At 38.9% G+C, this 54,917-nt stretch overlaps 2 protein-coding genes and 1 pseudogene across 2 annotated transcripts; 1 reads left to right on the top strand and 2 right to left on the bottom strand.

Moving 5' to 3' along the window:
* Positions 1-2,505: 2,505 nt before the first annotated feature.
* On the top strand, positions 2,506-8,505 carry LOC139450321 (uncharacterized). The gene is made up of 5 exons (XM_071232002.1): positions 2,506-2,592; positions 2,841-3,649; positions 4,255-4,380; positions 6,415-6,546; positions 8,334-8,505. The coding sequence occupies exons 1-5, from the start codon at positions 2,506-2,508 to the stop codon at positions 8,503-8,505; spliced, it is 1,326 nt and encodes a 441-aa protein (XP_071088103.1).
* Positions 8,506-25,841: 17,336 nt separating this feature from the next.
* On the bottom strand, positions 25,842-32,062 carry LOC139449981 (sterile alpha motif domain-containing protein 9-like). The gene is given in 2 exon segments (XM_071231593.1): positions 25,842-26,333; positions 27,725-32,062. Coding segments are annotated over 2 exon segments (4,416 nt in total). The 3' UTR covers positions 25,842-26,255.
* A 13-nt stretch (positions 32,063-32,075) lies between these two features.
* On the bottom strand, positions 32,076-44,840 carry LOC139449982 (uncharacterized; annotated as a pseudogene).
* Between the last annotated feature and the right edge of the window lie 10,077 nt (positions 44,841-54,917).

The raw sequence follows: 54,917 nt of genomic DNA, 5'->3' as shown, positions 1-54,917 counted from the left end.
CACAGCATCAGAAGTGCATACACCTCTGCGCATTTTCTGACTACCAAATGAGTTAAAGAAGAACATTTTATAGGAAATACTAACATTACTTTGGTGAAGAGGCCATGTAACAAACATTGAAATGGTGAGGGCGTTGGTTGGGTTTAACGCCGCTTACATTAGAAATTTATTTCAGTTATAGTACGTCATGTGAGCTTGATTGGGGAGGAAAGCCCAAAGGGATGCAGGTTTGAGATGGTTAGCGCTTTGTTGAAACCCATGAGCACAATCTGACAAGCCGAGAAACATAATCAGTGCGAAAATGGTGAGTGAGTGAGTGAGTGAGTTTGATTTTACGCCGCTTTTAGCAATATTCCAGCAATATCACGGCGGGGGACACCTGAAAGGGCGAAAATGGGATCCAAACCCTCACCCATAGATTTTGATGCGCCTAATGGACGCAACTGTACATAGCGTATTACGGCGCCTCTGACACTGGGCCATTCGCGCCCCCGATTTGAATGAAGCAAAGAACTCGTTCACGTAGCATGGTGATGATATCCCGCACGGTGATAAGAAGCATTATTTAAACTTTCAAGCCTAACTGACGATACACTCATAAAGTTGATATAGATTGAAGGGCTTAACAGAGACGTCAATTTAATCAACATACGTAAAACCGAGTCATCAATTAATGTTTTTGTGGCATCATATATATCCACGCTATAAAGATTGATAGTTGGTTCACAAAAGCATCACAATAACAGTTGAGAATATATTACGCATTCCATGAATAATAAATCGCAAGTATCGGGTACACTCTGTGAAGATATGCAAATTAACGCTACAAACATTCATTTACAAGTTTAAATAAACGCGACATCAGTACCATGTTATGGTCATTAAACCAGTTTAGGAGTCATTATAGCATTCATTGAATAACACCGCGTGGCTTCGGCTAGACTTGGGGGCTCTCGTTAATACTCTCTATAGTCGAGCAGTGAAACAATGAATGGATGCTCTGCGGGAAGCACCGTTGACCGTGGCTGTTTATGATGACGGGGTTATCCCTGTATATTTCAGTCCTGTAATGAAGCGTTTTATGACATCTGGTGGGTTAAGTTTCACCTTGACCCAGTGTCATTTGACTGGACCGCGCTTTGCAGGTGGATGCTTGGGTCGGAGGTGTCGCCAGAATCACAATGTTTGTAAGTAATATATTGTGTAAAGTTGTTCTGCATTCTTTTTGTCAGTAGTACGTATATTTCCACACACACATTGTATTTTATTGTAACAGTGTTTGGAATGATAACGCGCCCTTTGAATGTGTTCCTTGACACGTTTAAGATGAACGCCGCTTTCTGCAATTTTCTATCAATATCACGGCGGTGAACACCAGAAACGGGTTTCACACATAGTACCCATGTGGGGAATCGAACCTTGGCCTGTGGCGTGACGGGTGAACGCTTTAACCATAGACTACCCCACCGCCCCAACATATACAGGTAAATACGTAACTGGTATTGAATAATACATAGTGTTTAAACAACGAGGGACATGAACAGATAAATGATTATTGAAGATAAGAATGCAGAAATATATGAATGGGTTGATATATGAGTCGTTTTAGAAATGATTCAGATAAAGCACAGAGATATGTATCAAGTCATCCCTGTCCCGATCAATGTTTGAAGCGTGAAAATCATGAACCGCTTGAAGAATATTTTTTGTCGTGATTGTGAAGAATAAAACCCGCATCATAGGTATCAATGCTTAGACTACGTGTTTAAAATCTCGAGCGGTACTGTTTTATTTAACTTAATACCTCACTGGCTTTAGCTGTTTATCTATGTAAACCATTTCGTAAACTTCTCCCAGTTTCAACCGTTACTGTCCGCGAGTTCGGAGATGAAGCAGCCCAATTATCTTTAACCCCGTAAGGGATTAGTCATTTATTATACACAGCTCTGTACAGCGAGTTGTGGCGACGGGACCACCCGTGCGGCCTTTAAGTATAAAAAAAAATAATTTTCATGTATGTGAAATTTACTGATTTGTATTTACAATATGTTGTGAATTTAGCAAAGAACTGGTAAGTGTTGCTTTAAAATATTGAAATATGCAAATGAAAGTTGATTGAAAAATGAGACAAAGAAAATTGTAACAAAAACTGTTTCTTAGGGTTCGAATCCCAGTTTCGTACTGATTATGATAATTGATCTGCAAGTACCATGTCCATGCTTGTGGATGTCACCAAAGTAGTAAAACGTCTAAGACCTGTATCACTTCGGCCTTTCCTCACACATCAAGCTGACAAGATGTAAATTATACATATACTGATCAAAGCGGTCAAAACTAACTCACTGATGCATCTTTGGTTAATCGTTTATTCTTTAAATAGTAAAGTATATCAAGTAGCATTGTGTAAAATAAAATCTTTTTCTGTAGGCAGACATTTCTAATATGAGTTTCACCCAATAAGACCGCCTCCATGTCTGTGGATAGAGCGTCTGCATGGAGAGCGGAATGACTGTAGTTCCATCATACCTAAAGAGGTTTAAAATGCCTGCAGCTCTGCACGAAGCAGATAAAACAAGGACTGGTCAGCTCAGAGTCGGTTTTATGTGTCCAATTGGGATGTCCATGATAAACTGCTGCATGGTATCTCAGTGGGCTAGCACTAATAACAACGGCATGCACGAGAGCCACGTAAACACGTGCACATCGCTATGTTAGTGCAATAACCTTGAACGCAAATTTAAACCCCATAACACCTCACTTCACATTTCTACACAATACAAATTAACACTGCTTCAATATCTTGAATGACACCATATTTCTCCCTGTACTTTCTGTTGCAGGCATACTTCCCCCTGGTTTTCGTCCTTGTTGGTCTCGTGTCTTCCCAGATTCATCCCCGAGACTTGGGAAATGTCCGTGATTTTGGTCCGCACTCAGATGATGTCATTGACGTTGTGCCTCATCACTCCACTGTAGGTGGATATGGGGAGTTTATCAAAGACCCCGTCGATGTCCATGGAGGTGATGCCATCCACGACATTGTCCACGACCCGCAGTCGAACAACGTTGTGAAAGATGTTGTTCCCGATTCCGGCCACAGTGGTGTAGTAGATTTTGTACCAGGTCCGGCATCTGATCATGTTGTTCATGACGTCGTACCTGGATCTGGTCCTACTTCAGATGCAGTTCACGACGTTGTTCCCCATCCCGACGACGTTGTTCGTGACATTGTACCTGAATCCGGATCTGATGCCATCGTTCACGACGTAATACCCGGTCCGACTGTCGTCCATGATGTAATCCCTGAAGCATTCTCGAAAGACGTAGTGCATGACGTCGTTCCAAGTTCAAACACCATCGTCCACGACGTTGTACCAAGCTCCACATTCCCACAGGAACCCGCAGCTTCTGATATTGTAAAGGACATTATCCCGAGCACAGCTTCCATTGAACCCGACTTCCCTGATATGCCGCATCCAGATTTCCCCAATGCATTCCCCGCACCCTCTCACGCCCTGACAACGTCGCCCAGCCTAAAGACCGCTGCTATTGCTGCCCCTGTTGTCAATCCTAATGTCCTCAAGTGCGGCCTCAAACCAGAACCATATACTCTCTTTCAATTCTCCCACTTGTCTTACAACTACCCAAAGTAAGTGAAACACTCCACTTTACTCATCCACGCTCCTTTCACGGGTGGCCCAGGCGTCTAAGGCGCCGTGATTCGCTGTGCAGAGTTGCGTCCCTTCTGCGCGCCAGAAACCTATGATTGTGGGTTCGAATCCCGGTTCGCCCAAATTATGTTTCTAGGTTTGTCAGCACCATACCCGTGGTGGTAAACTTCTGAGACCTGCATCACTTCGGGCTTTCCTCCCACATTAAGCTGGAATACTGTTAAAAGCGGCGTTAAACCCAATTCACTCACTCCTTTCTCTGTGATTAATGCATAGTGGTTAAAGCGTTCGCTGAAGACCTAGGGACATGGGAAAAATGAGTGGAGCATGTTTGTGGTCTCCCGCCATATCTGGCTGGAATATTGCGAAAGAGGCGAAGCGCACTACTCCATTTTTTTCTTAACTAAATACAAATACAGCATTCATTCATTTATTTCATTCACTCCGTTCACGAACAGCTAAATGCTATTGCCGAATGCATTATTAGCTCTTGTTGTTACCTTTACAAACAAAATTATTATGGCGTACCACAAAGTTGTTTATTATGCACAGATGCAGTGATCATCGAAATGTATTTTTTCAGAGGTGACATCACCTTCGAACTTGAACAGCGACCAAAGATCAGAGCCGCCATTTTTGATTTAGGAACTGGGGGTCGATTCAAGGGTAAATACAACCTCAAGCCGAGCATGGCGATAAATGGACAAAGGTATGTTTGTTACGTTATTAACAAGATTATTGTTATAATAACATTATTATATACTAAGTGTGAAAGTTTTCTGAAGTTGACAAAAAAGATATTTACATAAGACTTGATATTTTACTGCAGTGAACATAAGACTTGATATTTCACTGCAGTGAACAAAAGACTTGATTGCACTGCAGTGAACATAAGACTTGATATTTCACTGCAGTGAACATAAGACTTGATGTTTCGCTTCAGTGAACATAAGACTTGATATTTCACAGCAGTGAACATAAGACTTGATATTTCACTGCAGTGAACATAAAACTTGATATTTCACTGCAGTGAACATAAGACTTGATATTTCGCTGCGGTGAACATAAGACTTGATATTTCACTGCAGTAAACACAAGACTCTATCTTTACTGCAGTGAACATAAGACTTGATATTTCACTGCAGTGAACATAAGACTTGATATTTCACTGCAGTGAACATAAGACTTGATGTTTCGCTTCAGTGAACACAAGACTCTATCTTTACTGCAGTGAACATAAGACTTGATATTTCACTGCAGTGAACATAAGACTTGATATTTCACTGCAGTGAACAAAAGACTTGATTTTTCGCTGCAGTGAACGTAAGACTTGATTTTTCGCTGCAGTGAACATAAAACTTGATATTTCGCTGCAATGAACATAAGACTTGATATTTCACTGCAGTGAACATAAGACTTGATGTTTCGCTTCAGTGAACATAAGACTTGATATTTCGCTGCAGTGAACATAAGACTTGATATTTCACTGCAGTGAACATAAGACTTGATATTTCACTGCAGTTGACATAACGCTTTGACTGAACATTTACTCATAGAAGTATTATACAATTAGGTATTACACATCGACGTATAACACAAGGATGTATTTATTGTCGTACAAGAGTTACCTCCCCTCACATTATCTCCCCTTTACCGTAAGTGTATGACCCGAGTCAATCGAGACCATTCGTTTCGCAAGGCGCCATTCTTTCGCTTCCAACAGCAGTCTCGTAGATTTCAAGAAGTTGATTTTGTACATACTAGTAATCATATCCAAATGTATGCTAAAGAATTTTAATTGATAAATAGTTTTGTTACTATTGTTTATTTTTTTAAGATTTTGCAAACGTTGAACTAGTTAGTATCGCAATTACAAGGGGTGGTGAAACGCCCCTGCGTGTAAGGTAGGGAGTATTTACGTTTCAAGTTTTACATTTGAGATGAAGTCATATAATTTTCCGGTTGACAACTACACAAAAAATATACTAAATAGGACATGTCATATGTGTATCTATTTTCCTCGTCACTCGAACACATCTTCTTTCCCCAGTCACTCGATGACAGAATCATGATATTTCACTCGACACACGAAAGATCCGGTGCACAATTTATTATGCTCAATTCCATGCACAAGAAATGTTCATTATGATTATTTATTTATTTATCTATCTATCTATCTATCTATCTATCTATCTATCTATCTATCTATCCATCCATCCATCCATCCATCCATCCATCCATCCATCCATCTATCTATTTCAAGTTCAGTGCGCAATCAATGAGGCGCTAAAAGATATGCAGTAACCGCCTCATCCTACTGGATACCCATTCACTACTGGGTGATTTCTAACACAGTTATTTATCTAAGGAAATACCATGTATAAAATATGGCTCTGCGTGGGTGAGGACCGAACAACAAAGGATTTAGACGTGTAGTTTGAACATTTTCGTTCAGTGTGGAATGATTAGAAAAGGTGTCTGCACATTCAATTTCTGTACCTCATGGAGGATAGTAAACATCATAATGTTTTCGCTTCAACACCTTTTAAGATGTTTGGCATGATGTCGTAAGGAACACACGATAATATTTCAATTATTGGGTTAAACTGTTGCAAAAACATAGTTTAAGTCACTGGTGGCTCGACGTTCTTCATTTGTATGTATACCATGTGTATGTATGTCATGTCCATGTGCGTTACACTTGAACAATCTACTGTCTCTACTATGAAGTTTATTATTACAGATTTAGACGCCAAGCTACCTACCCTGATGGTTGCCAAGGTCAGTCACTGACCTTGAGACGCTTCTACTCCTACAACAACTACTGTTGGGTCATCAACCCCGTGTACCAAGACGTCAGCTTCCACAACTGCGGGTTGGTGCTGTTGTGTTTGGTGTTGTATAGTGTGTCTGTTCCCATTAATTATGAGTCAGGGAGACATGCCATATAAGCTAGTGAGAAATCTATGTTCTATTTTGGGGTACATGTACATGGAAAGCATTTTTGTGTTTCTATTTACTTGATCTGACGTTATGAAATATATTTTTCGAGAGTTATTATCGCATTAAAATTACATTTCTTACTGGGATGTCTCTTCAGGTGTACTTTCTAAACTGCCAATCAGCTTCTAAATTATCGGTATGAGGGAGCGAAGCATTCAGACCACCATATCCGATTTCTGTACCTCGAAAACGAACGCAAACGCCAATTTCCGGATGCAGATAAATCAGGTCGCGCCATTATGCAATGGAGAAATGCTGAAAATCCGTTGTTTCCGCAAGTAGACTCAACAGGTTGATACATAATTTATCTATAATCTAGCATACTGGCCTATAATTGAGTCAGTTTTACTTGTTTAAAATACAGGTTCAAATTGACAAGGGATTTCTTGGCTCAGAATCACCTGCACTAACAAAAGCGTGACGTAATGGTTTTATTTTATGTAACTATGTTATATTCACTGTCGTTTCTGAGCGCCATGGCATATGCTCCCAAGAAGGTCTACGATCGAAACGAATATATGTGGTCTGTGTGACCTTTCATTTGTAAAAGTCGAAATATCCGAAGCGATATGGCAAAGGAATGAAGCCGAATCGTTTCAGAAAGCTGACATGTGATTGGCTCAAGAACCCACCCATCCTTCGTTTAGACTGGGTGTTTATAGATGGCTCAGAGTTCACCTGACGCGATCTTAACGTCAGGCCTTAACGTCAGATTTTATCGTAGAGACGTATCGTATCGGAGCCAAGGATGTAGTTTCATGAGATTCCCATCGTTTATTAAATAAGGGGGACATGTTGTCATCTGGGGGTGGCCTTTTCTGCTCCAGTGGTAGAGATGGGAGATTCAGATGTAATTGGTCGGTTGGCTTGTTGTTTAACACAGCACTCAGCAATATTCCAGCTATATGACGGCGGTCTGTAAATAATCGATTCTGGACCAGACAATCCAGTGATTAATATCATGAGCAATTGGGATCGATGACTTGCATCAACTAAGTCAGCGAGCCTGACCACCCGATCCCGTTAGTCGCCTTTTACGACAAGCATAGTCGCCTTTTACGGCAAGCATGGATTGCTGAATACCTATTCTATCCCGGATCTTCACGGGTCGATTCAGATGTGGTGCCACAGAAGAGGGGTGGTCAGTGATATAGATGTCGTAGGAGACGGTTTGAGTTGTGGAGAGAGTTTATGTGAACCGACCTTTTAATTCTTTGTTTTCAGAACATCCAGCATGCCCTGCAAACAATTATTCTTGTTATGTAAAAGTACATGTATTGTATATACAAGCTAAACATATTTTCGACCGCCTCCGTGGTCTAGTGGTAGAGCGTCCGCCCGGAGAGCGGAAGGTCCGGGGTTCGATCCCCGGCCGCGTCATACCAAAAGACGTTAAAAGATGGTACTTGTTGTTACCCTGTCTTGCGCTCGGCATTAAGGGGCTAAAACAAGGACTGATCGGCTCGGAGTCAGTATACTGTGTCTGAGTGGGGTATTCATGTTAAACTGCGGCATGGTATGTCAGTGAGCTAGCACTATAAATCGGCATCAGTCCGGACTAGTACAAGCAGCCACGCAAACACACACACGTACATGTACATGCACGTCGCTATAAAAGTGCATTTCACCTCACCTAAACACATTTTCTCATTGTTTCAGCCATGGGTGTACAGCCAAAGCTAGCTATGGTACAGTTAGCCGTTGTGAGGCCAGCTACAAAGAGACGGGGGTGTGGGCCTACTGCGCTGGATTAACCTATGGGGACAGGATCACCAAGGTTACCATGCCCATGCCAACTAGCTGCACGTGCAAGACGTATCAGTGCTCGTAAAGGCAGCAACGTGAAGGACTATGCTAGTTTCTTAATTCTTTTCTAATTTTATACTTGGGTCCAGAAATAAATTTATTAAGATATATGTTGTTCTTGTCTATTCGTGATGGTAGAAACGTCAACATTTACATGCAATGTTATTCATTTTCATGATAGAGAAATAACACGAACTTATACACTAATGGTACAGCTACGATAGAACAAAGATACCCTATGATTAAAAAGTAATTGCTTCACACTGTCGAAGAAAATCTCAACCACAAAAAAATGCATTGCTGCAGGATGTTCGTTTGTTAAAAATATAGGCTCAAAGTTTTAATGACAAAGATATATCTAGTTTTTTAGGTTTAGCTGAAAATATATGAAGTCTCTGTACAAAATCCCAGACCCCCCTACAACCCACACCCATTACCTCAAATATGGTCGGTCCCTAAGGTAGCTACTATACTTCTCATACAATCATTTCAAATATGTTGTCAATAGTACTGTTGTTTGCCGCAGTTGGAACGGCTATGTTTTACCCTTTCTACTGTTGGTAACCATATTATTATCAGGTTAGGATGGTGCTGAAACATATCTTAATAGCAATACCTTTCGTTTCCATTATTCTCTAATATCTTTATTTAAAGGCAAAATGTATTATTGTTTCTTGGAGGTAACAACGATATTAAAACTTTTAACATGGTCAGGTCACACCTTGTGCTTCATGCCGGGAACCATATTAGTGCCGATTAAGTACATGTTCTGGGAAATCCCGAATGAAAATAATCTGATCATTTGATAATTAGAGGAGAAGGAGCTGACAATATTCTTGACCAACAATACATTTTGTTCAGGGCATCCAGTCAGAAAATATTAGTTTTTTGTGAAACCTGAGGCAAAAATTATTTTTTCACGTATTTTGTCAAATAAAGTATATCTCTGTATATACAATTGGCGCCTTAATATATTCAGATTCGTTACCTGAGCATTTGCTACCACATAGCCCACAGTACATATTTTACAAGAAATTTCATTTGTGAACATGCTGCACGATGTTATAACATTTCTGGTATTACTGGAACGTACACACATACAAACTATACACATATGCACTATAATACCACAATGTGGCACACAACATGTTAGCAATGGTTACATTATTCTAATTTGCAAAGCACCAATGCATTTCGTTGAATTACTGAAAGGTAAAACCGGTAGAGCAGCACCTACTTACCCTACTACTTATATTTCACCCTATATTGCCTTATGCTTCCGATGAAAAGTAGCTGATAATCAAGCCTGGTTATTCTCTGGAGTTGACGTTTCCCATTTTACTTACTAAATACAGGTTTGGGGTGACCTAGGACCATAGCGGAATATATTTACAAACAATCCGTAAACACTGTACATCTCAGAAGAAACTCGTCATCTGTGACACCAGGTACAAGCATATTCGATAAAAGTTACAGCCCAACTTAAGAGTGTCCTATGATTTGATATTTCTACTTTCCAACATGCACAATGACAATCCGATGGCTATAATATCACTTATTATTACTTGCCCGTAAAGAGATCACCCGTTTAATAAACATACAGCTGTATTGTACACATTGTGTAATACCAAAACGCGTGCTTATGTACTCTCGGAACACGTTTCACGAACAAATATTGAAAACTCTCAACATCCATTGGCTTATTCACACTCGATGACCCCAGCAACCTTGGTGCTAGGCTTACGTCACATGGCATTGTTTCGCCGAAGGATCTTGCAACAAAGTTCCACAAATTACGTCATCGGGTATTGTGACGTGATTGTAAACTTTGAGGTGCAAGGCCCCGTTCCACAAGGCGATCGTACGGTAGCGCAACGACACTCGTTGGTCTAAGTATGTGAGTTGCGATAACCTTAACGCTACGATAATTTTGTGGAACGGACGCCTGAATTCTAAAGGTGGACTGTTGTCTGGTATTAAATTCATACGTTTCAACTTTTGACGTGTTTGAAGTATTACTGTGTTAAACTCAATTGGATTATGCCGTGGATCGTGTAGGTGTCAGCCTATTCACACTCAACAGTATAATTCTAAAAATGTTATAAATGGCCAGTAATACATAAAATACTAAACTCGCTCCCGTGAAAAAAACAATTTTATGAAACTCGTGAATAGTTGTGGTATCTGACTCGCTTTCGCTCGTCAGATACCAGAACTATTCACTCGTTTCATAAAATTGGTATTACACGGGAACTCGTTTAGTATTCTATATATCACTGATATACGTGAAATTCGTTCAAGCTGGTTATTATGTCATCAGAATAACACCAATAAATCTTTTATATTGCGTGGGGAAAGGTTAGAATACACTTGGATCAAACCTATGTCATGACACGCCACTGTTATAACATTCACATTGCAAGAACCACCATCTGGTCTTAAGCTCCTAAGAAACATTCTGTGCTAAGTTGTGATAAGCGAAATGGAGATGGTCACTTCCTAAACGACGCTTGGTTGGGAAAAGGTACGTATTACCAGAATGAAAATATGGTACTATGGATGTGCAAGGCGAAGTTAATATAATGATGGACTGACTCCTTGAGCAGCGAGTAATTGAATACATTAATTGTTTTTTATGGCATTGAAAAATATTTTATCCAGCTCGCTTTTCGAAAGTTCAAAGTTAGACACGCTGTACACGTTTACTAAGAACGGGTAGGGTACTGACAGACCAATGGCGACAATCGGGGATCATCTGAGATTCGAACCCATGAACGGCGGATGTTGGTGCAGTTAAAGGGCGCAACTCTGCATTGCGTCTCCCCAGAATCCAAAGCCACTCATTACCCTTCCTAAGAAGTCTTAGAGCAGCCAAGATACACAGTCACTATGTATGCATGACATCCAATTTTAGGTGATATCACTATCATGTCGGTGTCATTTTTTATGAGAAATGGTTAAACAATATGGACCTAGTTTGAACAAACAAATAACTATCTCTGGTGTTTAGTATGGTGATTACGTGCACGTTGTAGAGCTCAGTCCAACACGTTCTGCATGCCAGTCAGGCTCTGTAGCTCATCGTGTACAAATGGCCCCATCAAAGGGTCAGTATTTCAAGAAATCATCAAACAACATATAATTCCCTATGCCGTGCTGATTGTCCTGATCAAACATTAACACCACGATATCGTGTTTGCCTTTTTCATTGTTATTCCGTGGCAAATTCTGCATAGCCACTGACAGGTTATCTCTTGCTATAAACAGCATCACAATAGGAATGCGAGCTCAATGTCGCATCCGTTGCTCTTACAACACTATGGTATTGGCGAAATAGGGCTTGCCCTGTTGTGAAGGATAACTGTCCGTGGATTTGCGTGCACAATGGATCAACAAGCAGCTCAACTGACAAAACCCAAGGAGGGGTCACTGTGTTATACCAATGATAATACAGTGACGACATTCCTGACAACAACTTCACTACATGGATGTAGATACATTCCCGACCGAACTAAACACGTGTTTCACAGGTAGGGCGTCATGTTAAACACTGGTGAGAAGGCATTTGATACACAGGTAAGACGACATCTGATACTCAGGTAAAAAGGCATCAGAAACTCAGGTAAGACGCCATCTGATACTCAGGTAACAAGGTATCTGGTACACAAGGTAAGGGCATCTGAAACTCAGGTAAGACGCCATCTGATACACAGGTAACAAGGCATTTGATATGCAGATAAGAAGGCATTATGTATAAAGGAAGCACGTCATCTGATACACAGGTAAGATGCCATCTAATGTACAGGTAAGACGCCATCTGATACACAGGTAACAAGGCATCTGATACACAGGTACGACGTCCCCTGATACACAAGTAGGACGTAATCCGATATACAGGTAAGACTTCATCTAATACACAGATAAGAAAGCATCCGATATACAGGTAGGACGCCATCTGAGACACAGGTAAGAAGGACTCCGAGATATATGTAGTACCTTGTCTGATACATAGCTAAGAAGGCATCTGATACACAGGTTGGGCGTCATCTGTTACACAGGAAGAAGGCATCCGATATACAGGTAGGGCAGCATCTGATATACAGGTAGGGCAGCATCTGATACACAGGTAAGAATGCATCTGATGTACAGGTAGGGCGTTATTTTATACACAGGTAAGAATGTATCTGATATATAGGTAGTGCGTCGTCTAATACACAGGCATGAATACATCTGATACACAGGTAGGGCGTCATCTAGCACAAGGGTAGGGCGTCAACTGATGCACGGGTAGCCAGGGCGTCATCTGGTACATGGGTAGGGCGTCATCTGGTACATGGGTAGAGCGTCATCTAGTGCAAGGGTAGGGCGTCATCTAGTGCAAGGGTAGGGCGTCATCTGATGCATGGGTAGGGCGTCATCTGGTACACAGTTAGGACGTCATCCGTTATTATTATTAATTTGTAATTGATAGGATGAATATTCTATTTTGTATATGTTTCTACTGCATTTGCAGCATCACCAAGCTTTTGCGATTTTTGATACTCTTTCTAGAACACGTTTGATGTTAAGAAAAACTTTTGACAAGATATCACAGTTTCAACATTTTTTTAAACCAGAATCAGAAGAAGGAAATGAAACCGAACTTCCAAGCGGTGTTAAATCAGACTACCTCACTCACGATAGTAATGCCACACGCCTTGTTTCCATTCCCTTGGTTTCTCTGGTTCGTGGTTGTGATCTCGATGGTGGTCGTGCTTTTCTATAATATATACTTTCTGAACGATGCCTACTTCCAATACAATACTATCACCACTGTCAAAATGATGAGACCAAAGAGGGTCGACTTCCCCGCAGTCACCATCTGTAACAACAGCCCCTACGAGAAAACACGTCTTCGTAACGACACCGACGCCGTCGACAGGTTTTTTAGCAGCTGGAGTCATGGCATGGAGTCTACAAATACGATTTCAGCTGGAACACATCAGAAGGGAAGGCGGTCGAAGCCATCGATGTACATCAGTTCCACGAGCAATTGTCACATCGTGCAGAGGATTTCATATTTCATTCTAACGTTTCTTACTCTCTTAACGCAAGAGATGATTTTGAAGCTGTGGATACCTTCTGAGGCCGTTGTTTTCTGTTTAATGGCCCGCGGTATTTTGCGAAGCATGGACGGCCGAGGGAACTTGGACTGGATGGAATCAGAGGAGGACTGACACTGTTTCTGAACATATCACAGGAAGGGTATTTCAGCGGAACAGATCTTATCGCCGGAGCAATGGTAGGTGTGTCATACCCACATCCATGCGGATTTCACAGACCTTAAGATTCACTTAGGCTTTAGTTGTATTTCAAACAAGGTCGGTACACAAATAATTGAATTTGTTTGGCTGGGTATGCATATTGTTACGACCTGATTGCCAAATTGAAACGCAGTCTTAATCCAAAAATCGGTTTGCATAGAACCTCAATTGTGAATTCTAGTAAATGAACACAGAAGATCAATTAACAATCAAGGAATTATTTTAATCCAAATAGTCAGTCAGTCAGCTTTTGTTTCGTTTCAGACTTTGAAATTGATAGCCATGACAAACATGCAAATAAACCTCATTCACACGCCGCATTCGATGTTTGGAAAACAATATTTGCATTTTACCGATGTTACGAACTATCCAAATCTAGGAGGTTGAATGTACCCATGATACTTGCGCTTTAAATATCTTATGCAGCTTGAAATGAGAAATACCGTAAAAAAATCGAAAGTTACTGCAGTATCTGAAATATATCAACTAACATTATTAAAAACATACTTAAGTATGAAAGACCCGTGAAGGTTCCGGGGTAGAATTGGTCTTCAGAAACCCATGCTTGCCGTAACTGGTGACTCTGCTTGTCGTAAAAGGCGACTAACGGGATCGGGTGGTCAGGCTCGCTGACTTGGTTGTTGCATGTCATCGATCCCAATTGCGTGGATCGATGCTCATGATATTAATCACTGGATTGTCTGGTCCAGACTCGAATATTTACAGACCGCCGTCATATAGCTGGAATTTTGCTGCGTGCGGCGTAAAACAACAAACCAACCAACCAATCAACCAACTTAAGTTAATTAATAAAACATGATCAATATATACAGAACTACTTTCAACTGCATAGACAGACAGGGAATATACCTGGTCATTCGTAGTGGCACAGGTTATAACATCAGTATCTGTAGAGGCAAAGTCAGTCAGATTAACTCCGGCTCGTTGAACGTCTGGCTCATGTGATGTCAAATACCATTCGCTCGTCAAGGCCCGGATTCGATTCCCCACATGGGTACAATGTGTGAAGCCTAATCTGGGGTCCCCAAGCGTGATATTGCTGTGCTGGAATAGTGCTAAAAGCGGCGTAAAAACATACTCACTCACACATTATCCTATGGTCAATACTAAGCAACGGTACCTCGACTTGAGGTTATTGATCACACCCCGACCATAGGTTGGGTCTTCGATGTTGTGTTAGGTTGGTTGGTTTGTCGTTTAAGGCCGCACTCAGCAATATTCCAACTATATGACGGCGGTATGTAAATAATCAAGTCTGGACCAGAAAATCCAGTGATTAATATCATGACCATCGATACATACATTTTGGATCAAAGACATGCATCAACCAAGTCAGAGAGCCTGACCACCCGATCCCGTTAGTCGCCTTTTGGGTTGCTGAAGACCTACTCTACCCCGGATCTTCACGGGTCTGTTGTGTTAGGTGGAAGGCACACAAACGTTACGTCTTTTGGGCCATTAATAGGTGAGATGGGCAATTAATTTTCTATAATGAGCACATTTTTTGTTTCTTTATGATAATGTCTAGTCGAGGGAAAGATACCATTTAGAAAAGATGTCGGATGCCATCCGTACCGTTTTGTTAGCATCACAGTAACATTGCAAAGTTTTGATGAGTTTGAAAGATTTAAGTGTTTTTTGATGATCAGTAACGGAAGTCTATCAGTACCTGGCTGATTACTGCATATATTTGCTGTTAATTGTTATTTCCTTTTGTTGCCGCCGAGTATTTTTCTTGCATTTTCCTTTAGAAGGCATTCTCGTCTGCTTATAAATGTCATCAGCCTCACAATCTTCTCAATTGTTTTGCCATTCGTTCAATCCTTCCAAACAAGTGTAAATTGAATTTGACTCACAGCAGACTTTATTAAAGACAATACAATGCCTCGTGGGCCTTGCCTTGCCTGACTCCAGTAAGCCACACACTGCTCGCAAGAAAAATCTGTTATTTTTCAATATTAATTTGCCAGGTCAACGACCTTATGGCAAATGGCGGAGCCATTTATTCTGAAACTACTGAACGACGCATATCTTATCGTAACAGGCTGTGATCAAGTGTAACATGTATAACATATCATACTTATATTGTTCTTTTTAAAAAAAACGATTCGCTCGATCCGCTGGCCGCTTCTTACTAAAAGACGTTAACAGATGGTACTCATTGTTGCGCTGACTAACTTTACCCTTAGAATTAGAAAGAGGCCGTTATACACGCCCGAAAACCCCTGTTTCTGAACGCGTCTTTAAATTATGTAACGGCCAAACTGTTGAAGATGAAGTTCACTTTTTGGTAACGTGTGACTGTTATAGAGATCTAAGACTTTATCTTTGGCAGAAAGTATCCCTTGTTAACCCCTCGTTTATTACCATGTCTCCGGCAGACCAAACCGTATTCTTAATGCAGTTCGACGAACTTGTTAAACCACTTGCTGCATGAATCTTCTCAATGTATCGGAGAAGAAAATATATAAAACAATAAACTGGGAAGTTGTAACGTACCTATACGACCGCGTAACTATGAACCTCTATAATGCTACACGTGTCCCTGTCCCATAGTTGGCACAGGTAGTGTGTTGGTCATGCCGGATAGGCGACGGTATTGCTTGTCAAGGGATTGGGATTAATGCACGTCGTCGTATCCCAATTGCGTATATCGATGCTCATGATGTCCATCACCGGATTGTTTACAGACAGCTATCAGATAGTTGTAATATTGCTAAGTGCGCGTTACACAACAAACAAACCAAACCTTTTGTCAAAAAGTCCATCAGAGAAAGGTAAGTGAAACATAAGAACCCATTGAAAGGGCGAGTCTCTACAGGCATTTAGAAGTTAAATGTAAACATGACAATGAGTTTTATTGTGGATAACAACTTCTCCATTACACATACACAAGAGCCCCTTTTGCCCCTCCATCACGCGAAGGCAACATAAATATAACCTTAAGCTTTTAACAATAATGTTACTCGATCCATGAATCGAAAACCAGTAGACTGATGTTTCTTGACACACAAAAAATGCGTTATTTATCATGTGAAATGTTATTCCATAAGCATGACGAGATACCATTTACACGGCAAGCAAGAAACCGGGTACCGAAAGTACAATCAAGGTATGCCTAAGCGAGGACTGTGTTATATGGGTGCATGTATTCCTTTTAAATAGTAGTTATGAGTTTTTTCTTAAGTACATTGGTTCAATCTTTAAATTTCACAAAAGGCACTGGTATCAACGTCCAAGCTTGGTGTAGCCATGGAAACAAGACGATGAAGCCTTTCTGTTTGTACATTTCACCATAGATGATTGAGTGCCCAATTACATTACGTATATGTACTTTACTCTTGATTGATGTTACGTATATTTATTCAGATTTATTTAATTTAACTTTTACCATTACCGTCATTGCAAAGCATACAATTATAGTGCATGATTCCAGTGAAAACAAGCCTATTGATCAATGTAGATCAACTGTCGGATCGATTCCGTTTTCCAGTCATGCATATTCATCATTTCACTTGTAAGGATGACATCAGATCATGCCCGAGATTCACTTGCCTGATGACCTGTTGGACATTCAATCAGTTTCTAGAACACATTCAATGTTGTCATCCAACCAAAAGAGTTCAAGAATTCTAAAAATTGGTTTCTATAAAGACACAGGCAAACGTTTCGAGGTGTGTAAATATGATTATATTAATTTGAATTCATTTGATGATAACTGAGGAAAAAGGTGTCCCAAAGTTAGGATGACGGACTATACGTTGTAACTGGAAACAAGAATTTGAAATGCAGCGGTTAACAACCCATGAAACATATTGTATTTATATTTTATTATTTCTACCACCTGAGACAGCCATGGGTCCCGTTCCACAAAGTGATCTTAGTGCTACGACTGTCGTAAGTATATGTCACCTTCCTTGATCATGTGACCATGGCTGAGCCGTGCTTTCTTATCATAACACGTAAGCATGTTGTATTAAGCGCCTCCTCTTTAAGTTGAATGGCCTGAGGACACGTACATGTAATACAGTGGTGTTCCGTGTATAGTCTTGGTTATAAACATTATTATCAGACAACATTTCAAGTCGATTCCTCTACCTTGTGATGCATTAAAGTATTGAGCTTGAGTTGTATATTCCCCAGGGAGCTGAGAATGAAAAACCTGGTACACATTGATTCATTGACTTGGCAATAATGGTACGCGCTTTGAGCATCTACGAGTATGGGGTTTAGCAGTATGTTAGAAGCTTCATTACAATTTTACACAGACGTTGTTTCAATACTTAACAAAGTCGCCATTTTGTCACGTTGAGCGATTTGTAGTATGAATATCCTGCAGGATTTGACTGTTTGAATTAATGTGAGTTCCCAGAGTCGTTCACCATACTTTCCTATCTCTGGGTTCTCTTGGTACCCGTGTGTGACTCAAGTGGAGCTCGTTGAACTACAACTGTAGTCCTCTGTAGTATGTCCACTGTGTTGTAGATTGTTTGGTAGAACAAACCGAGCCAAAGCATAACATGTGGCACTTGAATGAGGGTAAATGTGCATTGTAACATAAAAGTAGGTATGTTCCCTGATCTGATTGGTTAAAAAGTGTTGTCGAATGAGCATAACATCGCTGAATTTTTGGGGTCTCATCACCGTGTATGTATACATTAATTAATGGAACTATTTTTGAAATCATCAACATGGAGGAACAGACTGAAATTTACCCTGACTTCCACATCAGAGATTTCGATGAAATATTGAGTGAATGGGACGACGAGACATTTTCTGAGATAATTCAAGAATTTGAAGGTAAATGAAATTTACCTTTTTCCATTAATTACAAAACAATAATCATAATTAATGTATTTTTCTTGGGCTTGGCCAAAGGAAAAAACAAAACAAAATCAATTTTTAACATAGTAAAAACATTTATTGCAACTCTATAATAGTTATGACTTTCATACACCCACCTAATTTTGTTCTTATTATAACCCACAACAGCTGTTGAAGCTGAAAACCGTTCTGAGATGGCCCCTGAACTAGGAAAAACAGCCAGCGTTTCCGTAGAGCCCAAAGTTCAAGCGTCCAGTGACCGCTTCGCGTCCCTTGATGAAAAAGCAGTACAGGACATCGTGGATGGGAACCTCTCCAAATCTACAGGCAGTTAAAATATTTCGACGTAAGCCATTGAATCATAAAAGAATACATAAACACATACCAAAATTTCCTACGCAGATTCGATTAAACAGCGAGAGTTACCTCCCTTACACCATTGCCATGACAGCAATGTAAAGCGTGACCAATGCGTCATCGCAAAAATTGGCAATAATAAAACGAGATTGACCAAAATCTTAACATAAATTAAATATTTCGTTTTGTAAGATTTGAGAAATGTTATACTAAATGGATATACGGAAATTTCATTTAAACACGACACCGTAATAATAACGAATATTTTACTCCCACTTACCGTCACATTTGTACCCTGAACAAGGCAATCTTTTCACTTCCAGAATGGCTTGGTTCGAAGAGCTTCCTGCTTTTCAACTGAACGAGAGACTGAGGTTCTTTTATGCCGAAGTCAGAAATGCTGAGGAAGACCTTTACTCAAAATCGAGTTTTGTTGGGTTGCGTGCTGCCATACACAGGCATATCAGCGCAGCATAAACATTATCCAAGACCGGGAATTTCACACTGCAAACTGCCGTCACTTTGCTGTCAAACGCAGGTATTGAAAATCGAGAGATTTGCAAAATTACCGGCCACAAAACCGATGAATCGTTGAAGTCGTATTCCATTTACACGAGCTCGGCTCAAAAACGACATAATTCGAACATTTTTCAGGGACAGCAGCAGCTCGCTCACGAACGTAATTTGGTACCTGTCCAAGATACAAATATCCTGCCACTGTCCACTGCTCCCGTGAATAATTTCCAGGTTAATTCTTGTGCTAATTCCCACGGTCTCTCTCACATATGTTTTTCCACTGTAACAGTAAATAACTTTTTCCATCCCAGCTAAGCTGCATGTCTGAAATTTCGCACATGTTTGACGTCTCTTGTCACCACCTCAGTTTCAGGCGAGTTGACACTATCTTGTACAGGGGCCAAACAGTATGTACGTCTTTTCTAATTTTGATTATTTGTGTTGCATAGATACGCATAACTACCAATTACAAGTAGGATGAGGAACTGTGATAAAGAATTAAATTTGTGATATTTCCTGTTGTTTGTTTATTTTCTGAGAAATGGGCTTAAACATGTGACCACCCCTTTCGTAAAATGGACCATCATTATTGGAGTACCTCGAAACCATTGATCGGTTTCGCGGCACCCCATATCATGCATCTTTTCGAAGGTGAGCACGAGGAGACGTATTACTAACGACAGTCTTGTTGTGTCATGCGCTCAGTAAATTAGTTCCTCCTAAATATCGATTTTATTTAACGTTCATGTTACAATGTCGATAAATATTTCGTTTTGTAAGATTTGCGTGATTGTGATGCTGAATGGATGTACGGAAATTTTTCATTTGAACACTCCGCCTTACGGCGTCGTGTTCAAATGAAATTTCCGTACATCCATTCAGCATCACAATCACGCAAATCTTACAAAACGAAATATTTATCTCCTTATTAAATGCCATATATGATCGTGATCATTGTGGTTGTGCCTCGTGTATATGCATTGTTTAAATGATGGACACAATTTTCCATTCAATGCCACGAGATTCTCGAGAAGATTTTATTTTAATAGAATCACAATTTGTGTCTCATAAATGCTCCCGCCTCACATCTCTCAACATGTGATAATTCAGGTTTTGAGGTGTAAAAGGTGTTGATTGCTGAAGACGATAACTAAAAGAAACATCTTTTTATTTCAAACTTTATTTCATTTATGTTCATGTCCCTAATACCTGAGTGTCATCTTTTTAGACGAGATATGACAAGGGCATGTGCGACCTGCTGATTTTCAATTTGGTTTATTCTCAATAACCAGACAAGAAAGCTACAATTGCAAACAAATGATATAATGGCTAAATTAAGAAAGATTCCTCATACACAAAAATATATATGGTTAGAAATCAAGAATCCTCAAAAATACATATTAGAACTATTTTTTTTTAAAATTCACACATACACGAAATTTACACACAAAATAGATTTTAAAAACAGAATCATAATTATAACAATACACATAGTGAGGTTGCGATACGATACACGATGCGATACGTGAAACATTGAAACATAACATATTCAATCTTCACATGGAATGAATAGAAGCTCAAAATAGTAAGTTTTAGTTCATTTATGAAAATGGGACTTGAAACACGTTAAAATAAAATATAATATTCAATTAATTTCATACAAATATATAACTGTGTACTATTTCGTATCGATATATGACCTCACGATACGGTACACCTATCGAGGGACAGGATATCGCAATGCCCGCTGAACCAAATATCTATCATAGTTGTTCAAAATCACACAACTCTGAGCACATGGTGTAGTTAATAAGCGTATCCTTCTATGGTGAAACCTCATTAACTGGAGGAGCGATCGGGTAGCCTAGCGATTAAACCATAGCTCAACACGCCGGAGACCCGGGATCGATTCCCCACGTGGGTTAAATGTATGATTCCCATTTCTGGTGTCCGCGATATTGCTGGAATATTGCTAAAAGCGGCATAAAACCATACTTGTTAACTGGAGCTCCATTACATCAACATGATGATAGGGTACGACCTACTGTGGTACCGAGAGAAACAAGATCATGCCTCAAATCTGTCTCGAACCACGGAAATCACAACAACATAATATTTCAATATCATTAAGAAGTTTTTGTCAGTTTATGTCAAGAAGTACATTCTTTCCAGAACACCAATGAACTATAGTCCACATTATCACTGCAAACAAAAGACAGTTAACTTAAAAGAAAGTGTCATATTCCATTTCCATACAAACTCCCAAAATGTAGTTACTCTTAAATTATCTTCATAAACGTAGGTTGGATCAAATGATCAAAAATAATATTTGACCTGCAAATTGGTTTGGTGAAATTTATGAGACTATCAGCTAAATGTGGATTCATGCAATATACGGTTCAACTGTTTCGAATGAGGCATACAGGTATGAAATCTAAATAAAACAAGTATATATTTAAAGCCGAAGTCTTGTGACATGCCCGTGACAGTATTCGAGTTTGTAATGCAGTTCATGGTGGCATGGTCATCAACAAAGTTGCGACGGAGATACGACCCGGCTGGTGGACCAATCAGAATTCAGGATACTAAAATGTGTCTGTAGTTTAACACATACATTGGGTTTAACAGCAACAGTACAACAACTTAAACACATACACATTCAGTGTCATGGTAAATCAGACACACTGTCAAAGCTAACTCCAGACAAAGCGGAGTATCAGCCTATTTCCTTAAACAAACTGGTGATAAAAAATCAAAGCCGCCATAGCCCCATTGCAAGCCCTATGGGATGCAAAAACAATAGGCCAAGGGCTATGCAAAATTCAACACAAAAGCCAAACACAACATACTCATATTCAAATAAAAGAAACGTTCATCCAACGCTCACGCGTTACGGGAATGTCAAGACCATGCCCCAGCCCGGGCTAAGTTGAAACAGGAATTACAGTTAAATCCGTCTGGTATTGGTCGTAGCTGTCCTAATGCCAAGAGATGTAGCAGCGAAGGCCAATCTGAATCAATTTCTGAAAGATGATCAGCTGCTCGTACGTATCTAAACCCAGCAGCAAATCAAATCTTATCAATTGCTAAAAGCAAATATTGCACGAAAAAATAAATATTATCCATAATAAAACAGACGTCTTACCAACACTAACATTCCAATAGATATGTGGATCCGACTCACAAACAAGTCCCAAAGAAGGGTAAGTCCGCCGAAATTTCTGAGGCCAAGGTTGTGTGTGTCATGACTTGGTCAAACCACAAATAGAAGACACATATCTATGTCATTTTCAGTTTCCAGAATTTTGAAGTAAACACACATATGAATTGGTCACAAACACAATCTGTCAGATGGAACAACATCTACAACTCTAAATTCAGCTCATTCACACATTAGTAAACTGTTTCATCCCAAACTGCCTATCCAGGATGATCGCCACAATGAAATTGCTTCACAATGTTTTGCTGACTCTTGTGACGTCTTCCGTTACAATCTCGTGACATCATAAACCTCCATGCAACTGAAGCTGGTTAACTGTACACTTTGTTTACAACCCAAACACTGTTTTTACCGTTTACAAACTCGGATTTCGGATGATAAATAGAATGTCACTCTTATGTCTTTTAATATGAAATATATGAACACGAATCGCTTAAAGTTTAAAACTGTTATGGACCCAAAAGACACTCGGCGTAATATGTAAATAACTAATAAAACTGCGTTTCGTGTGTGTTTTAAAGTCGTTAAAAAATGCAAAACACATCACAAATTCAGGTTTGTGAAACCATGTCATGCTTTATGGATGTTAAAAAGTCTATAGGCAAAGTATAATCATTTATTGTATTTATTTTATTTGAAATGCGTCTCATGCGCCAACCGAAGCTCAAACCCAAGTAAAGAATTTATGCTACGATAACACGTGCTGACAGTATATGATATCATGAGAAGCAATAAAGAAATCATATCATCAAATCTTGGGGACGTAAAATTTAATTAATAATTATGGTATTTCAACTAATAATCATTTATGGAAATTAATGCCAGATTAAATAAATATGTTTCGTTATCAGATTACATTCCTGAGAACATTCTGGATTTTAATTTTGGAATTTGATATATCCATTGTTTCATCACTACACAATTCACCACTTATTTGTAAAGTACTTCAATAAGTGGACTATCTGTAGACAGATTCAAATTATTCTCCCTCATGGTTCTCAGCAATATCCTGAATCAAAGAAGGTCCACATTTTAGCCTATAAATATTTTTGAATTGTTGGTGAACTCATAATATATCTTTTTAGAATGGTGAACGTGGTCGCTTCAAAATCAACTATATATACCATACTTGGAAAGTTGTGGCCGTGTGTCATGCGCCTTCAAAAGTGGGTTATTGTTATTCTCTCGTGATTTGGGATCTGTATGGTAACGTAACACAGTTGGTGACCACATGGCTTTCCTTTAGTGTCCAAGTAGACAACATGTTTGAAAGCTTCTGTGTAACATTGCACAACATCCCAATGTTTATTATGTATAAAGAATTTCCATTTTTCAAGCATAGATGCATTTAAAAACTTCTGAATGAAAAGGAAGTTTCCCTTTGTAAACTCTAGATTCAGGTCTCGTCTTCTCAGCTTAAAGTTAAATGAGGACAGAAGATACCGGTTTGTTCAGATGATTACCTAGGTGTTTATATTATGCTTATAACATACGATGTAAGTTAACTATAGTTATCAAATTTATTGTATGTATCGTTATACATACTTGCCTTTGTAACCCAAATGTAAACCTGCTAATGTGCCAGAGGACTTCGTACAATAATAGTCTTCGACTTCACTTCGAAGTATTTCGGGATATTTGTGGACATTCAGTCTGGGAATGAATTTTGTAACCAAAACATTTATAGTATTATACTATGCAAATAGTAAGTTGATACCTGTAAGCTTTACATTGGTCAAGCAATCCTTCAACAGAATTCAACATAATATACTGAGCACTGATGAATGTTCTATTTGTCTGGTCCAACTCATTGATTTATAAATGCTAACATATCTTACCGCAAACATATTAAAAACATACGAATAGCTTTTGGTTTAGTATTGTTTCATATGGCGAATATTGGTTTCTAATCAATGCTCTGCCACTGATAAACATATCAACTTCACACCATGAAATTAACAATTTTTGGCCAAGAATAAAAACTACTTAAGCATCTGTAACCTTGGATTTGTGCCATTGTGAAAATATGATTAATTTCAAACTACATTGTCTCACTGGATTCATAAATGTTTTAGCCCAAAAGCCATTTTCACAGGAAAATAAATGTAACAGTCTTACCGCGGTAGTCAAGTTCTTTCTAAAATAGATTTAATATTTAATATTCGGAGGGCTCTTTTATGTTTTCTTGTTGTGTCCCCACTTCAAGTCATACGATGTTATTGTCTCTGTAAGGAGTAGCCGAACATTTGTGTATTATCCTTTACCCACATCACTGGTTTCACCACTTCATGTGATGCAATATTGTAAAACTCGAGTCATTGAATATAATATTTCTCTATAACATTCCCTCAATATATGTAGATACATTGAATTCGTTTTGTTTTGTTTGCTCTTTCTGATTTAAGTATGAAATAACGAATAGGAAAAATAGAAAATGTAATGATGACATAATAATGTAAGGTAAATAAGCTCAGTAACTGTACATATTAGTGCCATTTTTTATAATATACAACAAGGTATCCCACCAACACAACTCAACTACACTAACACAAATATTGTCATTGTCAGAGCAACACTAAACATGATTCATACACTAAAGATAAAGATTAAACCACACTATGTCCAGTCAGATTTAGCATGGTCAGAAAACAAAAACGTAGAACATAACAATATAATACTGAGGTACTGAGGTACAGTCACAATACCTTTGGCCATATATGGTTATGACCACAACAATCCAATAGGTGAGTACATCCTACAGTAATATCAAGCTCGCACGTACAAGCAGTTTACATAGTATGGTTCCTTACGACTTTGTCACTCAAACACCGGTGCTAAGGGATAATGCAGGTAATTTGTGATAAGTGTAATAGTTCGCGACAATGTCGGACAAGTCCAATTTATGAACAGGGGGTTAAATATGGTCTCTCCCGCATATTCTTTCACGTTTCACGTCGATTATCTGTACCTTTTCTCCCCAAAACGATTGTCTCTCTCACTTTTGGGTGCGATCGTTCGATGAACGCTCATCTGCGCTGTCCGGCAACATCCATGGTGAACAACTCACTAGACGCTTCCCTCTCAAAAATAACGTCGTCCAATTTACGACGTCATCAAGTTGCGAGCGCATTTTCGAATCTCCAGAAATGACGACATGATAGAACAATGCTTATTGGAGAAATAAACCACGCTTCGTTCTTCATTGTTCTTTGCGATTTATGACGTAGCTATCCTATATATGGAAATAACGAGACAAAGTTCTGCATGTCGACAGGTATGCTGGTATGAGTTGTGTGCATGTTTAGCCTTTACACGGACAGGGATAGCCTGATTGTTAAAACGTGGGCTGGATACACCAGTGGCCCGTGTTCGATTCCTGACATGAGGACAGGACACGTAAAACCGTATTCATTAACTTTTCGCATGTCTATGAAATTTCATACTCAAAGTCATAACATCCAATCGTATGTGCGCAATGAGTTTTCTTTGAAATTCTCTCTTTCTCAAATTCATTGGCCACACCTTGTGTTATCTTCAGTCAAAGATGGTCTTATCTGATTCAAATCTCCAAAGAGCTTCCGCGATTTCTCTTTCGTCCCTGATGAGGACTTCCTGAAATTTAAATGAAAGAAATTAAGGCAACATTAAAATTTCCAAAAATAGAGAAATGTTACCATTATAACAATGTTTCGGTTTTGCGTTCATCCACACATGTATAGGTCAGTCCTTGTGTTAAAGAATATTTGTATGCATTTATGATTTCAGTTACCGTCATATATACATGTATATATCAATAGGCCTTGTAATAACGTGTTTGGGGGCGGAGGTGTAGCCTAGCTAGAACGTTCGCCCGTCACACCGAAGGCCCGGGTTCGTTGCAAACATCGGTAGAATTTGTGAGTCCCATTTCTGGTTACCCCCGCCGTGCTAAACACCATATTCACTCACTTACTCACAATTACGTGTATAGAGCACCATAGAACATAACATCAAATTAGCTATACATAAATTGCAGTTTTCACAGTTATACATAAATTAATAATCAAATATAGTATCATTTGTCGGATACTTTTCTATATGTTGACAATAAAGTGTATGTTTTTGCCTTCATTGAGCCTATTAATCCTGACAAATGTTGTTGTTGTTTTTATTTCAAGTACGTGTTTGCCAATTGTCAGTTGTTAGAAGTAGACGTTCAACAATGTATGTCAGTATAGTTGTCAACAGTGCTTGTCAAAGTGTTATTTTTTGTGTCGTGATAACATATTTCAATGGACAGACAAATATCTCCATCTTGTTAATTGATCATACAAGGGTTCCGTTCAAACATATCTACTCTATATGGTACCGCCTTTTCGACCTGTGATTATTACTTGTTCATTAAAATGCTTTTAAAAATCAGAATCTTCAAACTAGCAAAAGGCACAAGTACTCATTGTGGTAAATGTGTGTAGAAAGTTTGGTGAAGCTAGGGTGCATAGTTTAAAAGAAATAGGCTGTACAAAACACCCACCCTAAAAGTTTAAGTTTCTTATGTTTCCATGGAAACGGCAAAAATTTAAAAGAATCTTCAAACTAGCAAAAGGCACAGGTACTCATTGTGGTAAATGTGTGTAGCAAGTTTGGTGAAGCTAGATTGAATGGTTAAAAAGTTATGGGCCGTACAAAAGCTCGGACGGAAGGACGGACGAACGGAACGCTATATACCCCCGATTTACTTCGTTAGCGGGGGTATAACTATGAATCAGCGGTTTTGTATCAGTAATCAGTATCAAATATTGATTGGTAGCCTCTGAGTAACGATCCTTCCCCCTTCATGAAACAGACCATGACTATTAAATCAACGAAACAGTGTATTTAATTAGACTATATGTGCTTTTGTGGACTTTCCGCTGAACAATGCTATTTACCAGGAATTAAATTTAAATGATGACAAAATATTAGTATAATACGTTACACTGTTGCTTTGTGTTGTGTGATGAACAAAGATAAGGAATGTTTACCTCCTTTTCATTCAGGCGGGCTTTAGTCTTCAGTTGTTCAATTTCCCTTTGTAAGTTTAATAACTCTGCCTTTGTGAGTTGTGAATACTCAATGTTACCTGCAGCAATCTGCATACCAAGAGTCGTTTTGGTGGGACATACGTAACACACAACTGGGCCAGACAAGGAAAATCCCAGGTAAAACGATACAGGTCTCTCTGACAGCTCAAGAGGTTTACATTTCAGGTTCCTCACTTCTATTTCATTATCTAGTCCATATTGTTCCATGTCAACCACAATGCTTATAGCACAACTGTTGTGTCTGATCTTAGTGTAGCCATATACTAACTAAAGTCTTTCTTTGATATCATGTCTCTCCCACACTTCCTCCCTGAGGTCTGTTTGTTTCCTTTTACCAAACAGATGAGAATGGTATATAAACCTAGAAAGTCCCCTCTCTTTTCCAAGGTAAAAGAGAGTAACACTGTGGTAGATATTATTTTCACGTTTAAAAAATTCATTTTCACTTTTTGGTTTTTGATGCTTTTTAGCTCTGGATTCATCAAAAAGATAACGCATTGCTTTCTTCATTAGGTCATGATCATACTGTATATCTTGTGTCTTTCGTGGCCATTGCAACATCACTATGTACATATACGCCATATTTATTACATTTCTTTTTCTTTCAGCAAGTATTATCTGCTTACAATATCCGTACAGATCGGTCATGCTATTTTGCTTCGCAGCTCTCATTTGTGCAAGTGCTAAATTCACTGCAACAAGAGTTAGATAGTCATCCGCAGAAGTCTCTTTGATTTCCTTCAAGTGTCTACGGACTGTAAACAGTAGTTGAGTAGCATCGTCTTTGGTGTTACTTAAAGTTATTCTGAAGATGTCAACTAATCTCTTTCCACCCAAACTCACAATACACCGCCTATGCCACCCATCTCTGAGTTCATCTGATTTCACATAAGGAGGCGGATCATTTGAATATGTTCTTGGGCAAAAGAAATTTATAAAGTCTTCAAACATGTCCGGAAGTTTAAGTTTTATGAATCTAGAAATTCTATGTTCGTCATTCTGTTGATTATACTTTGACGCATATGAACATTGTTTGTAATAGATGTGTTCATCTAACTCTTCAACTGCTTCAAAACCTATAGAAAACAGCATTTTGAGTTTACTGTGATAGTTCCCCCAGCAAACTACAGCTTCTGGAACAACATCTTCTGTGAAATAATTAGATAGTTCATCTCTCCTGATGCCAACTATTTCACTGATGAACCTCGCTATGCATATAACTGTTGAAAGAGTATCATGATGCGCCAAAAGGTTCTTTTCAAATTTCTCACATGTACATGCATTTTGGAAATGCCTGAGTGCTTCCAATGCCAATTCTAATGCATCAGTTGTTGCTTTATCTGCTGGATTTACAGGATTCTTTGAATCCCATATTTTTAAATTCAAAAAATCTTGCTTGAAGACATTTTCATAAGTGTGTAAAAATATTGATCTTCTGGGACTTAGTTCCACAGCCTGTTTTGCCCACTCTTTGGCCAAATCATATTCCTTGTAGTGTACGTGTAAACGAGCCAGTTGGTGTGCAATGGAACTGTCTATCAATATTTCAAAACCTTTCTCTAAAACATTTGCTGCAGGTTTGCACTGACCACTTTCAGAAAGTATGCTTGCGATCAATGGGCTGAAATAGGTATTTTCATCATCATTATATTCTTCCTTCTTGCGCCGTGTGAGCATTTCAACGGTCAGTTGGGTCAGAAACTTTTTACCATAGGAAGTCGTCTTGAGAAGATCTGATCTCAGAAAATCCATAGCAATACCTGATAGCTCACAATAAAGATATTTAGTTTGAATGCATCCAATAACAGCTCTCGCTAAGTTGGGATGTGCCATCCGAATCTGTTTCCCACTTCCATTTTCTTTCATCTCAATCAGCAGTAATATTTTAAGGGGGCCATCTAAGTTGTTTTCCCAAAGGGAGTTTCTTTTCAGTCCAGTGTCTATTCTCGAGTGAAGTCCCATATGTTCACTACAACATTCAACTGGGATTGCTATAGCTGCCCCTCCTTTTGGCGGACTAACAAATCTGATCAAAAGAGCGACATACATAAGTAGTTTGAATAGTCTATCTTCAACGTTCATATCCTTCAGTAAATTGTGAATTGTTTCTTGGAGAAATTCCTGTTCAAAGTTTGAATGCAAAATCATGAAGGAAATGAAATATTCTCCCTTGAAATGTGTTAGGCCAAGGTCTCTGCTTGTGTCTTCTAGCTGCTGTATTTTGTTCGTCAGCCATTCCTGTTCAGTCTTCTCAACCTTCTGTGGAAGATAAACCAAAGCAGAAATGTCTTGGCGGCGTGTACTAGGGAAACTGTTGATAGACTCTTCTCTCTTACAAATGAGGAAAACACATACAGGTTTTTTTGTATTGCTTTCCATCTTCCACGATTCTATTGTTACAAGGCGATGCAATTCATCAAGGTCCAGCTTATATTCAATAACAGAATCGATCACCAGCAAGACTGGTTGTGCATATCTGATATCTTTCTCTTTGTATCGCCAAAATGAAAGTATGTCCCCCGCCGTCTTCTCAAGTAGTTTTGTTACAACTGCGCATCTAAAGTCCTTGTGGAACTCCCAAAGGATGTGTCTGACTAAAGTTGAACCCCCTGCACCAGGTTCATGGTTAAGAATAATAGGAACAACTTTTGTTTTATCTGATTTCTGACCTGTAAGAGCATCATGAACCTTGTTCCTCAAGTTCCTAAAGCAGTGCCTCGTCATAACATGTCCCTCAAAGAAAAAGTTCCACCACTCAACCCTATTACCTTGGTAAAACTTTAGTTCCTTCTCTTTACCTAACTGTTGTTTATCCAATGCTGTTTCAAACTGTCTATCCTCACATTGATTGTAGCTCAAGATTTGCAGTGTATTCCAACTTTCTTGAACTTTGGGTTCTACATCTACTGCACCTCCAGTGCTTGTAGGTATTGATGTAACAGATTGTTTCTCAACACCTAGTAAAGCATTGATAGTATCATTAGTTTGTTCCCATGTCATTCCAACAATACAGTTACGTTCAAGGTCTTCAAGGTCTACAATGTCTACAATGTCCTGAAGTAGTGCTTGTTCTTTAAATGACTTGAAAATGTTTCTGTCTTCACATAACAGTATTATTTCTTCACTGCTAAAGAATGTTATCATCTCTCCAAATATATGAAGAAACCCGTCAAAGTCATTGCCTTGAAGCAGAAATAGTATTATTGTTCTTCCAAGTGGTATTACTGATCTCTGTTGAAAAAAGTTTATTGCCGCTTTAACATTAGGAGAATACTGTCTCTTCCAGTCACGTTTTCTGAGGTGGGGTTTTCTTAGTTCAGAGCGTCCATTGCAGTATATGAATACATTGTTTTCTGGTAGTTTTTATTGGTCCCTTAAATCGTTATTGTTCTCGACATCCCTAAAGATTTCTCCACTTGTAAGGGTTGTTCGAGGTGTACTGAAAAAATGTTTGCATAGACCATTGCTGGATGATTCATCATCAAATTCAAAAACTGCAGTCCAGTGAATATTTGAAATAAAATTTAGAGCTTTCAAAAGGTTTTCTTTCAATTCATCTGATGGCTTGCTTGAAACTAAAATAGGCCAAAGTGATAGGTTAAAATGATTGCTATGCCTGCATAATTTGTTACAAAGTTTTTCTGCCAAGTATTTATGGTCATTTTCAGTGGAAAATTGGCTACTGACTGAGTTTTCTTTAACTTTACGTTTTTGATCCCATTTACTTAGGGTATGTACAAAATGTAATTCCTCTTCATTGCTATCTATCCTCCTAGTTTCTGCATCATCACGAATGAACAGAAATGGTCTTAGTTTCTTTTTACATGTTTTTGACAGATCCAGCTTGAATTTTATGCCTTCACAAAAAGATGAATATGGTTCTATGTCAACCTCCATAACAAACAATGGTACCTGTTCGGAGGAAGGGGCTACTTTGACAAATACAGGTGTTTTGATACATTCCTTTGCTGCTATATTTGCTTCTGGCGAGTCAAAGCATTTTGATTTGGCCTCATTCAGTGCGTCTGCGTACTTAGTTTTGCTATCCATGTCTACTTCCATGATGGGGAATCCAACTACCTGGCCATGTCTGCGTGTAATTCCATCAACTGGTTTGTCATCTGCTATTCCAAAGTATATTGTTCCGTTACGGCGTCTATTTAGGCAGCCACAGGCAAAACGCAATGTTTCTTTCAGAAACTTTTCTATTGGACTGTTTTGGTTAACAGTGTCAAGACTCGAACAAAAGTATTTAAACTCTATGGAAGGTGTTATCATTCCACTTCCACATTCAGGAATATCTATTACATAGTCTTTGAAATATACCGTTGAGAGGCAGTCTTGCTTAAATGGCCTTGGTCTCTGGAATTGAATGTCAGTCTTTAAATCATTCATGGTAGGTTTTTGAGAAAAGGTATGTGTCTTTCCATATCTTTCATTCATTTCACCATGATAGGTCAGGTCAAATTCATGACCATTTTCACCTCCTTCAGAGAATGCTTCACTTGATTTCTGTGTATGAGAAAGGTTTTTAGTTGGTGTATTCAATGTCAAGGTTTTCACATTTGTGATTGTTTTGTCAATGCAATACATTTTGTTTGTGACTTCCTTTACGGAAGCAGTCAAACAGCATCTTCCATCAAATATTTTATAAACCTGGTCTTTGGTGTCAATAATATCTTCATGTAAAATAAGAATATGATATTTGTATTGGTCCCTCTGTTTTGGAGTCAAGTGTTCATATTTGATAACCTTTTCTCCAACTGGACAAAGTCGAACTGATTTTTGTCCTTTGAACTGAAATTGATTTTCTCCTTTCCCTTTTACAAAATCAGATTGCAGTACCTCGGGTAATGCCTGTAACCAGGTTGATGTGCCTTTAACAATCACATTCCACAGCTTTTTTCTGTCACAAGATTGATCAAACTGATCTCCTTTGCATAATACCCAAAACAAAAACATCCGAGCGAGTTGGTGACTTGGTTCCCAAGAACTGTGAATTGCGAGAAGTTGATGATCTGATTTTTGACTGACATCATTGGTTTGCTCAATATCTAATCCCAAATGTTTTCGTAGAAAGGTGATAGATGGACTTTCCAGGTGTTGTGATGCATCACCTGGCTTCTTTGGTGCACCAGGCGATAATTCTGATGTATGTTCACTGGTTGTTTTAGACACTAATTGTGCTGTAGGTTCAGTTGATATTTCGTGTTCTGGGGCAGTTTTTATCTCTGTCTCTATGTCAGTTCTTCCCTTGACATTCTTTGTTCCTATTGTATCTTTATAAAACTCTTTCAACGCCCTCTTTATACATATCAACAACTTCCTACCTAACACCTTTTTGATGTTCAAGTCAGTAGCAAGTGTTTCAGGATTTTCGTACAGCATTGCCACAAAACCATCAATGTGTTCACTTCTGATAGCCTGCAGAATCTGATCAAGGCTTTTATGATCATTAAAAGTTGTCTTTGCAATGCCACATACATGACCTGGTGTAAATGATTCAAGTGATTCTTTACTCAGGCCAGATATGCTATCCCCTGTATGGTTCTCATTTAAATATATTATTTTCCGACAAAAACCCATGGGGAGTCCAAGCTCTTCTTTTATGTCACTGGCTTTCATGTACTCATTCAGCATTTCCCCATCTACAAATTTAACTTCATCTTTAATCAGAAGCCTGGGTATTTTGATGACGCTTATGAGCCACTCCTGAACTTCATCTTCAGTCGCAGAATTTGGCAAACCTGCCCCTAAAACAAAGGAACTATTTATTGGAGTATTTCAAATATGTAACATGATACTCAGTTCTTTCATTTATGTCTATGTGAGATGTTTCAGAAAAGAAAGTAAGTCTCACCTTTCTTGACAACAGAGGTTTTTGTTGCAGCACCTTTCATGCCCCCTTTACTTCGTACAATGACATGGATGGTGTCATCAGGCTGTAAGTTTTTCAGTGTAGATGGCCGTATCAGTTTGCCATGATGAGTCAGCATCTGAAGGTGAGCAGGAATATTGTCTTTGTACTCAATCGCCTCCTTCAACTGAATCATATTCAGTTTCTCGTGCAGGAATATTTTATATGTAGTTCTTGATTTCACGAAAAGAGAAATTCTTTCATGACTAGTTGTCGCAGATATTTCTTCCTCAACACGGTCGAGAGGTAGAACAACTCGGAAGTCTTCTTTTGAAAGGCACTTCTGAAAGTAAAAACTTTACATAACAACTTGTGTTACACATCTATGGAAATACGAATGACCATTCATATCAACAGATGGCATGTGATAAGAGGGTGAATGAAGTCATAATAATCTAGTTCGAAATCTTTCTACGAAACTGGTCCCCGACGTGATATTGCTGTAATATTGCTAAAAGCAGCCTAAGGCCATACTCACTCACTCACTCAATCAATCATTCACTCACTTCTATGAAACTGTAGTCGGTTCAGGTTCAGAAATATGCATAATATGTATCTATCTGAACAAGCATGTTGTGATATGTGATTTTAATATATAGCTTGAAAAAAGATAAAAGGAATCAAGTTTAAAGTGACCTTATGCCTGATGAATGTTTTCATCCTCTTTTTGCGTGTCGGTGGTGAAATGTTCACATCTCTTGATGATGGTCTGGCTTTTATCAAATACAAGGCATTTCGTTTTACTTTCCTTTTCTTGGACGCCATCGTTGATTTTTCGTGAGGAATGTCTGACCAGAAAGGATCCGTCTGTGATCTGTATATTTCATATTCCGACTTCATCTTCATATGCTTGTCTCAACTGTCTGGTTTATACCTACGGGATATGAAAAGTTTGCAAATGTATTCAAGAAAGTTCATGTCAAACTTCACTATCGTTAAGATTTCAATATCTTGATGTTATATATGCCTTGGATTATTTCATGAAATAAACTGTTCCCCAATCTCATTAAAATCATACCTTAGTGCTCGTTACTGCTACACAAAAATCTGAGGACATCCCACTACAGATCACGTCAGAGCGACCTTTCACGAACTTTTACTGACAAAAGAAATGACGATCAGGAAGTTGACATAAGCCAGCACTGGTTTCAAACTGGCGACAACCAGACTACGCAATGACACATATTTTGACCAGTTTTACAGAACACATAGCTGTGTAATGGTTTCCATAAAGGATTCTGACGCCACTCCCATAGAACGAGTCCTGTATTTGCTATGAACGCACTGGATGTAACACTATATTTCCTAACAACACCATTACACCGAGCAGCAACATGTTTATGATACTGTTATCAAAATAATATATTGCGTGAAATTTGTGAGAGGCTTTCCTTCCAATCTACAATATGAACATTGTTTTCAATGCCCAGAACAACATGACTGTTTTGAGATGACCTGATGTCTGAAACTAAAGATGATAAACGCATCTCTCAACTGTTTGCCATCACAAAAATGTTATTAATTTTCTGTTATTGCAAAACCTGTTTCCGAGATGTAAAGAGTCACGTGACATTGCTCTGAACTCTCATTATGTGACCCGTCAATCCGTCAGTTGATTCACAACATCAATCCTCAAAAGTCTCAACACTACCTGTTAAGATTAGTAACAATAGCTCTGTAAAAGAAGTTTTTCAACCATGTAGCACACAGTCGACAATGGACAGAGTACATAAACAATCGCTCACGTTCAATAACAAGTCATTAGTAGCGTGTGTGACCACCAAATGCCTCAATACACGCAAAAACTCTTCGACGCACTGAAAAAGTCTGATGAGGGCACGTGGGATTTGACGCCATTCTTCTTTTGAGGGCCAAGATCAGTTCTTGCCGGTTGGCTGGAGAGTGTGGTCGTTGTCGAACACGACGATCCATCAAGTCCCAGAGGTGTTCTATGGGGGACATGTCGGGTGAGCGTGCAGGCCACGGAAGGACGTTGACGTTGTTGTCTGCGAGGAAGTTAGTGACAGTTCTGGCTGTATGGGCTCTAGCGTTGTCATGCTGATAAATGACACCACGTGGCTGCTGTTGGAGAAATGGTAGGAAAACTGGACGAAGAATGTTATCCATGTTAAGCTGTGCTGTCAAGTTTCCGTCAACGTTGACCAGCGGTGTCCTCTCCTGCCCACAGATCCCTCCCCACGCCATGACACTACCTCCACCATATGGTACGACGCCTGCACGCAACACAACGCCGTCCGTTCACCCCTTCGGCGGTAAACACGTTGTCTTCCATCAGCCCTAAACATACAGAATCGACTTTCGTCAGTAAAGACAACCCTCTGCCAGTCACGTCGTTGCCAACGTCGTACAGCCCGGGCCCATCTCAATCGCAGACGACGATGTTGCGCTGTCAATAGCTGTCCTTTGTATGGTCTAAAAGCCCTGATTCCATGAGCCCTGAGTCTCCTGGCCACTGTCTGTCGACTAACCCTGTGACCTAAGGCATTTGTCGCCGATTACGTCACTGTCAGGAAGCGATTTCGGAGGTGCAAGGTAAGCACGTACCGGTCATCATGGGGCGTGGTCACCATGGGTCTGCCTGTTCTTGGCCTGTCAGCGGTCCGCCCTGTCTGTCTGTAACGTTGCATCAAGTTGGTAACGGCAAAACGGGAGCAACCGAAGGTTCGTGCAATATGGGCGTGGGTGGCTCCCATCTGCACCAAACCCAAGGCTCGTTCACGTTGTTCGACTGTGAGTCGTGGCATTTCTTTTGTGGTTTTTTTTTATCACTTGCCGTTGCAATCGTTTTATACCCTTACCCGCACGTACATTTTCGCGTGTTATCTTGCAAATGTGTAACAGACGATGAACATTTTCTGCATACACTATTGTTGTATTTAGGTTATGTGTTTTAGATAGACTTCATCGAAAAAAATTATACTTTGTCTGAAATGTATATTTTTAGTTGGTAAAGTTTCTTTTGGACGTCAGTTTAGTTACATGTACACTTAGAATAACAAAGAATTTTGATATTTTACTATTACAGTTAATAAATGCGATAATTATCAATAGATTAGATTCTGATAATTATAAAGAAATTGTGAAAAATTATCATTATGATAATCACGAACAAATTGCAGATCGTTTATTCGAAAAAAACGTCTCTTTATATTTCAATGTCGCAACGATAATTGTAGTATCATTAATTACATAATCACGATTGAAAGGATTTATAGCCAGTGTCACGAAATATATTCGCCCCCAGAATAAAATCTCCCCCCCCCCCCCCCGGCGAATTTATTCCAGTACAGTTCCGCCCCTCTCGAAGTAAACTCTCCCCCACCCTACGAAATAAAATCTCCCCCCCCAGAATATTTCCTCCCCCGGTCGTTTTATAAACACTTATGTTTGGCTTGTGTTGGGTCCAACTTGGCCCGGACTGTCAAAATCCACTTTAAACACACAGATATATCATCAAATGTAACTAGTTTGATAGGCATTACTTAGAAGTTGGCGGGTGACAAGATAGACACAATTGTTATGGATAACAACTTCTGTGAAAAGCGACGTTTCGGTATAGATCTTTATACCGTTGTCAAGCAAGACTGAATGTTAATCCTCTACTGTTAATCCTCCACTTGCTATATATATTCTGCACTATGTCCCTCATTCAGTCTTGCTTGACAACGGTATAAGGATCTATACCGAAACGTCGCTTTTCACAGTATTAAAGAAGTTGTTATCCATAAAAATTGTGTCTATCTTGTCATCATCAAATGTGTTTACATCTATAGACAAGCCAAACACTTCTGATAGAGACGATGTTGAGAATGTGGAGTGAAAAGGGCTTCACTTTGAGAACGGTGTTTTCTTTAACTACCGCAATATGAGACACTAATGTGGTATATAGGTAGATATAATACTACTCGTTAGATATAAAGAATGTTTAGTAACTTTAGAAGTTTTAGGACAGTTATTAACACGTGTCGTGTCAGCCCTATGACATTCGCGATTGTCCACTTCCAGAAAACATCATGTGTTGGTTTAACATGAATTAGTAAAGATTAGTTAGGGATGCCCAACACGTTAATTAATGAAAGACGAGTAGTCAAAACACTGTCATTTCCTGCCCATGACATCACACCTTTACACGCTAAGGTCGGTGAGAAACATTCTCATCAAAGAAAACACACAGTCAAGACACTGACTTTTCTACGAGGACTCACGGAATATTTTCTCCCCCGAACTATTTATATAGACTTGTCATGCAGTTCAACTCATACCGGAACTCCCGGAAGCGAAGGCAGTCATCCTATCAGACTCGCTCAGTACACTTCAGGCCATCAGTGGCAGAAACTCAAACTCCAGGCCAAACACAGTCAACAATATTCTATACGAATATACAAAACTATCGGACCAAGGGCAACAGGTGGAGCTGTGTTGGATCCCCTCTCACATATGTAGCAGTATGCTTGTAAATAGAATATTGTTAGATTTTAAAGTATCATCATAGTAACCAAACGTGAATTAAATTAATAAGCTAACCTAAATATTTAACATTTATGTTCCTAAATACTTGTGTTAACTTCAGCACTTGCACAAATCTACTAATTCACAGGTAAGCTATTTCTGTATATAGCTTGGGTAGTTCAGCCATTTCTTTCTTGGCTATTGTCAATGGGTCGGTCTCAGGCTTGGCCTGTGATTAGGTGCTCTTTGTGATCTAGCTTTGTTGCATGTTCTCTGCAATTATGTGGGGACACTGATCACACTTCTACTGGTCAGTCAGGACATATTTTCTCAACACGTTCTCTGCACTGAATCATATAGGGGCTATTTCACTGCACATCTCTATAAGAGTGTTTCCAGCCTGCGTCCCTGAGACGAGATCCGGACTACCGTGTAGTTCTCTACGCCCATTGAAAATAAATCCCTTGAACCCAACAAGTACTCTCTTATCTTTGAGAGGACCAGAGTACCGCTGTTACACATAGATATTCATGGAAATGAAAAAGCAGACTCACTGGCGAAGCTAGCTCTAGACAAAGCGGATATACAGCCTGTTCCCTGTAGTAAACTAGAGACAAAAAGCAAAATCAAAGCCTCCATAGCAGAAAAATGGCAAGCCCAATGGGACGCAAGTAAGATCGGCAGATGGCTATACAAAATTCAACCCAAGGTCCAACAAAAGCCAAACTCATACTCAAATGAAAGGAAAATTGAAATTGCTATCTCACGCCTCAGACTTGGTCACAAAAAGCACTATGACAAGGTTTGTTCATCTTGCAATCAGGCTGAAACCATTGACCACGTGTTACTAGAATGTCAAGACCATGCCCCAGCCCGGGCTAGGTTAAAACAAGAATTGCAGTTAGATCCGCTATCTGTCATAGATCTCCTAAAGCCAAGAGATGCAATAGCGAGAGATGGATAGCTGCTCGAACGTATATAAACAGAGCAGCCAAGGATAAAAATGAAATCATATCAGTATAAGAAAATAGAAATCATATCAATGCAAAAACAGAAATTATGTGAACACCGAACTCACAATAGATATGTGTACCCTTCTCACACACAGGAGTCCCAAAGAGGGTGACAGGTCAGCCGAAATTGCCTAGGCAGAAGGCGACAACAACAGTTCAACAATTGTAATTGTCAAAAACTGCTTTTATGTGGTGTCTTTGTGGTATAGTTTGATGGAGAATATCAGCTTCTGAACAACTTTTACTTGCGTGCATGGCTGTTGGCATATATAAATTTTAGTGAGTCAGTTTCGGGTCCAGTGGATTTCTTGTTTTTGTAAGCAAAAGCAGTATTTAGGCATTTCACTGGATCCTTAACTTAAAACGGTACTAACTAGAGGTATTAAAATTAAAATGCCAATTAAGGGATTGTAAGTGGTAAAAAAAAATTCTATTTGTAGATTCTCAAGGGTTAGCTACCAATCAAACCCTAGAATATTTTCTCCCCCCGATTATTTATACAGACGTGTCATGCAGTTCAATAATTTTAGGTGTATTAAATGCTTATGCCATGCAGTGTTTGTGTGGTATTTTGTGATAGACCTAAATACTAGATAAGGAAATGTATGTGGTAAGAATGTGTTCAGCTGTTTGTAGATTCCCGTCGTCTAGCTACAAATCCTGTGATGTATTAATGGTTGAAGAATTTTGAACTGAACTGTCCGAAAGTTTATATCTAAAATTTTGGAATTGAATACAGTGATATCTTATATCAATATGTGGACTCATAAATATAGGTTTTATGTTTTAACGGAGAGATGTGATATTTGATATATGAAATATCGCGTAATAGTGTAATTTGCATGCTTTACCATTCATTGTACCATTCTGAACCATGTGAATGTTGTAATATCAGTCAATCGGGTGAGAAAACAGCCCAATCCTCGCTCTATAAAGGACTATGTCAATCATTTTGCCAGTTGAAATTGAGGTATTCGCAGGACGACGACCCCTCGAATTTTTCCATTCGCAGGACGACGACCGCCGGTACGCCTTTGATGTGTGGTGTTGTTTTAGGAGGGGATTAACTCCTTGGTTAGTGTCAAAAACTGAAATGTGTTCACCGAATCTCCGAAACATGGTAGTCTGTCATCATTCTCGATATGGCAAACGCGCAGTTACAGTACACGTTTCTTCCAACAACATGCGGCAGTAGATACCTTTGTACTGATCCAGAAAGAAGTCAGCGTAATTTTCTTTGCTGACTCAGTGTCTCATCTTCTCAAACTGCCTTAATTGCCCATGACTTTTGTGAATCTTATATGTACGTCATCTTGTACATATACATTCAAATTATTTGTAAATAAATCAATATTCCACCCTTATTATCGTTCGTTTCAAATCCAGTTCCACTTTTTTACTTGCTCGAGTTGTTAAAATAACACTCGATACCCATTTTTTAACTAGATTGGCGGATTAAAATATTCGCAGAACGACGACCTCACTTTTTGCTAGTTTGTTTTCATACGACACAGGGGGTCGTCGTCCTGAGAATGAACCTTGAAATTACCCCTGATACTTTATGAATACTTTATGACAGTTTATGGAGTAAAAATCTATGTTGATTAGTCCAACCGCTATGCAATTTCTTTTCAAAGGAAATTAGGCCTTATTCTGTAAAATTACCATTGGCTCGGGTAGAACCGCTGGGCTAACCACGCGGTTCAAGATAATCGAGCACTGTTAAACTTTTTTTTAGCCGAGCGGTCCTAACCGCGCCAATGGAAAACTACATCATAAATGAACTGTTTCGATTTGCGCGGTTTTACCAACCGCTAGCCCCTTGCGGTTTGCAGTTGGTCAAAACGCGCCAAACCGCGCACAATGGAAACTAAGTCGCCGAACTTTTCAGCATAGTTTTTGTATATAGCATTTCAACCGCCTCCCTTAACGTGCCCCAAATCGCATGGCAAACCGCGCATATGGAAACTCAGCCTAAAGGGCGGCGGCTTTTACATAAGCCAGTAAAGCTAGTTTGTCAATCCCAATTCATATATTTATGTGTAAAGATCTGTTGAAACAAAATACATTGTAAAGACTGGTTTATTTGCATTAAAATCAAAACAAAGGAATCTGTAATTAAAATGTGTAAGGTGTAAAAAGCTTTTACATAAAAGTGCAAAATACATGGGGAAGAGTAAATACATAATTCTATATGATTGTCTTGAATGGAGCACCTTTGAAAAAAAAGATAATCCAAGCATATGCGATATTACCGTGTTTAAAGAATTTATATCAGTCATATATTTCTAACTTAGATCACCGGTATGTAACCCAGGTAAAGCATGCATATCGGGGAACATTGTAATGTTGGTACAGTTTATCATGTCTTCGTGCTTTAGCATTACACATTGGCTTTTCATATTCCTCAAGGTTTTAATGTTTATTTGTTTATGTACTTTTTTATTTATTTTTTTCTCTCCTTTATTTGTTCTGGGTTATATATTTATCTAAATATACATTTAGTTAAGTGGGGGTATTTAACAGAAACCTGGTTGCACCATGATATTCTAGCCACTAAAAAACATTTTCAAATCGTAGCCTGTATTAAGGAATATATTTTAGATCTAAAATCAGAGTATAACGGACAGCCTGAGCTAGAGGCGCGCGGGGATAGATATATAAGCTTTTATTCCTCCAAAGGAAAATACAATGTGCAGGGGGAAATATTGAAAAAATATTTAGGGGACTAGATACATGTTATTTTAAAGTTCAGGAGTTGATGCGAATGCTGAAAGGTGCTGTATTACATTTGTACGGGGGAGAGTTTATACCGGGACACCGGCACTCTAGCATGTCACACCGGCATGCGTAACTTAATGAGATATCGCATAGTTCTCATAAACCTACAGCAGGCTTTTCACTTCTCATGTTGACCCGAGATAGACCCATTTGTGTTATCTGAGCTGCCTCGGAATTACCTGATAAAGTATTGCGTCACATCACAGGTAACTTTGCGCCTATTGAAATATAATACCAGTAGGGATTAAATACTTGCTGTCACGCTGTATGAACATGGGTTGTGTATGATTCATTGAGAACTAAACATTTTCAGCTGCCTTAACTGTATGGAACACACGCAGAGTGCATGAAGTATGTTGTTGTCAGAGTGACCTCGGAAGGACGTAGATCAAGGAAGTAGATCTTTATCTAGATACACACAAGGAAAGGGGTATTTTTAATATGACTCTCACGAGTCTGTATGGAACACACGCAGAGTGCATGAAGAATGAATGAATGAATGATCTTTATTTCCTCCATTAATTTCGGAGAGTGATATACATTTGGAATCATGTTAACACAGCATATTTACACGAACATTATATTATGCAAAGAAATTGGCAATACTGAATATTTACATGTCCTGGTCCTGGAATGAGATATACTGTCTATAGATAGAGCAGTGATCGCAGGTTCCAGGAGCTTATGTCTCGTGATACAGAAGATATGAATTCAGCCCATCTGTCAAGGCTCATATCCTCTACAATAGGGGTTATACCACCTAGCAATGTCACAAGTTTGACTTCGTGATCTGCACAGTCCTCAATACGCATGTATTGTTCGAGGTTTAAAGAGTCAAATAGATGTTCATAGAGAGTGTTCCTTGCATCAGCTAAAGCTGTACAACATAGCAGTTGGTGCTTTATTATGTCATCGCACTCCTCATCACACATTAATCACTGTCCAGGTGTTATTGGTAGTGTTCCTAGTTTCACAAGTGCATACATTGGTCTAGGTGGTATATTGTACAGAATACACATATTCCACAGTCTATGAGGTACAAGCTTACTGTGAATTTTAATAAATCTGTTTAATTCAGGGTGATCTCGCAGACTCGTGTGCCAATGAGCAGTTTCATGTTCTGTTATTTTAGTCTGTACGGTTTTGTTCCACACATCCTTGGATGGAAACTGGTTAGTTTTCATAAAGTGAACTATTATGGTCCATAATTCATATTTCTTTGCCACATTGAGTAGATCATGTGTTACAGACTTACTTTTGTCACTGCCTGTTATATATTGAGCACACTTGAAATAGAACACCTTTTTCGGGGCATATCTGTGGCTGCTTCTACACATCCTCCCAAGGAACATCAGCTTCATTTTGTCAATCACGGATGTCATTGTCCACAATCCCAGCGTCTGAATAGTTGCAACGGTCGAAGATCTTACATGAAAATTTTGTACATTACGTGCAAAGTAGCGCTGGAGTTTTTCAATTTCATTGTGTTCTGTCTTGGACATATTTGACCACAGTTCACACGCGTAGAAGGCACCTGGAATTATTACTCTACGCCATATGTTCATACAGCAGACTGGGTTCAGACCACCTGCTCTTAGACCAATATCTCTCAGGGAATTCAAATTCTTCCTCGCCTTAGCGCAAGCTCTCCTGGTCCTTTCGGATTCTAAATGAGTACTGATAATAGAACCTGCATATATTGTGTTCGATTTCATTTCCAGTATATGGTTACCTAGTCTAAAAGAACCTGGTTGGTTGATTTTGTTTCCACCTTTAAACACCAGAACACAGCTTTTTCTTGCATAATATGTCAATCTCCATTGGCAAGCATATTGATGTACAGTCTGTAAGGACATGCATATGCCACATCACATTCAGATAATATAAGACTATTACACTATATATGTACCTTGCATGCACGTGCCAGACATGTGATCAGAAAATGTGGTTTGTAAAATATATTTCTGCTTATTTATGTCTTCTTTTTCAATTTGTTTTCCTCTGTGACATGTTTGGTTGTTGCATTTAGAGCACATAAACAACAACTATGTTCTCATGATTGAAATGAAGGAAAGAACGAATAAATTAAACGAAAGCAGTAGTGGTGAAGGTCGGGGTTCACAAGGAACCATGGCTTCTGTGATTGTGAATGTATTGTACATACCCTACAGGTAAGAGTTATACTTACACCGACATGCTTTGCTAATTGCAGTGAGTTGAGAGGGTAGACGTGCTGTTCTTAGGATCTTTGTTCAGTAAGATTTGAATACAAATAAGACACATGACTAAAGCACACGCAGAATTACAGTTATTACATTATTTTTAAGATATCAAAGTTAAAGCAGGACCTTGTTACACCTTGTGTCATCACTGATTTTGACTGATCTATTCATATAATTGTGACCGTTATTTCACCTTTTACGCCCAGTAGAATCTGTTTCGTCGGATAATCGTGACTAGTTATTCTTGTGGCTGACGTTGTATATCAGATGCAGATCAGATATCTGATGCATACTCGTGAACATTTGTCAACTTAAACAATGTAGGTCATAGTGTTGTTACCATAATGCCGAGAAACAGTATAATGTGTAACAGTATAATGTGTAACATCAATTCAAAATGACAAAAATAGCAATGTATATCGTTTAAAGAAGAAAGCCTCACCTTTTATCTTAAGAGCTAGTCTTTACCCATTACTTCTATGTTGCTCACAACACTGTTACTAAACAATAACAATCACATCGTAGCAATTTATGGCGTGTTAAACATTATCACAAAAGAAATAATAAAACGGTAAGAAATATAACAAGCCACAGCAGACACCTACCTGAAGTATATCCTGTCCTCAGACAAGAAGTTATGACGCCATGTCGACCCGCGAAAGGCGTCGACACCCGTTTGTGTAACTTTAGCTGCTGGTTTCTCGGATGAATAGCTGATGACGTCATACGTCACGTGCACAGATAACTTATGACCTATTGAAATATTGTTACAGTAGTCGAAAAAGAGCAGCCTGTCACACATTCACATGCGTATTGTTCCCGATTGGGAACTAACTATACGTGCACATGGAACACACGCAGAGTGCATGCAAAATGCTGTAGTCAGAGTGACTTTTTATCAAGGTACACATTCATGACTTGAAATGACTGAAGTCATAGGCTACGTGTACAATAGCATCTGCTTAAAGCAGGGAGAACCTTTAATACGACTCTGACAAAGTACTTGAGTAATAGAGTAATCGATTGTATACTGTACGTCTATAATATGAATATTTGTAAACATAAAATGTATTAATAACAGTTTGTATCATTCAGGAATTGATAATTTTTCTATGTCATGTTCTCTTACAATTACAATAAGCAGTCGACTTTCGGATGGATTTTCGTAAATTGGTCACATGAGGGGATTTTATGTCATCATCAATTGCTTAATGAATAACACAGGTACACCGGAGCTAACATCGGTATTTACAGAATATCTAGACGAAATATACGTAAGTCGTAAGCTATAACAACACGTGTTTGGATGAGATCTTTTATTGCGTTAAACTAGTCAGCGTATATACCGTTTATAACGAGTTTCGAGACTTCACGGTATGAACGAAGGGAAGTAACTCTTATACGTTTATTTCATAACAAATTGTAAAGCGGTAAATGTCTGCGACATGGTTCCAATCCCCATAGTAAAAGAAATTATGATCGCTGTTAACCAAACCCATCCCAAATGGTCGCAGCATTTTTACATAAAGGAAAAGGGTAGACCCTGGCAGATCTAGATCATAAGTATTTCATTTTTCTTAGATTAATAGGTCTTTTGCTCGGGGTACTGAGGGCACATTACATTACGCACATAAAATGTAGAGTTACTTCCCTTTGTCTGTCCCGGATTCGTTTATCGTTGATTCGAATCCTAGTTTAATGCTGTTTAATCTTGGTTTGTCACCCGAGCTCGTAAAAATGGAAAATGTCTATGAACTGCATTATAGTGGAATTTCCTCCGACATCAGACTCAACACGTAGTGATATATATGAAACACCGTTCAAACTCACCCAACTTACTCAAGAAAGAAAATGTAAATTAGTTGTCTTTTCTCAAAGTCGTTCGTCATTAATATGTGACCGAAACGATTCTGGGCATGTGTACTCCGACGAAGTGGATCGTTTATCGTTGAGTCAGCCGCTCGTTTGTCATGTCGCCGTGACATGCCTGGACCATTGCTGACAACAGCAGTCACTGTTGTATCCGGGTACTCTAAAGTACAGTACCGCCCCCCTGCTCCACTACATATGGGAATATCTGCATATCAATCGTAGGTGACTCAATGTATCACTTCCAGGGATTTAACCTTTCTTTCTGACACCATCTGCTTGCATGTTAAATACGGGGGAATAGTCTCGGGCTGATCGTCAGTCGTGACAGTCAAGTCCTTTCCCCAAACAACCTGATAGTAAAAGTTTACCCTTCTAACTTGTAGTTAATGTTTACCCTTCTAAGTTACAGATAATATTTACCCTTCTAAGTTACAGATAATATTTACCCTTCTAACTTGTAGTTAATGTTTACCCTTCTAATTTATAGTTAATATTTACCTTCTAACCTGTAGTTAATGTTTACCCTTCTTATTTATAGTTATTGTTTACCCTTCTAACTTGTAGTTAATGTTTACCCTTCTAAGTTACAGATATGTTTACCCTTCTAACTTGTAGTTAATGTTTACCCTTCTAATTCATAGTTAATATTTACTCTCCTCACATAAAGTTAATGGTTACCCTTCTAACATAATGCTTTCCCTTCTAATAGATAGTTAATGTTTACCCTTCTAACAAATAAATGATGTTTACCCTTCTAACATATAGTTAATGTTTACCCTTCTAACAAATAAATGATGTTTACCCTTCTAACATATAGTTAATGTTTACCCTTCTAACATAATGCTTACTCTTCTAACTTGTAGTTGATGTTTACCCTTCTAACAAAAAGTTAGTGTTAACCCTTTTAACATATAGTTAATGTTTTCCTTTCTTACAAGATCACTTCAAGATAACAACCATGGGCATGATCACTGATAACTTTGTGTATTTGTGTACTTTGTGTTCTGTACTTTTAAAGGCGTGTCCAGTATCCAGAAACATAAATGACACGAATTATATTATTGTCTAACTGCAAGTTTGCAAAAACCTTTTATATGGATGCAAAATAGAGTGACTCATTCAAACAAACAGAATGAACACACGGCATTATCATTAATTAGTTCACTTTTAGTATAATTTGTTTTGTTTATTTTATTAGTGGACTTGAAATCTTGTCCTGAGGTAGGACATTTAATTTAACCAAAACACACGCCTAAGAATCGCAATCCATTTTCAAGAATATTATTTTGTTTTTGTATTACTATTAATTTCTCCTAAAACCCGAAACTGTTGAGTCCATACTGTTACCGAAGCATAAAACTGCATACAAATCCTGCCTGTAATATACTCAACACAACTATTGAAGCGTCATCCATTTAGTTTTATGGACGATACAATTGAAGGTATCCTTTTCAAACCTAAAACTACTAATTAGCAAAGCGCCAATTGTTAAAGACCACATTAATGTGACTGTTTGTGGCTATATTAATGAAAAACATATTTGAACCATGGTAATTATTACAGGAGCAGGTAAACACTGACCAAATTTAAGCATTGTGTTCGTGGTCACACAATCGTATCGCCCAAACACAAGTTGTCAGTTGCTGTACGTGCAAATCAGAGTATGGAGACATGATTTAAACCCTATTAAGGGGCAGTCGGGTAGCCTAGTGGTTTAAGCGTTCGCTCGTCACGCCAAAGACCCGGGTTCGATTCCCGACATGGGTACAATGTGTGAAGCCCATTTCTGGTTTTCCCCGCTGTGATTGCTGGAATATTGCTAAAAGCGGTGTAAACCCATACTCACTCAATCACTGAACCCTATTAACAGTAGTGAATGACAGGAAACACGCGTAACAATGTGTCGATTTTTGAATGTTGGAAATCGAGGCAGAGCTTTTGGGGTGATGCTCCAAACTGGCAATAGTCAACGTCAGGTGGCTGCACACACGTTTTAACGTCACTCAGGGTGTGATTGGGAGACTGTGGCAGCGGTACCATGCCACTGGAAAAGTTGCCTATGCTGAAACACCAGGCCGTCCTCGAGTCACAACACAGAGGCAGGATAGGTACCTTGTGAACCTTACCCTTCGTGACCGATTTCTGACGTCACGTCAGATAAGTGATGAACACTTTAACACCGTCCGCATTAGCCAAAACACCATGCAAAGCAGATTGCGTTCTGCTGGTGTCTGTTCTAGACGTCCAGCAGTTCGTCCACCACTAACACCACGTCAAAGACAAGCTCAGACTAGTACAAGCAGCAACACACAAAAACTAATGTCCATACTGTTAATTTCACATCACGTCCGCTGGCCGATCATTGATAGTATCCTGACAGTATTCAGTGTGTTATGATGAAATATATTAAAGTTATCTTTCATTCATTCAATTAAAATATTTTCTTATTATTTTCTAATTACTTCAATGTTACCAGCCGAAACTAATTAAAAATATGTATATGCTTAGTTCTCTTTTATCATTTCAAATACTTCATTGTTGCCGAAATAGGGGAATAGTTACTATCAGGAAGTCATATATCTAACTAACTCAGTTTATTGTTTCTTGGTTGTATTTTTTTATATTTTCTGTTTACATGCAAACTTTGGTTTTCAGAAAAAATCATTTTGCAAGTTTGACCTTTAAAATTGCAGCTATAACCATGGACATTTTTACATATATTTGCACGAGGTTAAGTTCGCATTAATTTTAGATATTAAAGGGGAAGTGTACACGCAAAAATCACTTTCTTTCTTTTTCTAAACAAAACGCAATTTTAGAATTAGTTAGTATCTGTGTTTGAAAATATACACTCATTTTTTTCACAGTGAAAGTAGGAAGCTCACAATAGTGTGAAAGTGATATGCCGTTATGAGGCCTTCGTTTAACGAGCGAAATAGGCCTGAGTTATCCCCCTTAGATTATGACGTAATTGGTGCCAATTCAACTGGGTCCCTGTCTATTCTCAACGCAAAAGATATCAAGGACCAGTTTGCGGTAAAACAACATGGTCTACGACACACTCCGGCGCAGTGGTGACTCAGCATAACACAATTCTGGCTGACATCTGAGATGCTAGAATCACAAAACTGTACCTACACCACGTGAAGCGGCTCTAACAAAGCATGATGACGTCATAATGTTTATCAATTGGCACCAATGACGTCATATTGCAAGGGGCATAAGCCATGGTGTTTTTGTTATGGAAATAGAACACTTGGTAAATGTGAAAAATATAAATCGTTTTAGTGCAAAAAATATGTTAATTAAATATGATGTTTTTATATTTTTGTCTATGACACTTCTATGTTAACACATTTGATGTGGAAAAAGGACAAGAAAAAATGGTTCATTTCCGTGTGAACTTGCCCTTTAAAGAATGTTAGTTTGGTCACTGTGTGGGCATTTATTCTGTTCATTCATCAATATCAATATGCATAATTAATCATATTATCAATTATGATTAAGCTTGCATTTTTCAGTTTATTGAATTCATTGTTCATTAAATGTTCACAACTAGAATATTATCAATCACTATTACATTTATTCTAGAAATCATACTCTCCGTAAAATTGACATTTATGTAAAAAAAAATATTCCTTTTGAGGAATGACAATAGGTTCAACACGTGCAAAGAAAGATAACTCGTGTAGCCCCTAACGTTTTTCCTAAAACAGGGTTACCTGCCTTCGACTGTGAACTGGCTATTCCGAAGCAGTAAATGTGTTCTTCTCGACAATTCTATGTTTAATTGTTGTACATGTTATAGCCACCTTTGCATTATTAAAGGTGTTGTTGTAATAAATCCATGGAGTAGTATTTGAAAAGGATGAACATGTGTTCTCCGATATTTGAAATCCACCTTGATTTGTACTGTACAAAAAGGCTATATTTAATATAGATCGCGCCATCATTCGCAAGAACGTACCGATGAAGAATTTTCTTTGAAACAGGTAGCATTAATAATTAATAATGTGAAGTATTAAACAAAATGAGATGCGAGTTTAATAAAGTCATTTGAATTATATGACAACTGAAAATATTAGTAACAAGGATCAGTTGTTTAAAAAAACGTGTTTAGAAGAAGAAATAATATACCATTATTCGTGTTCCATTGCATATTGTTTCTGCAACTTTTTATGATGTTCATCCGTTAAAGGAATGCAATAAAGAAGTACCACCTAAAACCGGTTCCTAATCGATACATAATATCGCTGGGAAGCAACAATTACTGGTTGTCTTCTCTTCAAAACAAACACATTACTCCAATGGTTAAAATTGACTCAGTTACAATAAATCCACATCCTCACACATAGGTTACGTTTGTATCATTAAACGTCATCCAAAGATGATAAGAAATCGCCATTATCCGACGAAACATATCCCCTGAGCGTAAAAGGCAAAATAGCGGTGGAAATTACATGAATGGATCACTGTAAATCAGTGATGACGCCAGGTGTTCGCGATAAGGATAAACGTGTCCTGCCCTACGGGAAAAGCATGGCCATCTACCATACACAGATAACGGTAAAGACATAATCTGCCAAGTGACGTGCAAATGAATGACATCATAACATGCAAAAAATGTGAGGAAGAATAAATCATATTTGAAATAGAATTAAAACGGTTTCTCTCAGAAAATGAGCATGACATTGCTTTACTTCCCTAGATGAGAAGTTGCATTGATAACAATATCCGCAAAATATTTATGATAGGGAGTACGAAATACAAATGATTCTGAACAACATTCAACTCTGACTTTCAAAGCAGAGGTCGTTGCCCGGACGTATATGCGTTCACGCCGGGTTCGCTTCCCCACATGGATAAAATGTGTGAAGTCCATTCTTGGTGGTACCGCCGTGCTGTGGCTGAACTATTGCTATAAGCGGTGTAAAACCCATCTTCCCGAGGCAAGTGAGTTAACTGACTATAAAAGTCCAGTTTCCACCCTTGCCGAACTAGGCTGGTATTATGGAGTTACATTTTGGCTGGACTAACGAGTCTATGCATAGTCCAATCAAAATCGCGCACCGAAATCGAAATCCGGTTCCTAAAGTGTCATGCAGATTTCGGCCGACTGCAGCATTGGCAAAGCATGTGCATCCCTAACTCGCGATCGTTGTCAACAGATATTTTCTAATTCTTTTCATGTTTTTAATCAAGGTGCTCACGTGATTTGATGCACTTCGCGATGTAATACTCATTTTATCACAATATAGAGCTTAATAATCGATCAGATCGTCTTGACTGGGCGCCACCGTTTTGTTTGAAGCAAATGCAAATGATACGAGAGGTTGAATCTGATTTGTCAGTAGGAGAGGCATAGAAAGGACATAACCTGCAATAGCCACTGGTGGCGCTACGATCGAGCCCAGGAATTCCACCCTAGTTCGGCAAGGGTGGAGACTTGACTTCTAAAGTCAGTTAACTCCCTTGCCTCGGGAAGATGTGTAAAACCATACTCACTCACTCATTATGAAGATGTGGACGGTAACAAGATTACTGCAACATATTTAGTTTTACTTCTGGCATGATGATCAGTGACATTGATACGGTTTTAATGTCACAATAGTTCTTAATGGCCCTAAACTAATCAACATCATTCAAAATATCCATTTTCTTGCCAGCATCAATCTTAGTTGGAAGTGCATCCCATGTAAAGAGAAAGAACTCGTGCGGCACTTAGCGTCTTTTTAAAGACAGACTTACCTCCCTTTGATTGTCTATTCCGATCCTGCCCCTTTGCTGCTCTTCGATGGTCATCGCTTGTTGAAGCCACATCGCTTTGTCAGAGGTTTCACAACATCAATATCCCAATGGTCTAAAAACATGTTTTGCAAATGAAAAAGTTGTATTAAGATTCGATATTTAGTGCGTGACGTTTCTACGTAGAAACAGTGGCCACATTCTACAAACTTCAAGATATATGTATATAGTATACTGATGCATTTCAGATTCAAAGCAGGTACATTCTGACAAAGTTATTTTGAAACAAATGTAATCTAATGATATGGAAACAATAGGAGACTTGAGCAAAATTGGGGTAATGCTGTACATACAGAAACTTGATCTAAATTGGTAGAAAACTTTGGAAATTCTTTCCAGATAACTATTGGTAAAAAATATTAAGAACTGTTCCATTTCACAAAGTGTACACATTTTTTTTACCATGGTTGAGGGTTGTTTTTTTAAAAGTGATTCTCTTTCTTTATATTTGATAGAAGTCATTGATAGTGTTGCTCATACACTAAGACATGTGTGAAGCCCATTTCTGGTGTCCCCCGCCGTGCTTTACTGGAATATTGCTTAAAGCGGCGTAAAACCTACTCACTCACTCACTCACTCACTCCTCTAAGACATTACATTTGGCCCAGAGACGTTGTTCTAGGGGGCAGGTTTTTTGGGTTGTTTTTATTAATCATGCATCTTCAGTCAGAAAACATTAATTTGAAGTAGCAACTGTTTTCAGAATCAGGAATATTCATTATGTAAAAGAAAAGTTTTAAAGTGTGATAAATTGAATAACACAACGTACTTGTATTATAATGGAGGCTTGTTTTTCTATAGACATGTTCGTTTATCAGTGTTCGTGTATATATTTCCATGGGTGGTGCACAGGTGGTCCAGTGGTCTAAGGTGCCGGATTCGACGTAAAGAGTTGTTTCCTTTAGTCCTGCCGTGATCCCCTGGTCGTGCGTTCGAATCCCTGATCCACACGAACTTTGGTCTGTGGTACTTTATTGGAGCTCGCTAGATGTCTAAATCACTTTGGGCTTTTCTCCCATATAAAACTGAATAATACAATAATATATATAACACAGAAATACATGTTCTATTTATTCAATAGAGCCTTATACCCAACTCACTCACCCACACGACCACATATCCACACACGTAGGCACTCACTCACTCACTCACGCACGCACGCACGCACGCACGCACGCACGCACGCACGCACGCACTCGGAAAGTCATGAATTACAATAGGGCACGGAAGGTCTGATAACGAAGCATCGTCATTTGTTACACACACGTAGGCACTCACTCACTCACTCACTCACTCACTCACTCACTCACGCACGCACGCACGCACGCACGCACGCACGCACGCACTCGGAAAGTCATGAATTACAATAGGGCACGGAAGGTCTGATAACAAAGCATCGTCATTTGTTACAGCAGTCAGGGCTCCAGGTATCTTTTTAGCCACAGAGTATTAACTCACAAGTTATCATTTGACATTACGTTTTGAAAGTAAGTTTCCAACTTACTGGTACTACCTTAAGCCCATCTGATGGTATTTATGCAATAAAACTTTCGTAAATAAATGTTAAATAATTTCTTTTTACAATACTGTGATTTGTTATTTCTAATCTGATATACAGGTCTAATTAACAATTAGAGAGACGTAGCGCCTTGTTTATGCATTATTCACTACAGAAGAGTTCAAGTGTGGTTTGCAAATACAAATTTGTACAGAAATACATGTCCGTAAGTTGAAATTGACACTTTGGTAAAATCTGCAGGGTGTTGTTACACTATTGAAGTTTTCATATCTGTCATGCGTATTCGTACGCAGGCAACAAACAAAATGGGTAGTGCTAATTTATTTTCTGTAATTTTCGCCAATATGCAGATTATCTGGAACTTTGCAGCAGGATTCGCTGACGTGATGGGTTCGAATTCCACGGTTATAAACATGGGCCTGTCAGACCCACACTTGTACTCATGGACTTCACGAAAGTGCCAAGAGTCTCCGACCTGCGTCTTCAGATTTGTCTCACACAGTCATAAATAAAAACGAAAATTTCAAAGCAGCGTTAAAACCCATTTTACATACTCATAATTTGCCGATCCTGCATATGTATCGACACGTTTCAGTTTGATGCATTTCTTCACGTATAAAGGGATCACGATGGGGGATGATTTGACATGCCTGTTCCCGTATGTTTCATCGCCTGAATCCTGGATACAGTAAACTAGGGCTTACTACCCGGGTACCCACCCCACTATTACCCGACCCTACCCGGGTACCCACTGTAGGTCTCAGGAGATATATCCGATTGGGAACATTTTTAGCATATCCCTGGCAAAACGTATTTAGATACATGTATTAATGTATTAAACAATCTGGTCATTCATACACTGAAGTTGAATTAAGTTATATCGTTATTCAACCATATGAAAAAACAGAGTGAGTGTGTGAGTATGGTTTTACGCCGCTTTTAGCCATATTCCAGCAATATCAGGGCGGGGGAAACCAGAAATGGGCTTCACACATTGTACCCATGTCGGGATTCGAACCCGGGTCTTCGGCGTGACGAGCGAACGCTTTAACCACTAGGCTACCCGACCGCCCTGAAAAATCAGAAGGAATGAGCTCATAGTTAGAAAGAAATGCGAACATTAGTGACTTGTAGTGTAACCATAGAGTTCTAGATAACTTTCTCATTAAACAAAATATCACGTGACCTAATCACGGGTTCGGTTAGTCCTGTGGATACCCGGGTCCTACTCAGTACCCAACCGACCCGGGTACCCGAGTTACCCTCCCAGCCCTCCAGTTAACCCTACAGCAACTAGGGGCCTCGGTGACATTGTCGCTATGAGGGACACGTGAGTGTTCGAGCCAACTGCTATCTGTCCATGCAGGCGATGAGGTAGTCGAGTGGTTAATGCGTTCGTTTGTCATGACGGGTTCGATTCCGGACATGAGTATAATATATGATGGCCATTTCTGGGGTCTCCCTGCAATGACATTGCTGGAATATTGGAAAAGGGAGACACACACGCACACATACTCACACACACTCGTACACA

The sequence above is a fragment of the Haliotis cracherodii genome, unplaced genomic scaffold (genome assembly GCF_022045235.1).
Source record: "Haliotis cracherodii isolate W230 unplaced genomic scaffold, xgHalCrac1.p SCAF_8, whole genome shotgun sequence".
Lineage (NCBI taxonomy): Eukaryota > Metazoa > Mollusca > Gastropoda > Lepetellida > Haliotidae > Haliotis > Haliotis cracherodii.
This window is presented reverse-complemented; position numbering and strand designations above follow the sequence as displayed.

Coding starts and splice junctions, on each gene's coding strand:
- LOC139450321 (XM_071232002.1), top strand. CDS start 2,506: ATGACTGTAGTTCCATCATACCTAAAGAGGTTTAAAATGCCTGCAGCT. Junction 3,650..4,254: donor TTGTCTTACAACTACCCAAA/GTAAGTGAAACA, acceptor GTATTTTTTCAG/AGGTGACATCACCTTCGAAC. Junction 4,381..6,414: donor ATGGCGATAAATGGACAAAG/GTATGTTTGTTA, acceptor TTATTATTACAG/ATTTAGACGCCAAGCTACCT.